The sequence below is a fragment of the Monodelphis domestica genome, chromosome 3 (assembly GCF_027887165.1).
Source record: "Monodelphis domestica isolate mMonDom1 chromosome 3, mMonDom1.pri, whole genome shotgun sequence".
NCBI lineage: Eukaryota > Metazoa > Chordata > Mammalia > Didelphimorphia > Didelphidae > Monodelphis > Monodelphis domestica.
In genome coordinates, this window is record NC_077229.1 from 512,985,452 (window position 1) to 513,057,540 (window position 72,089).

Sequence of the window (72,089 nt, forward strand, 5' to 3'; positions counted from 1 at the left end):
TTACATCTGTCAAAAACTACCATATTAGAAATTCAAACTAATAAAGTTTTGAAATATTTATTGATTTATTTTGTAACAGTAATATAGTTATTTCATATTAGCATGAATAATGTATTTGATGAAAAATAACTACTTTAAAACAAAAAAAATTGAATGAAGAGAATAGCATTGCTTTCCATTTTTATAAATTGAAATGCAAATTGTTTTAGCCCTGTCTGTGCAAATATCAGCATGGTTGTTCCAGGATAAGCCATAAAATTCAAAAGAGTTATTTAACACTTTGAACATTTTAATACAATGTGGATTTTTTGCCAAATGGTTACATAAAACAAGATCTGCTTTGATGATTCAGAGAAGGGGAATAAACTGACTTCCTGCTCAGAACTGGAGGAAGAAACCATTCCAGCACCCTAGTCAGCCAGGTGGGGAAGCCCAGTTTTTCACTGCTGATAACAGGGATTAGGAATACAAGCAATAAAGGAAAGATCAGACTCATGCATAGATTTATCCATTTAGAAGGCAAAAGTACAATTTTTGCCAACTAGTTATTTACTCAGTCTTCATGTTTGCAGTTAATTCACAGATCATGAAACCTCAGAAAAATTCCATTACACACTGATGAGAGAATGAGAATAAAAAAAGGCATAACTTCTTAATAGCATTATGAAAAAAAAGTTTAATCTTTTGGACCTCTTTAAAGAGTCTCAGGGTCCCAAGGGTTAGGGCTCTGGGCCATACTTACAGTATATTAAGGAAAACAGCATGTGCAGGCAGAAATAAATGCAAAAGTAAATACAAAGTATTTGCTGAGGGAAAGTCTAACAATTAGGAAAGGTAAGAAAGGCCTCTTTTGGGAGGGAACACTTGAGCTGAGCTTAGAAAAGAACAAAGCTTTCAAAATATGGACATAAGTGAAGTAGCTTATTTCAAAAAGCAAGTCCAGACACTCAGAAGTTCAAATTAATGGAACCAATATTTGTTTATTAATAATACATACCTAACTGGCGAGGGCAAACTTCCTAGTGAAAGTTGCCCCAAAGCAAAGTTACAGGCAGTTTTTATCGGTTTACATACGTGAGAGGTAAAAAGATAGAATGAGCTTATGCAAAGCTACAAAGGATATATGGTTTTAAGTTTACAGTAAGTGAAATGTGGCCTTAATGACCAGAGCAGAATGACCAGGGCAATCAAGTCTTATTGGACACAAGCCAGATGTACCACAAACTGGGGAGGATGGACATTCCTTTGTAAATCTTATCCTATAATTGATTTATCCCTTCCTTGAGGGGCCATCCTCTCTGGTTCCGCTGACCATCTGTTGTTACAGCCTGAGAAAGCACATTCCTTAGGCCTGATTTCTATAACAGAAAGTATACTTTATTGATTACTACCTTTACTAATTGATCAGAGACTCTATTTAAAAGGAAAGAAAACACTCCATATATGGGGAACAGATATAGCAGAGGTAGGAAATGAACTGTTCTGTAAAGGAAACAGAAAATAGACCAACTTGATGGAACCCAAAGTGTATGAGAGATAATCATTTGAAATCAATCTGAAATCAATATTATAAAAAGGAATTCTTTATTCCTTTTCTCTAATTTAACCAGGGACCTGGAAGTCCTCTTACCATAGAGATGTGTAGGGATTAACCAGCCCACAGTGAAAGGAAGTAGAAACCAGAGAGACAGAAAGTAAGGTAAGAAGGGGATACAAAAAGGGGCCAACATCAGTTGGTCAGGAGTCAGTTGCTGAAAGTTAGGTGCTGGCAGTTATGGGGAAGTTGGCTGCTGGGAGTGTGTTGGATTGGTGTTTGGTGTTTAGTTGCTGGAATATAAAGGCAGGCCTGAGCTTACTGAGAAGGCTATTTGGCTTTAACCATTAGAGGGCTTTTGGCTTTAGCCTTTAGAGGGCTTTTTGGCATTGGGGGTTTGGGGCTTTTGATTTGAGCTGTTAAGTTTTTTTTCTTTCTTGAACTTTGTGGGTATTGCTTGATCTTTGTTGACAGACCTAATTAGGGTTGGATTAAACACTGATTAGGTTGGTTTGTATTGGGTGGATTGGGTTGGCACTTTGTGGGGTGGCTGTTAGTAGTAGTTGTTATAGATAGTTATAGCTAAATATATGCAGTTTTAGCTAGTAATTATAGGCAGTTATAGATAGTTATAGAATAACTAGTACAGACAGTAGGAAAATTTCTTTCTCTACCTCTTTCCTCTATTTCCCTCCTTTACTATATTCATTTTACTATATTCTTTTACTATCTCTACTTTAAACTAAATTATTTGATAGTATTTTTATTACTCTCTTAAGATCAAAGGAAATGTGTTTCTGATGAGATAGGTGCTTCCTAAAGTTCTCATAGATCCATATATCCAGCCCCAGGTTCTCTCCTGAGTTCTATTCTCATGTCTCCCACTGTATTCAATACAGCATATCTGAAACCGACATGTTTTATAGCACCAAACCTTTATTGTTGTTGTTTTAATCACATCCAACTCTGTGACTACATTTGGAATTTTCTTGGCAGAGATACTTTGCCATTTCCTTCTCCAGCTCATCTTTCAGATGAGAAAACTGAGGCAAACAGGAGTAAGTGACTTGTCTGGTCTCAAAGCCAGTAAGTCTCTGAGGCTGGATTTGAACTCATGAACATGAGTCTTTCTGATTCCAAATCCTACCTCCTACCAAGGAGACTAAATATAACCAAAAATGTCCAAAGTAACACTATCTTAACAGAGGAGTAGTGGTAGGTGGTTTACATGAAAGCAGTTCTGCTACTAAGGTGTTTCTGGTAAATACCAACCCCCAAAAGAAACTTTGATAGCAAAACTGTAAAATGCAAAATTACTACTGAGGTCATAAGATCATATAATGAGATCATAGGGAATCATTGAATGTTAGAGTTGTTGGGAAAGACCTCATCTAAACCTTGCCACAGAATAAATTCAGTCTATAACCCAAGCAACCACCATTTAAAGTCCTCTCTTTGGCATTTCAGATTTTTCATAATTTGGTCCTTCCTACTCTTCCAGTCTTCCTATACTTTCCTCCCTTCAATATATTCTATGATGTCATTACTCTGACCTATTTCTTATTTATCAAATAAGACACTCTCTTTCCCTCTCCATGTTTCTGTATTGGTTTTCTCTCATGCCTGGAAAGCTCTCCCTCCTCACCGCTACCTCTCAGATTCCCTATATTCCTTCAAGATTACTAAAATCCTAACTTTTGAAGATCTTTCCTAATCCCCACCTCTCACCCCCAGTTCTTCATGCCTTCTTCTCTGAAATTGCCTTCCTTACTGTGTTTATATATTATTAGTAATAATCTATTTATTTACATGCTATCTCTCCCATTAGAATGTAAGCTCCTTAAGGGCAGGAGGCTGTTTTTGCCTTTCATGATATCCCCAATTCTTAGCATAGTCACACTTCTGGTGTAGGGGTTTGCTGAGCTCTTTTCAGGGCTGCTCAACCTCCTTTGGTGTTCACTGGTCACCTGGGTCTGTGGCTCTAAGATGCTATAGCATGTGCAGTGACCATACCCCAATAAACTGTCTCAACAGGCAAACTAAACCAAGTTTAAGATAATTGACAGATCTCAACCATTTAATGTGTTGGGAGTAAAGAGGTGTCTACCATAGGCAGGTAAAGACTTACCCCGGTGGAATGAGTAGATGAGAACAATTTGTTCCAAAAGCCATGAAGGCAGCAAAAGTAGGTACTATTGAGAGTTTAGAGCTTGGTTACACATTGAAGAAGTCATTCACTGTAATCCAAGTGATCACTAGTCATCTTGACTTTTGTATTGCCACTGGACTTTGATGACTCTAGAAGAGAGTGAGATCAAGGACTTTGTAACCCTGCCTCATTTATTCTATTTTGTTTATTCTATTTTTTCAATTACATGTAAAAACAATTGCATTTTATTATTCAGACTCTCTCCCTCCCTCTCTCTTTCCTTCCCTCTCCAGGTGCTAGTCTGATAGAACTTATACCAGTGCTTTCATGAAATATATATTTCCACATTAGTCATAGGAGACACATATCACGCATATGATAAAAGAAACTCATGAAGGAAATAAAGTAGAAGATGGTATGCAATCCAATTTATTCTATTTTTCAATTTGTAAAAATTAAATTATAATCTCTAATAATAAAAATATTATATTTTATGAAGTTTATTAAAGATCATTAGAAATCAAGGAATAAAGAGGATACAAAATAAAAACTATGTGCCCATGTGCCCATGGCTGGTTAGCCATTTTCAAAATTTCCCCACCTTACTACCATCACCGCTGATGCTACATCATGCCAAAAAAGAGAGGAGGAGCCTCAACACCCACTCCCTTTATCCTCTGTCTATAAGAAGTATGTAATGACAGGAAGTCAGTGGGCTCTCAGGATACATAGTTCTTTTTTTTAGGGTAACAGATTTTCAATTATATAAATTACATGTAGAAACAATTTGTGACAATTGTTTTCTGATACCTTAAGATTTAGATTCTTTCCTTCTCTCCTTCACCCCTAGGTGGTAGTCATATAGAAGTTATATCTGTGCTTTTATGCAATATATATTTCCATATAAGTCATGCCATGATAGAAGACACATTATACATACAATAAAAAACAAAACCTATAATGCAAATAAAATAGAAGATGGCAAGCAAGCCAATTTATTCTAGATATCACCAGTGATGCCATTTTGGTCCTCTTCAAGTACCACCACCTTCTGACTCATAGTAATTATTTACAAAATGCTTATTGACTGAAGAACTCCAGTTAGGTTGAATTTACTACTTTATGAGACAATTCATTCTATTTGTGGAAGACTCTAATTGTTTTGTTTTAGGTTTTTTCTATATTGAACCAAAATCTGTTTTGTGCAACTTTAATGCACTGGTTATAGCTCTGGCCCCCAGAGCCAAAGAAAAGAAGTCCTTGGGGGCAGCTGGGTGGTTCAGTGGATTGAGAGCCAGGCCTAGAGATGGGAGGTCCTAGGTTCAAATCTGACCTCAGACACTGCCCAGCTGTGTGACCCTGGGCAAGTCACTTGACCCCCATTGCCTACCCTTACCACTCTTCTGCCTTGGAGCCAATACACAGTATTGACTCCAAGATGGAAGGTAAGGGTTTAAAAAAAAAAAGAAGTCCTTCTTCCATGGACTTTTTCTAATACTTGGAAATTACCTTTTGTGGCTGTACTACTTAGGTCGGGACTAATTAAACAATGAAGAATGGAAGTCAAGTGAAGTTGACATGCATTTAGTAAATGATTACTATATGCCAGTTACTGTGCCAGAAACTAGAAATACAAGTAAAAGCAGAAACACAAGAAACTTTCATTATAATGAGAGGAAGATAACACATAAAAGATGGAGAAGGGGAAAGGTACCTTGTTGGAGCACAATAAATTTTTTTTAAAAAAAGAATCTAGAGACTTTGGATCAGAGATTGAATAGGAATAAGGTCATAGTTAGCCTAGGCATTTTTTTTTTGTAAAATGGAAGGTGTGGGAGAAACCAGCCAATAAGAAGGGGCTACAGTGGTAGAGAATACTTCCAGAGTGAGAGAGTCGGGAGTGGAATGGTTTTCCAGGATGAAGATGCTCCCAGGGCATGGTACAAAAAAAAAATTCAGAGAATCAGAAATGGAGTCTGTAGAGGAATGAAGAATATTTGGCACTGACTAGGTTATGTACACAGTGGAGATAAAATGTAAACTAGCTAATGAGCAGTCCTGTTACATACATTCCAAAGAGGTTTGCATAGTAGCCTCTCAACAGATTATAATAATTCTGTGATTCTTCATTGTTTAACATTTTCTCATCTGTGTTTGAATAAAAGAACCTGTTTCATATGTACATATATGTGTATACATACAGAGAATTATAAAGGTCGGTGAGTTTAATATTTGTAAATAGAAATTAACTCATATAAATATTATTCATTGTTATATAAACATGTATTTAAAACATTAACCTCTATAGTTCTAAACATATATACATACTCTTATAGACATATATATACACATGCACATACATATGTTATATATTCTTTAATATATATAATAGGATTTAATATATTTTATATATAGTTTAATGAAAACACTACAATTCTAAACATAAGTACATACACTTAAGTATATACATATATATGTATATTATACCCAGTTCTCCCTTGTGGCTCCCAGTAGCTGCTAGCATGCGGCAGCGGCCACACCCCAGGCAAAGGCTTTGACAGGCCGGCCAAACCTTGTGAGGGTAGCCATCGGGTCGTCGCTGACCCCTGGTGAACCAGGGCTTTGCTCACCCAGCACGTGAAGACTGCTTCGGCCAAACAGACGGAAGAAAGCAATAAGAAGGTTCAACGGCTGAGAGGGCGACGCAGCAAAGCACTATGGAGTGCTTAGGGCGTGTTGGAGCACAAAAGACAACACGGCCATCCAATGCAGCTGAGGAAGTCTCCAGGTGTAACGACTTTTTGTGCCACTGGACCCAGGCTTCCAACAAAGAGAGGGGAACTGTCTCTGTGCATCGGCTTTTCCACTTAAATCTTCACGCACAAGTATCTTTGTGCACAAAAACGCATAAAGACAATCGTCATCCCCGGTTCCCGAGAGATTACTACTACTACTATACATTCTATGTTTAGCTCATCAACCTCTACATTTCTATTAGTACATGAATTTAAAGAATAGGAGAATCTGTAATGTGAGCTCTCCCTGGTATCTTCTGGTTAAAGGTGCCAGCCTAGCCCTTGGCAGAGCCCACAGGCAAGCCCAGCATCATCACCAGTGATCTTAGCTGGCATTCCATATGGCAAGACAGACCAACAGCAGACCCAGCACTAATTTACACTTGGGGTTAAACTTTGACAGTAAACTTTGGGAGAGTAGCTAATGAGCTTGCCTTAAGCAACAAGAAAAGAAATGATAAATTATGCAGAAAGCCTTTTACCATAAAGTTGGTGTCCCTGAAATAGTTTGTGGCTTGAAACGGCCACAGCATCAGGGACTATTGATCCCTTCTGTGTGTGAAGGGTAGAGTCATACCTTGGTAACTAATGCTTTTTTTCCTGGGCTGCAGGGGACTAGGAGAGGAAAGGCAGCTAAAGGACCCTCATTTTTTTAATATATCTTTTTTTTTCAGGTTAAAAAAAATAACTTTCACCCAAGAAAATGCACCAATTCTTCTACTCAAGTATGAATGAAAGCACGGAGTAATTAATCAAGTAAAGGAGTTGAAAGGGTCTCATTTTTATTATTCTGTCCCCTTGTCCTTTGAAGGGTATCCTAAGAATTTATACAACTTTTTTCGAGATTGAATTCCTCTCCTAACAAAATCAATCAGTGAGTATTTAGAAATAGAGAACATCGTACATTAGAAAGGCATATAATATAGTGGATAGAGAATTGGACTTGAAAATGAGAAGATTGAGTTCAAATGCAGCCTCTGACCAAAGTTGTGTGTCTCTCTGCCTCAGCTTCCTCAATGGTAAAATTAAGGGAGTGAGCCATAAACTTTAAAGTCTCTTTTATATCCTAACAGATGATTTTTTTCCGATGATAATATAAGAATTGCCATACAGATTTGTTGTGAGACTGAAACAGCATCATGTCAACTAATCAATAAACATTTATTAAGGGCCTCCTCTGTGCCAGGCACTATGCTTTGAACATCTAAAAACTGTATAAGTAGGTTTATTATTATTATTCTAAAAAGTACCTGTGGATCCAGACAGATCTCGCTCAGGACTCCTTGAGGGAAAGGTAATAAAACTGAAAGTCTCCACCCCAGCCCCATTCACCCCTTGGTTCACAGCATCATTCTGAGTATGACCACCAACAAGAGGGAATTTTAATTCTCGATATTGGTGCCACACCGTTCATTGCACTGGTCTTTTGCCAGGAGCGCTCCCCAGGCTGCTATTTTCTGTTCCCAGATATTGAAGTTAGTTATTTTCAGAGTCTAGCTCTCAAGCACAAAACCTCAGTTAGTGTCATATTTCTGTTGCCTCAGTAAGATATCGATCGCTTCTAGTCTGCATGAAGCTTCTGTTATCTTGCCCCTACATTCCATATTCCCTCCCTCAGCTCAGAGGGTCTCTTTGGGCGGCTCTTTCTTGGGTCATTCAGACAAGTCTCTCTTTCCACTCTGGGTTAGCTCATCACCACTTAATTTTATACAAATATCATCATCATCATTGATCTCTTCCCTTCCTTATGATCTACCCATTGTGCCTCCCATGGGTGTCAGTATCTCCCAGGTGAGACAGGGAAATCTACAGAGTTCTTTCCTCGTGCCTTCCCACTTCCCCTTCTTCCTCTAGGCTAGTTAAGCCGGCTTATCCCAATCACCTCTGTCTACCTCAAAAGGACTCCAAAATAAAGAGGCAGAGCAAGCTCTGGCTATAGGCATTCTTTGCTTTGACTTTATCATTCTAGGAAAATTGTTTCAAGGTCAGTCTTATCTGAGTGTCCAGTGGACTTCTTTGAGGAGGACAGATAGCAATCAGGATTGATTCAGCCTGCACAGTGTCATCCACAGACAGGAGCATCTGGAAGACAGAGGTATAGATAAGCTTTTTCCCATCTGGAATTTGCACAGGACACCTTTCTAGCTCTTGACACACACCTTTGGCAAACCACTCCCTGACACTAAGACATCCTTTTCCCATTAGATGGCTTTGAATCATGCAATGCCATCATCATAGAAAAATCAAAATTTCAAGTAACCCAAAGGGCAATGGAAAGACATATGATGGCTGGAATCGAGCTGCTACTGTGACCAAAATTGTCTCACAGGCAAGAAGTCCTTTAAAAGATATTGCCAAAGACGTTTAAGTCCAGAAAGGAAAATGGACTTCCTGTTAGCCATGCGGCCAGAATGAAAGATACTTGAACTAAGTTGCACTAATATTTGAGGACCCAAAGCAAAGACTCTAAGAATGAAACAGGAACACAACATGAGACCGTATGGATGCTTTATACCAATGGAAAATATACCCATGAAGACAAAATCAAAACTCCATAAAAAAAAACACAAAATAAACAAATATATAAATATATATGTATATATACAACTGTGTACATACACATATATGTACATATATAGGCAGACATATATAAAGACAGTCACGCATACATATATGGAGGTACTACCAATATATTATATACATATATACACATATATACTTATTGAGTGCCTACCATAAGGATATAAATATGTGAATGGATTGTCTCAATTCATTTTTGTATCAAGTAAGATACTTGAACTAAGTTGCACTAATATTTGAGGACCCAAAGCAAAGACTCTAAGAATGAAACAGGAACACAACATGAGACCGTATGGATGCAGACATTCAGTAACTGTTTGCCGAATTCAGTATTTACTGAGTAAAATCTAATTGAAAACTAATTATAATCATTTTTGTTATAATCAAAAATGCAAAAGAAGTTCACAGTAGAGATCATTGTGAGCCAGAGTAGGCAGGGAAGAGGAAGAGATAGGATTGAGCAAGAGAATATATATTTATAATGATTCCTTTACAGAAAAAAAAAGTATTGAATTATAGAGAATCTGGGTAGAATGTGTTTTCATCTCTTCCCAGAGAGGGCAAAAAAGTATTGGGTTTTTTTTTAATTTCCCATTATCTAAGAAGTTACTCAGTTATGTCTTAGGGAAAGGAGTTGTTTATCAGTAGGAAACTCCAGAGTTTAAGTGCAGTTGTTTTGTCTATAAAATTCATTATATCGATTTAATGCTGCCTGGAATCATGAACACTTAAAGCTGGGAGGGCCCTCAAAGGTCACCCAGTCTGCCATGGCCTATATCAACCACAATAATGGAAATCTCAGCAGATTCAAAACAGTTGGAGAGAGGTAGGGGGAGGAATTGCTTTATGTTATTTCCTCTATACTTCTCAAAATTGATTGCTCTTTATTTTATTTTTCAATTAAAAGTCATTTATTTTCTCTTCCTCTCACCACCCTGCTCCTTTTAGAAGAAAAAAAAAATGCTACCCCTTTTAAGAAGCATTCATAAACTCCCATGTTGTCCTTGTTCAAAAATGTAAGTCCCTTTCTGCTTCCTGAATTCATCACTTTGCAGTTAGGAGGTGAGTAGTCTAGTTCATTTTTAATTCCTTAGAATTATCTCGTCTATCAGAGTTCTTGAGATTTTCTTTACAATGTTGTCTTCATTATTTTTTAATTGTTCTCACTTCACTCTGAATCAATTTATCAATTCAAGGTTCTCTGAAAATAGTCCTTCATCATATCTTATGTCACAATAATATTCTATTACATTCATATGTAATATTCAACTACAAGGTACAGCAGATAGATCATCAGACCAGGAATCAGAAAGACTCATCTTCATGAGTTCAAATCTTTCTTTAGGTAAATTACTAACTTCTTGCAATTATCCCTCTTCATCTCAATTTCTCATCTATAAAATAAACTGGAGAAGGAAATGCAAACCAGTCTAGTATCTTTGCCAAGAAATCCTCAAATGAGGTCACAAAAATTTGGCCATGACTGAAAATGACTAAACAACAACACATTCATATACTATAACTGGTTCAAACAACTGAAAAGTCACCTAAATTGTGCATACCTTTTTCCCCATTGATATTTCTAGTAGGCTTAAATCCCAAAGAGGATAAAATGGCTAGTTTATGTATACAAATATTTATAGCAACTCTCTTTGTAGTGCCAAATAGTTCCCCTGTACTTTTTAGACCAAAGAATCTCGATGAAAATAAGGCACCACTTCAATATTGTGATATTTTAGAAATGCTCCATCTCTTTCTCCATTGAAATTGTTGTTATCTAAGGGCTGATCACAGGCAATGTTGTGAAATGGGTAAAAGTTGTTCTGTACTCCTTACTTTCCTTCTCACTATGTCTGTCTGCTGACAGGCTATCCCATTACGTCCTTCCAATAGTATCCTAAACTCTCAGATTATCTCTTGCTTCCCTGCTCCCCAAGACTATTATTCCCTCAGAACCCTAACCTCCTGTTCTAATACAACTTGAAAATCAAGTTGGACTAAAAAGAAATCAAAGAAAGAGGAAAAAGGAGCCACATGCAAAAAATCTTCATGGCAACTTCATTGATAGTATCAAAAAAGTGGGTACTAGAAGGATGCCAATTAGTTGGGGAATGGGAAAGTGTGGTATGGGAATCCAATGGAATGCAACTATGCCATAAGAAATGTTAAAAGATAGGTTCTTCAAAACCCGGGAATGTTTATGATCTGAAGAACGAAACAAGCAAAACCAGGAGAACAATTTAGAAAATAACAATATGGAAAAAACAAGCAATGGAAAGACTTAAGAACTTTGATCAATGCAATGACTAACTAAGATCTCAGAGGACAAATGAGGAATTGTGCTATCCACCTTCTGACAGAAATGGATTCAAGATGCGAAATGACATGGATGTGGACAACATATGGGAGTTTATTCTCTTGACCATGCAGATTCATTATGTAAAGCTTTCTTTTCTTTTTTTCTTTTAAAAGAGGAGGTAGCCGTCCTGGGAAAGATGGCAGCAGCTATGGGGTGGCATTTGTGACCTTCAGCCGCTTTCTGGGTCACAGCCTCAGGGCCATAGGGGGCTTCCCCATGACTGCCAGGTGTTTTGGGGTGCAGATGTCACCCATGGGGGGAAAATTACCCACATAGGCCAGGTTTATGAAGATGATTATTACAGGAGGATTTGCTTTGTCGGTTGCCAGAAAGAGGTAAATGAAAACTTTGCAATTGATTTGATAGCAAGGCAACCAACCAGTGAACAAAGTGGAGAGTCCAGTGACACCATATGATGGTGGAGGAGGAGCTCTGGATCATCCAAATGTGTATATAAACTTGAACAAAGAGACTAAAACTGGGACTTGGGAGTATTGTGGACTTCAATTTAAACAACATCACCACCACTAAAACCAACTATATTCTTTGAGCCTTGTACAATTTTCTGCATGTAAGAATTTTGGTAGTTTTTTAAAAATGTGTATTTAAGAATAACAAAAGCTTTGTTTAAAAATATTCTATAAATAAAATATAATTGTTGAGTATAATTTAAGTTTAAAGTGACTTTTTCCCCATGAAATACAGTCCTTGAACTGCATTATTTTTTTATGAATGTATGGTCAAATCTGTATTTTAACACATTGGCTTGGTGTCTTTTAAGAAAAATCAAAACCTTTCTGTTAGCAAATGTTAAAATAAAGTTACTTTAATCTGTTTATATACTGAATTATATTTTTGTTGTTGTTTTTTAAACCTTCACCTTCCATCTTGGAATCAATACTGTGGATTAGTTCCAAGGCAGAAGAGTGTTAAGGACTAGACAATGGGGGTTAAGTGACTTGCCCAGGGTCACACAGCTAGGAAGTGTCTGAGGCCAGATTTGAACCTAGGACCACGTGTGTCTAGGCCTGACTCTCCATCCACGGAGCCACCCAGCTGCCCCCTTATATATTGAATTGTTGGTAATAGTTTAGAGATTATAAAGGCAAACTTATATGTATTAGAAAATGAACTGAACTCAATGTTAAAAAAAACTGCCTTTCACCTCTGATATTTACTAGCTTTATAATCATAGCTAAATCACGTAATCTCTCAAAGCTTATCTGCAAAATGGAATAGTTTTTTCTATTATATCAACCATGAATGTTTCAATATTAAAAATGGGAAAAAAGAGTTGTAATTAAACTATTATGTATAATTTATAAATGTTTATGCTTGGCACACATAATAGTCAGTGCTTAATAAATATATTGATTGATTGTATGTATTAAATTTAACATGATAGTAAGAAAACTTCTCTACTTGTCACTGTTCCCTTTTGAACTTCTGCTCTTTTCTGTATATCTTAAAATATAAAATGTTTCACCTATCCTCTTTTTTTCTTGCATCATGATGACAATTATTCCGTTTCTATCCCCACTAAGGGGAAGCCCTTCTTTTTGACAAATAGTTATAGCCAAGCAAACAAATCAATATATTGTCTGTGTCTGAAAAATGTATGTCTTATTTTATACCATTATTCCATCACCTGTTCCAAGTTGCAAAAAAAAAAAATGCTTCACAAAAAAAAATTAAAAATAAAAGAGGAGGTAGACAAAAGAGAAAATAAAGATTTGTTCATTGAGAAAAAAAAAAAAGAAAAAAGTTGTTGGACACCTGACTATGGGTTTGGACTTTAGTAGGTAGGTGACACAAGGTCTAGAAACACTAAAGAGATACGTGATACTATCAATCAAAATTTGAAGATCTCAGCATTTCCTCAGTGTGGGTGCTCCTTCCACTAAGTTGGCTAGTCAATACATATTTAATAAGCACCTACTATATACAGGACACTACATTAAGCATTGGGATACAAAGAAAGTTAAAAACACTCCCTGCTTTCAAGGAGCTCACAGCCCAATGGAGCAGATAATTTGTAAACATTTCTATCCACCCAAATTATATGCAAAGTAAAATGGAAAGTATCAACTGAAGAAAAACTAGAATTAAGAGGAATTGGTAGAGACTTCCTCTAGAAGGTGGACTTTTTTCTGGAACCTGAAAGAAGACAAAGAAGCCGGGAGGAAGAGGTGAGAAGGGAAAGCCCTTTAGGAATGAAGGACTCCCAGTAAATATGCTGAGAATTAGGAGTCAGGAGATGGAGGGTCTCATTCAAAGAATGGCAAAGAGACTAGCATCATTGGATTGTAGAGCTCCTAGAGACCATGTAATGTATGAGACTGAAAAGCTAGTGGGGTTGGGGAGAAACCAATTATGAAGGGCTTGGAATGCCAGAGACTTGTGGCAGACAGACTCACCAGCAGGCTATTGCAATAATCCAAGTGTGAGATGATGAGGACCTGCACCAGGAGGTGACAGGAAGATGCTATAGTTCAAATTGTAGTGAAATCTGGGGACTGGGTTCAGTGCTTAAACTTGTACCATGGGAATTACTAAAGTTGACTGAAGACAACATTATGCAAGTTTGTACTTGTTATAGTGGGATTTGTTAGGGGAAAGAACAAGAAGGAAACATATAAATAATCAGGTTTAATTTGGGGAAGATTGAGAGGGAAAGAGGGTAAAAAAGGTAAGGGAAAATTATTATAATTAATCCCCAAAACTAATTCCTATTAATCTATTTTAATAATTAACTTATCTAAGCTGAAAACATTAAGTTTCCCAAAACAAAATCTCATAAATGGAGTCCAATACATGAGCCAAGATCTTCAGAAGAAAATGTCCAAAGCAGGTTCTTTGGGTCCTCTGATCAGCTGAGAGCAGCCAGTCCAAGCAGGATCCCTCTCACTCAAGCAGGTATCACCCAAAAGGCCAGAAATGTGAACTTCCTATTAAATACTTGCACTCAATGCATCTACCAAAATCTCAGTCTGTAACATTCACCTCAGGATGTTAGGGAAAAACCACAGCTTTGGGGCTATGCACCTGTATAATTTTTTAAATTAAATATTGTTATATTTTCATTTCAAAATTCTCTCCCTCTCTCAATAGAGAACTGGTCCAACCAAGAGTAGAGAACTGGTCCAACCATTCTGGAGAGCAATTTGGAACTATGCACAAAGTGCTATAAAACTGTGCACACCCTTTGGTCCAATAATATGACTACTAGGTCTGTATCCCAAAGAGATCAAAAAAAGGGAAAAGGGCCTACTTATACAAAAATATTTACAGCTGCTCTTTTTATGCTAATAATTGTTTTTATTTCATTTTTATTACTGGTAAATTCACCCTTTTCATTTTCTTTATTTATTTAATTAATTAATTTAGAATATTTTTCCATGGTTACATGATTCATATTCTTTCCCTCACATCCTCTCACCTCCCTTCCATAGACAACGAGCAATTCCATTGGGTTTTACATGTATCATTGATGGAGACTTATTTACATATTATTAATATTTGCACTGGGGTGATTGTTTAGAGTCTACGTCCCCAATCCTATCCCCATCAAACCATGTGATCGAGCAGCAGTTTTTCTTCTGAGTTTCTGATCCCACAATTCTTCCTCTGGGTGTCATAAGTCCCTCAGAATGGTCCTGGATCATTGCATTGCTGCTAGTAGAGAAGTCCATTACATTCAATTGTGCCATAGTGTATCAGTCTCTGTGTATAATGTTCTCCTGGTTCTTCTCCTTTCACTCTGCATCAATTCTTGTAGGTTGCTCCAGTTCCCATGGAATTCCTCTACTTTATTATTCCTTTGAGCACAATAATATTCCATCATCAACAGACACCACAATTTGTTCAGCCATTTCCCAATTGAAGGGCATCCCCTCATTTTCCATTTTTTTGCAACCACAAAGAGTGCAGTATAGCTGCTCTTTTTATGGTGGCAAAGAATTGGAAATTGAAAAGATGTCCATCAGTTGGGGGATGGCCAAACTAACTGTGGTAGTTGTTGATGATGGAACTATTGTGCTGTTAAGAATGATGAGCAGAATGATTTCAAAAAGGGCTGGAAAGATCTACATAAACTAATGCAGAATGAATCAGGAGAATCAGGAGAACATGGTACACAGTATCAGCAATATTGTGAAATGATCAACTGTGAATAGATTTGATTATTCAGCAATACAATGATCCAAGACAATTCTGAGGGACTTAGGATAAAGAATGCCAATTACCTCCCGAGGAAGAACTATTGGAGTCAGAATGTAGATCAGAGCATGCGATTTTTCTTTAGTTTATTTGTGTTTTTGTTTTGGGGTTTTGGTTTTATGTGATTGTTCTCTTTAAAAATGATCAATATGAAAATATATTTTTCATAATAATACATTTATAACTCAGATCGAGTTGATTGCCAGCTCTGGGAGAGGGAAGGGACAGGAAGTAGGGAGATAATTTGGATGATATAACTTTAGAAAACTTATGTGGAAAGTTATTCTTACACGTAATTAGTATAATAAAATATTATAATAAAAATATTCTCTCCATTTCCTATCCTAACCTATGTAACTTTTTTATCTGCCTAGAAGCTATTACATCATCTAAAGTTATCCTTACAGAAGTTTCCTGAGTTATTTCATCCAAGCCAATATGGAGATAGATAAATACCTGGGGACCAATCCTACTTTATCACATGATGGCCACACACTTCTACTCAACAACTTAATAATTCTATGTAAATGTGTGTGTGTGTGTGTGTGTGTGTGTGTGTGTGTGTGTGCACGCGCGCACGCACGAGTCAGGGTAATTAAAAAGTATTGGAGATAGCACATTTTCCCCGTTTTCCCCACTCTCCCAGGAAGAAGTGTTTGGTTTTCTCTATCTATCCCCACTTCAAATGGCAGGAGGCAATTGTAGGTAATTTGAATAATCCTGGCCATTCCCCCTGAGAGATAACTGGGGAGAAATTAGCTGAATTGTCAAATGTCCAAACCCCAGGAGATGCTTCAGTAAGACACACTGCCCAGGTAGCCAAGGAAAAAGAGGGCTCTAGAAAGAGTCACTATATCTGAAATTTATGTCAGTAATAGAGATGTACTTGATGACAAGGATGGAGTATATTCCTAAAATTGTCTCAATCTTTCACTACTCATACCTAATGTAAATATTTAGAAATGTAGTTTGTTAAACAACATTGCTAATTTGATAAGGAAAATGGAGAGTTATTAGAAATTTTTGAGCAGAAGAGTGACACTATCAGATATATGTATTAAGAAATTTAATCTGGTATTCGAGCATAAAACACTTGTTTTGAAAATATTCATCATCTTTCATTAGCACTTTAATCAAGATTTCATAGGATCATTTTATTTTAGAGCTGGAATACACTTTCTAAATCTTCTGGTTCTTATTCTTTTTCCTACCTCACCCCAAGTTGAGGAATAAGATAAAGTAACTTAGCCAAATCATAGAAATAATAAGTGGTTAAGCCAGTTAGACAAAATTAGAATACTTTTTATTCCTTAGATGAAGTGCTCTTTAGAACCAGTGAGCTTCTCAGACTATGGAACTCCTTAAGAAGGGCGTTGTCCTGGGAGCATGCAAAGCTTCAGGCAAATTAAAACTATGTGATCTTCCCTACTGTCAAAACACCATAAATGTGTTCCTCAAGGAAAAGTTGCTAGTCAAGGACACTTAGAATAGTAGCATTCATCTCTCCCCAGGTAGACTGAGTCTGGAGGATCTCCTGAGCCCAGGAGCTCTGAGATGTAGAAGGCTAAGCAGATTGGGTATCTGTGCAAAGTCCAGTATTGAAATGGTGAGCCCTCTTGCCTAAGGAGAGACACACTAGCCCAAACTGAAAATAGGGCAGGCCAAAATTCCCATGCTGATCAGTAGTAGCCAGCCCTGTCATTTATATCTAACCTGGATGCAACAGGGAGACTCAATCTTTGGGGAAAAAAGCAATTATGTCCCTGCCTTTTGGGAATTTGCAATCTAGTTATAGAGATAAAAGCAACAGTAGTGCACTCATGGGAAATAATATAAAGCTAATAGTCATCAATTAAAAATTAAAAAGCAAATTTTAGAAGAGTTGGGTGAGTTTGGGTTAAACTCAAGGGAAAAGAGAAAATAAAACATGCAAGAAAATTGAAAGACAGACAATTGCCCTCTTGCTTTTGTTACTGATGTCCCAACTGTAAGAAAGGATTTCTAGCAGGGCATAGCAATGTAAGCTGGCAGCCTGGGATGGTGTAAGATCAAAACTCCACACATTAGGCTGGGTCAGGATTCTGAGGCAGTTGGAAATCTCGTTCCCTGAAGCTAGTCGGATTTGAAGATGTGCCTAGTGGTCTCTCTGAAGAACCAATTGAGGAGCTGCCAAGAACTTTTGGATTATCAAAAGGTTGAGTGAGTGTTTCCCTTCACAGTAGTGGATATTGTGAATGGTGAGAACTTTCTCCCTTTTTGGACCTTGTGAGGACACTACAACTTCATCCTGCTGGTTGACCCTACCATCTGGAGTTTGTGGGAATCTGGCCCTATTGACATTGATAACCCCTTAGTAATTTGTAACTTAGTTAGTTAAGTTAAGGGTTTTATATTTATTAACTGGGTAGGTTGTTATTAGAACTAGGACTTTCCTAATCCCCTCATAATTCTCTTTACTCTTTTAAATTAAATATACCCTGTTTTATATATTGCTATTATCATCTGTTACACTTTCCCTAAAACCATCCCCAAATCCATTATTTTAACACAACCTACATTATTTTGTTGTTTTTCAGTTATTTCCCAACTTTTCATGACCCAGCTTGGGGTTTTCTTGGCAAAGTTACTTAAGTAGTTTTTGGTATTTCTTTTATCAGTTCATTTTACAGAAGAAGAACTGAAGCAAACTGGATTAAGGGACTTGCCCATGATTACACAGTTAGTGTCTGAGGTTTTATTTGAACTCAGATCTTTCTGACTCCAGGAATAGTACTGTATGCACTAGCTAACGCTTAACCAATTCTATGTAGAAGAGTAAAATCTCAAGAATTTTGACCACTGTAATTCAGAATTTAGAATCATTTGAATGAGTCGAGTGCGCAGAAATTTACCATTATTATTGAGTGAAAGGAGAATTCTCAAAATAAATTAGCAATAATAATCCGATTGCAGAATGTTCAGCTTACTCAAGAAATCTAACTTCTCAAACTCTTAAAATCATCTTACAATAGCATCTATTTGCTAACCACACCTATTGGGAGAGTTACAAATGATTCTTCTCAACACATCAAAGCAGCCCCAATAGGAATACTGCTTGACAAAGTTTTGTCACTCATTTCTCTGCTACACAATGTGGATTAATTCAGTCTAGGCTATTTGGAAATTATTCAGAATAACAAAAAGTTTTGCTTAATTAAGTAATTGCATCCTTCTTGGCAAAGAGCTATGAATTAGCAAGCAAAGCTTCCACCTAACATTCCATTTGAATTCCATTTTCTTTCTCTTTTCTTTTTGGTTCTTAGCTCACCTTCCAATCCAAAACTGAGCTTCCTGCAAAAACACATTAGGCACAACTAATCTAATGCATCTCCATTGGTAGACACAAGACCTCTTAGGCAAACATGTCAGCTCCGAAATGTTTTCTCATATTCTCCAGGGACAAAGGGATCAGGAGACAGAAACAGCAACTATGAGAATCTAAAGCTTTACTTTCCAAGCCCAGGTCAGAGTCCAGATGCCAGGGAGCTTTCTCCCACACTCTTTGGTCATTAATAAAAGTACAATCACAAAAAATGATTATGGAAAAATTGGCAAGAACCAAAGACCTCACAGCACTTAGGGAAATCTTTCTCAAAAAGGCTTCACATTTGTGCAGTTCAAGTCGATGATAATTTATTAACGGTCTGTTGTGGACAGAACAACATGCTCGTCTTATATAGAACCAGGTTTTATACCCTCATGAAGTTTCTAGTTGAGAATAGGGGGAATCATAGAGTTATATATTTAGACTAAAGGGAAACAAAGTCCATTTAATCATTAGATGAAGAACCTAAGCACTTGTCCTCTCTTATAGGTAGTGAGTAATATAATCTGATATTCAGAAAAGAAATCTGGCTCAGGAACAGAAATATGATTAAAGGTACAACAGGGTTGTAGAGTGAAAAAATTGTGGGGAAATTGAGAATCTAGGTTCCAATACCACCTCTATCACTTTCTACCTATGTGACATTAGGCAAGTCACATAACCTCTCTGGGCCTCAGTTTCCTCCTCTGTAAACTAAAGGGCTTCATCTAAATGATCTCTAAAGTTCTTTCCATTTCTCATCTGATTCATTCTCTTGTTGTCAGTGAAAAGCAATCTTGCCCACAGTTCATCATAACCTAAAACCCTTTCCTGTTACTACCTTAAACCAATTGTGTGGCAAATATCAAAACTTTGGGTAAGTTGGAAGAACAAAATTACAAGAAAAAAAGAGGAAATGCCTAAGCCCACAAGTGTTTTTTTTTTTTGGGGGGGGGAGTTCTTTTCTTTTCTTTTTTTAACAAATTCCTTCACTTATTTCAAAACAGATTTGTCCCTTTCTTGCCACCCAATAGTTCTGTGTATTTTCAAATTTACAACAAAGTAGAGTTTTTCAGATTTAAGGATCTGTTTTAGTAATGAAAGCATGGGCATGGCCACAGTTCAGGGCTTTGGGCCATATATTTTTCTGTCCAGACTCTTGGTAGCTCTAACCCAGCCCAAGGAGACAGGAGCAGCAACTCAGTAGCCAACAAATATGACTGTACCTCTTTGTCCAAGGAAAAAAAAATCAATATTGACTAGAACACAATTTGACCCTGAAGTACACTCGTCCCACTACTGGCTTTCCCAGCTTGCCACTATTTACCTTGGTGGATATCTTTAACACAGCTAATGATCTTCCTGTTTAAACAGAATCATTTCTCTGGAAAAAGCACTCTCAGGCAGTAGCCAAGGACACCCATATTTAGAGTCTGACATACTGAGTGAGGACAAATCATGGCTTTTCAAGGGGATACTGGCAAGTGCTATTGCTTCTAGTGGAAGTGAAGTCGTTGCCATGGGAACGGGGGCAGTCATTCATCAGAAGTCAAGTCAATAGCATAACAAGACTCTGGAACTAGCTAAAAAAATAATAAAACCTGAAATAATAGCTTATCTAACTGAGCAGCTGGCCTCTGGAAGAAAACCCCTTTGCATTTCTTACCCTCAGTTTTCCCTAAAACTTCAATTTGTAGGAAAAGAGATAGGATGGAAGAGCATATACTATTTGTTGTCATTTCATTGTTTTCAGTTGAGTCTAACTCCTCATGACTCCATTTGGGGGTTTTTTAGCAGAGATACAGAAGATTCCAGCTCATTTTATAGATGAGGAAACTGAAACAAATAGAGTTAAATGATTTGCCTAGGGCCATATGACTAGTAAGACTGAGGCTAGATTCTAACTCCGAGTCCAGCCCTCCATCCAGTGTGCATCCTAGGTACCCAGGATAGGCAGATACTTTTTCCTCCTTGAAATAAAGTTATATCTCAAAAGGGTAGCTAAATAGCTCAGTGGATTGAGAGCCAGACCCAGAAATTCTGAGTTCAAATGTGACCTCAGACACTTCCTAGCTGGGTAATCTTGGGCTAGTCACTTAACCCCCATTGTCTACTCCTTACCATTCTTCTGCCTTGGAGTCAATACACAGTATTGATCTAAAACAAAAGATAAGGATTTAACAATAAAAATAAAGTTAGCTTAAAAACTAAAGATTTTCTCCTTTTCAAGAAATGTGAATGGGTTTTAAGCTGTAGATCTATGGGATAGGTATTTGGAGGAGCAGAAGGTAAAGAGGCAAGACATTTGGACCCCTGTCCATTTCAAAAATCTATGATTTCATTGATTTAGAAATTCCTTCCACCAAAGCACATTAGCGATTGTTCTGCAATTTAGAGTGTTAGAGAATTTCCTGAGGTCACTGAGAGAGGACATTCCCATTTCATAGAGCTTCTGAAAGATTAAATGATTGGTGTTGGGTCACACAGCTCATAACATGTCTCCAAGTCTAAGACTCCTTCCACTTGTCCAATAACCGAGTCAGAGGCTGAATTTAAACTCAGGTCTTCTTCACTCTGAGGCCCACTCTCCATAATATCATATCTGCCTCTCCCATTCCTTTATTGTACCCTATAACTATTTCTGAGGGCTTGTTATTACAGAACTATTACATGGAGAAGAAAGAGAAGGAAAGAAAATGGGGGTACTGGAAGGCAGCCTTTGAGGAAAGAATATTTTGACATTGAGAGTCACACTCTCTCCTTGTCTTCGTCTTCTGGTCACCATTTTTCCTTACTTATCTACTGGATTCTCTTGTTCTCAGTTACCTCTGCTTCCATGGCTCCTTCAGCAAGACCAGGGTTTGGCTCAAAATTCTATCCTGACATTCTACAGACACTCAAATTCCACCCCTGTTGCAAAGTAAAGAATAAAAGACATAAATGGGATGTAGCAAAGAAGCTGTAGGGAGGGAGGGAAAGGGGATCCAAGTATTTGGACCCTGACAAACAATGGGTTGTTGATGATTCAGAGGGGAAAAAATTTGACACCTCCAAGGGAACCTGTGTCTTCTTGTCTCTGTGATTTCCTCTAGGACCAAAGTTCTCTCCCTGATAACATGAATCCTTCCAGGCAGAACCAGAATGGGAAAATGAAATTGGTGAGAAAGTCACTGCTACCAGGAAAGAAGAAATATCTAAGCAAAGAAGAAGCCACAAGAGATAGAGTTGAGCTAATCCAACAGCAGTTGCTCTGATGAAGAAGACAATCATCCCTTGAATTTATCTGGCAAGCTCCCATTTATGTGACTCTTCATATGCATTCTCACTTGGTCCTTCCAACAACCCTCTAATTTGCATTAGTATCCCCATTTCACAGATGGTAAGGCTGAAGATCAGAGAAGTTAAATCATTGGTGCTAGGTTACACCACTCATTTCTCCAAGTCCAAGACTCTTTTCACTAGGGCTTGCTTCTTCCAGATTTCTGCTGGACTAGTCTAACCTTGAGGGCAGCAAGGTAGTACAACATATAAAATGCTTTCCTTGGAATCTGGAGGAATCCTCTCCCAGAATTCACATCTGGCCTTAGACAGTAGCTATGTGACCCTGGGAAAATTGCCTAATCCTGTTTGCCTCAGTTTCTTCAAATGAGTTGGAAAGGAAATGGCAAACCACTCCTGAATTTTTGCCAAGAAAACCCCAAATGGGGTCATGAAGAGTCAAAGACAACTGAAATAACTGAACATCTACAACAGTCTAACAGTACTATATTCCCCGTCTTCCATCCTTTACCAGATACTTCCAGGTTTAATCATTAATAATTAGGTTAAATCACTGAGGTATTTGTTATTATGATTCCTTTGGTTCAACAACTCTTGTTCTTGGCTGCCCTTTTACTACCAAAAGTCCCCTAAAATAGCATCTCCACATCACTCTCCACAACACTTGCCTGTTTTGGTCCTTCATTAAGAACGTCACTGTCATTTCACCATGGTACAAGAACGGTTTCCAGGCTTTTTTCATCTGCTGGGAAAGAGATGGGGCTATACTAGATCTGAGATTTTTTGGAGAGACTGGCCAACTGAAATACTTCCCCTTCCTCTCTAAAAAATAAAGTCTAATACTATAATGCTGTCAGTCATTTGAGTCTAAAATACGTAAGATCCCATTTTTTCAAAGGCTACTGAAGTACACTGATGCTGGTAGTGAATGTACAAGTGTTAGTTTCTACTTCATACTTTTTTCAAGTTTCATTTTCAGACTGCTATGTAGTCATACTTCACCAACCCACAAACACCAATTTTAAGCTATTTTTCTTTCCGTCTTATCTAAGATCAATCATTTTTACTTCTTTCTAATATTTATAAAACTTTACCTGAAAGTTGGTTGCCTAATTTGACCACAAATTAAACAATGTGTGAAAATGAACACCCCAAACCCCCATTTGTAATATAGTTTCCATGATTTGAAGGGGCTTGGGGAAAGAGGGGATGGTGTGGAGATTGACTAATCTGAAAAGCATATTGGTTTGCATTTTTTTTGAGACAAATCATTTTACAGTATTTATTCCTCTATAGATCTCCTTATTATAAACATTAATCTACTTGTCCAATATGAATTTAGGGATTTCTGCCATACCCATATATCAAAGTGGAAACTATTTGTTCTGTGGAAAGAACATAGCAAACAAACCTACAATTAGCTCATATATTTGAAAGAACTTTTCCCAGTGTGGGAAAGTCCCAAAACAGTTGAACTCCCAACACTGGAAATCTCTCTCGAGGGCCTGGTAAGTATTTTGTTGTTCAAACTTTTTCAGTAGATTCTGATTCTTTGTGATGTCTTTTTAGGGAGTTTCTTAATGAAGATACTGGAATGGTTTGCCTTTTCTTTCTCCAGCTCATTTTTCAGATGAGGAAACTGAGGCAAACAGGAGTAATTGACTTGCCCAGGGCCACACAGCTAGAAGTATCTGAGACCAATGTGAACAAAGATCTTCCTGACTTCAAGGCTGGCACTCTACCCATTGTGCCACTTAACTTCCTATAGAGAAGTCCTAGGGAAGTGCTTAAGCCACAGAAGCATCAAGTGACATAGCTAGTAAACTATCAAAGGTCAGATTTCAACCAAAGTTTTCCTGACTCCAAGTTCAACATTCCACCCAGAACACTAGTCTGCTTTTATCGATCAATGGAAATTTATTACTTATAGAGACAAACTTTTATAAACCTCATGGCTAAGACCTACAATTAATTACTATGAAAAAGCAGGAGTGTAAGCACTTTCAATTGTAGGTGCAGTATTTCAGCTGGAGATCTGAGCTGTGCTTTTGTTTTCAAAAGCAGCAGGATGGATGTAGCCATAAAGTCATCCTTTAAGCCAAGGGATCCAGGTTCAAATCTTGTTTCTTTTCCATACTTACTAGCTAGTTGACCCTGCACTACGCATTGATCATTTTTTTTACACCGATCCTGCAAGATGGGTGCTGTTGTTATCCCTAGTTTATAGCTGAGAAAAATAAGGGAAACAAAGGTTAAATCACTTGTCCTGGGTCATATAGCTAGGGTCTGGGACAGGATTTAAACTTTGGTCTTCCTAACACCAGGCCTAGTGTTTAATCCATGGTATGGTGAGGGTAGGAGGGAGGGAGTTTCCTGCCTAAGTTCCCTAAAGCAAGGTTCACAGGTCCAATTCTCATCTTTTGTTTTGCCCAGAAGGAAACTTGAAGCTTACTAGTACTTCGCAGGAATAGGAAAGAAAGCTACCTCTTACTTTTTGTTTCCCTGAATAAGAGGACCTGACAAAAGGTCAATTGTCTGTACAGACAGTTCTCCATTTATTTAAAACAATTTTTACATGATGCCGATTCACCATTGCCCATTCACCTCATCTTTATTATAAAGGCACACCCAAAATGGTGCCTTTAAGCAAGTCATAAAACATATTAAAATGCTGACAAATTAAACCCCATAACAAAATTATAAAATGAAAGGTAAAGTTAATGAGAAAGTATGCACAGCACTGTAAAGTTATCATAGGTGTGAAGTATATTGCCTCTTCCCTATCTACTGTACGTAGCCTTTATGACTGGTGGTTGACTTCTGGAGTTTGTTTTATGAAGATTTTATGAAGAGACATGTTTAGACAAAGACTTTCTTTTTTCCCTCATATATCTAATGATATCAGGAGTATTATCCTCAACTAATCTTCGGAATTTTTAAAAATCCTGAAGTATCTGGCTGGATCCATCCTTTCAATATAAGAAAAAAATACATTCAGATGATGAAATGCTTCTGCCAACTGTTTCCTTATGAATCATTTTCTTTTTTATAGTTTTTAAATTTTATTTAAATTATTTAAAATTTATTTATTTATGTAGAATGTTTCCATGACTGTGAACCATTTTCGACTGACCTTGGGCTTCCCTTTCTTCTTCTGCCATCTTTATATCTAGCCCCTCAACTCATCCAACAATTCTCCATGACACTCTTCCACATAATTTTCATTCACTTCTAGTTCCAATTCTTAGGAAAATTTTACAATCCTGTTATTTCTTCAAACATTCCATCTTTGTATAATCCATGAAAATCAGGAACAAACTTCAGGCCCATTTTTTTCCTATTATATTTTCTGTCACATCTTCCCAAGCTTTTCAGAATCCTTTATGTAAAGCCAAATTGTCATAATGCAAATTTACATAAAGCAAGAACTATCTGTATTGGTTCAGATATACCTTTGAATTCCCAACAACTGATATAAATGATATTCCAAATAAAACCATAAGTTCAAGAAGGCCAGGAAGAAAAGATGGGTAACAATAATGCGGAGATATATAAGGGTCTCAGTAAGGCTACCGGGACGACCAAGATTTCTATATCACCCAGAGAAGGCAAGGCAAATGGACATTTTGTTAGTGTAAGCTTTGTCTAAAGCCATTTTGATCTTCATCTCACTATTTTTCCTTGAAAATAATCAGTCTGGCCCTTTTTTCTAAGTGGGTGTGTTTTTGTTCTATTGTTTTTTTAAACCTAGAATGAGAAATTAAATGGTTATAAGTATTTCCTTTCTATTCCAAAAGTATTTTTAATTTCACACACTAATACTTTGCTCTGAGACCCTTATTTCTGAGTCAAGCAAAAAAAAAAAGAATGCCAATCTCCAAGCAACTAATTTTCATAGCATGAGCTTATCATAGTAGCAATTCCAGAATTCAGGGACTTTTTTATTGAAACACACATTCCTAACAATGAATAACCCAAAAGTATTTATTAAGTGCCTTCTATGTGTCAGATACTGCTAGGCACTGGGGTTACAAATATGAAGAATAAAGCTGACTGTCATGGAGCTTTTCTTCTACAGCATTTTAAAGTTCAAAAAATATTTTTCTCGCAATGACTTGAGCTAGGTAGTATGTGTAGGGTATTTTGTTAATTCAGTACTTGCCCAAGTTATTCAGGGTAGAATTTCTTAGTCTTTTTCCTGTGTGTTGTGGGTCCTTTGGGCAATGTGGTAAAAAATATGGTTACCTTCTTATAGAATAATGTTTTCAAATTAATCAAATAAAGCACATGAGATAATTAGGAAAATCAGTCATATTGGAATACATTAAAATATCTTAAACTATTTGAAAATGAACTCCTGAAATCTATCCACAGATTCCAAGATAAGAACTCTTGAGCTAGAAAATCCAACACCTCAGCTGCCTAAATGATAGGTGACTTCATAAGTTAGTTAAGTTCTTTCCTAGATTTCCACTTAAAAGTCCAGAGTTTTTACTTTTTGTTTCACTGATTGCCCTTGTTCCTTTAAATAACACTTTCCCCTTTTTCTGATCTAATAAACATCTTATAAGCACCCACAAACTGCATGGCATTGTACCACTTGTCCTTCATAATCAAAAATAGTCAAAAAGGACCATAATGACATCTCTTTGTTGAGGTTACATTACATTGTAATATACATACATACAAGCTCTGAGGGCTTTACCACAGCTGCTGGGCACAAATACCCCACATGAACATTTGGGATAGAGATATCTCTAAATTTGCACGACTCATGTTTCTTTTGAACTATTGCAATTCTACTTTGCTCATAGAGCACAGTGCCTTCTTGATTCAGGCATGCCATGCTAGATAGTTCTGTGCCAGTGTCTCCCATTTCTATCAATACCATTGTTTTTCAGAGTAACTTTGAGTGTCCTTGTAACCCTTCTTCTCATATTCATGTGAATGTTTACCTTGAATGGGTTCTTCATGTGAGAATTTGTTTTTCATAACACTGCATTAATTCGTATATTAGGGAGAATTATTGTGTATTCCTGTGTCTGGGATCTGGGTCAAAGATACCATCTAGCCTGCTGCTTTTTGCATTTTCTTTATTTTTTTTTAATTTAAAAAATATTTTTAAATTCTTACCTTCCATCTTGGAATCAATACTAAGTATTGGTTCCAAGTGTAATAAGGAATGTTTTCAGAAGGAAAGGGAAGGTTAACAGATGGATCACATTAATAAGATATATTAAAAGGGGTTTTTTAAACCAGAGATAAGGGGAATTAGGGAGTGACTTATCTCTAACCACATAGAATTTAACACACTAAAATTTCTAAGCTTAATCTAACTAAATAAAAGGTAAATAAAAGATAAAGTTCAAAAGGGGCCCAGATTTCACAAACTCCAGAGTCCTTGGTAGGGTCAGACTGAAGAATCTAGATGTAGAGTCATTACAAGATCCAGGAAGATAGGAAGTTCACATCCTACTTACAGCTGTCCACCAGTGTGAAAGGGGAACACACAATCAACCTTTCCTTGAGGATAATCCAAATCAGATAGCTTCAAAGATGATTTCTTCAGGGAGACTCTTTGACACACAGCCTCTGTCTGAATCCCAGCTTGAGAGATACAGTTGTCAGTTTCCCCCAACTATCTTAGAATCCTGACCCAGCCAGCTCTGTAGAATCTTGGTTTGAGGGCTGTCAATCAGCTTTGCAAACTTTCCTTGCTACAGTCCCCCCTTTGCACAAAGCCAAAATTGTGTTGAAAACATTATTTTGGCATATTTGCACTAACTTACTTACATACTACTTAAACTACAATTTCTACCCAAAATAATAAACAATCTACACTCAACTATCTTATCCTATCTAATACTATCCTATTCTAGGGATTTAATCAAGGAAAGGAAAAAAGGGGAAAGTATACAATGAACAATTACAAAGTTCAAAATACAGATCAAACATGCAAAAAGCAAAACAAGCAAATAACATCAAAATCAAAGATAAACACAACTTTCATGCAAAACATTAAAATCATAAAATACTACTCTTATCAACTAATATAGAACATTCTACTACTATTGCAATGCATAAACATCAAACTTAGAGAAAAAAATTTTTGAAAAATACAATAAACCCAACATTGTATAAATTTTACAAAAAATCAAACCAAACCATCAAACTCACTCCTGCAAAATACATTTAACAATAGATAAAATTAAACATAAGTGATCTATTTACATAAATTTTACATGTACACATATATTAACATAATATGTACATGTATGCTATACACACATACCTCATATTTACATGTATGTTATATTATACATGCACACTTTAATATAATTGATTTTACAATCCTATTATACACACTATTTACCTATGTGTTCACATTTTGTGTGATATGTGATGTTATGTGTCATATGAGCTACATACTATATGTTGCTATGTATGTTGCGATGTATTTTGTAATGTAGTTAAGTATCTTACCTTATCTTATCAACCTTAAACTCTAATCCTATCTAACTAAAGTCCTATATTAATAAAATCTTCTGTCTACCTATATTTCCATTACTAAACTAAGTAACTATTTTTGTTAGTAAATAACAACTTTATAACTAATTATAACATTGTTAGTCTCTAGCTATACATTGTTTCATTTATTCAACTAGTGATTCAATGTAACTTAGCCATGTTTATGTTTTTGTGTATATGTGTTTTTGTTATGTTATGTTGTTTGGTTAATGTTATGTCAGTGTTACTATTGTGTTAGTGTTGTGTTAATGTTGCATGCAATATACTTACCAAAATTTCAGATTATTCCTTCTCTTCTCAACTTGTTTGAAGAATTCTTCCTCTCCAAAATTCATGATAGTAAAATGTATTGATGATTGCTTATGTGTATATTATGTTGTGTTATATTACTTTATATTACCCAAATTCCTTTAAACCATTAGTCCATTAAATACTTGATCCTCTTAATTGAAAATTTCTTACAAAGTCTTTATCTTAATATTTATAAGACTTTCAGTCTTTTACAATATCCATCAGTTATTTGAATCCTCTTAATCTACAATGTCCTCTTCCATCCGAATGTCCTCTTCCACTGGAATGGTCCTCTCCTTATTGATCTTTCTGACTGCAGACTCTATTTGCCTGATGAATCTCAGCTTTCCACAATTTATTCTTCTTCACTTTCTTCTTCAATGATTTGTATATTTTCATTATTACTTCCATGAGCTAATTTAATATGTGAACAATGATACCATGAATCTCTACCTAATACTTTTACTGAAGGTGGAAAACTAACACAATTGTATACAGACCTACCCAACTCTCTTGTGTTGCTGATATTTTAGCAAAATTTTTCACATATACCATATCACCTGGTTGGAAATTATGAAGAGAATAATCCAATGGACCAGATTGGATCAATGCTCCCTTATCATGCAGTTTTCTAAGCCATTGTTGTAATGCACTTAAATATGAAGCAAGTTGACAATCTCCTCCTAAGAGATGTATACACTGTCTTACAAGTTTTTGCCTATAGCAGAGCATGTCCAAAGAGCATTTCATAAGATAATATATGTAAGTCTGCTCTTGGTCTTGTATGTAGATAAAACAATGCTATGGGAAGAATATCTGGCCATATAGATAAGTTTCAGCACAGATTTTCCTCACCATAGTCTTGAGTTTCTGATTCACATACTCCACTTGACCTGAACTTTGTGGGTAATAAGGAACATGATATTTAGGTGTTATTCCTAGATTCTCATAGACTCTTTTCAGGATATCTTGGGTGGAATGAGATCCTTTATCAGAGTCTATGGTGAGTGGTACACCAAATCTAAGAATAATTTCCTTAATTAACAATTTTACCACAAAGTTGGCTGTATTAGTATTAGATGGAAAAGCTTCAGGCCATTTTGTTAACCTGTCCACAATTACCAGACAAAACTTGATTTCCCAGCTTTTGGCATGCTGATGTAATCAATTTACAAACTCTCAAATGGGAAATATGCTAAAGTTATTCCCAAACCTGTCTTTCTGAATGTACCTTGGTTGAATTTTTCGCAAACAGAACAACTTGCATAGATCTTATTTGCAACAGTACTTATTCCTGGTGCAACCCATAGCCTTTTTTACAGAATCTACTACAGCTTGAGTACCAAAATGACCTTTTGTGTGAATGGCTTGACACAAATAGGTATATAAATTTTTTGGTAACAGTGGTTTTCCAGTGTCTGCAACCTATATTATAGCATGCTCTTTTTCTTGCTCCAAATTTCTCCTTCCACTTCTGAATTTCTGAGTCTACATAAGCTCTTTCTAGGTCATCAGACTCAATAGTTGGCAAATTCATTGCATACACTGGGGCATTCCTCACTGCAAAATTTGCAGTGATATCAGCTCTATGATTTCCTTTAAAGACTGAATCTCTGGCACAAGTATAACTCCTACAAAGGATCTCTGCTAGCTGTTTAGGTTTTTGGATAGCTTCCAACAACTAGTTATTATTTCTACATGAGCAATTGGTTTTCCCAATTGTGGATGAAAGAATTGGAAAAAAAAACCTGCCACAGAGCTGAAGGAGTAAGATTTGCAGAGCTGTCAATCAAGAAAAGCATTCTGGAATGGAATGATGACCAAGGAAAGACGGTTGAAGAAAGGAACAGCCAAACTTGGAGGGTCTCTTGATCTTGAGACAGGAAGAAGTAAAGACTGAAAAGATCTTGCTCTTACTGATTTCTCCCTACAAGACAAAAGTGAATAAAATTCTTCAACCCATTAACCCTATTCTCCAATTCAAGACTCTATTCCACTATTCTTCAAATTTCAGAGTATTTTAGGATTAGGGAAACCCTAAACCCTCTCTCTCATCAACTTCCCTATCCTTACCCTTTTCCCTAAATAAAACCCCTTGTTTCATTTAGCCAAAGAGAGAGTTATTTATTAGATTTATCAGAATACTCACTCAGAGCTGAATTCAGTTTCACCAACTGAAAAAGCCACCTGATGGGGGAAAAGGGAAGAGAGGAGAAAAAAGGAGGGAGGAGGAAAAGGGAGGAGGTTGGCAGAACTGATCTCTCAATCATCATAACCCTTAAATTAATTCCCTAATACAATTTGGCACCCTGAAAAGACTGTACCCTACCCTATATTGAGGAAGCCAGAGAAAAAAAAGAAAACGTTCATGCAAGTACTGTGTGGTATGATGGTGCTAGCCATAATAGCCTATTACTGGGTATATAATATTTTATACAGCACTGTGACAAATCTTGTACTCCTGGAGACTATGGGGTACATATCAAACACCACATCATTCCTTATAAACATACCATTTCAAAACAATATCATCTTATGGCAAGTTAATACTCAGGCTTACATCTTCACCATAGCTGCCAAATAAGTATTTACTTACATGAGAAACTTCTACAACTTTATGGTACCAAGGACAGCAGCACAAATTATGGTAGTGGATACTAACTTGGAAAGTCTCATTAAAACAATGTGTGAAGAATTTTTAAAGAAGAAGAGTTTGGATCCGGTCAACATGGGAAATAGACAGACAGACAATGGATCTAAAGAGAAGAACAAGAAGGACAAGAAAAATAAGTCAGATGCACAGGGCAATGACAAGGACAAGGACTCTAACACCAACAAAGATTCTGAAAAATATTTTCCTTTGAAAGACATCACAAAAATCTCAGTCACAGCTGGAGTGCTACATTCAAAAGTGCACAAACAGTTCACAACCCAGGAACTTGATTTCATTTGCAAAAGATTCCTAAAATTTGTTTCTGAGCCCTATAGATCACACAAGGAACTAAAAAGGGCATTTCGTATCTTTGAACCCAGTTTTGATGATACAGAGTTCCTTCTGTCAGAATTGTTTAGCCCCCATGAACACTGTCAGTTTATTGAAAGAACAAGATCTGACAGCACCCTGACTAGTTGGCCAACAGAAGAGCAAAGGGAAGATTTTGACTTCTCTAACCCGGCATGCATGATATACCTCAGGAAATGTAAGGAGGATTTACTCCAGGCAATTAAAATTTTTTGCTCCAAGCCTAATGCATGGGGTAAATTTGATAAACTAGTTCAAGAAAAAAAAATGAACACCCAGCCACATTCATTGATCACCTGTCTAAAACCGCAGAGTCTATCATGGGGATAGAACAAGACTCAGAGGAATCTGTAGCTCATATACAGAGACAATTTCTTAGAGGTTGCACATTATACATAAGAAACTTTTTAAGAACTCTTTCCCGAAGTATGACACAGTTACACCTTCTGAACCTCGAGACTCTGCATCATATCTTTTTGATAGCCTTAGTGAACAGACTAAAGAGATGACAGAGCTAAGACAAAAATTGCATGATACAGAAGAGAATTTGAAGCAAAAAGAGATCCAAGAAGTTGAAAATTTTAATACAGTCAAAATATACACAAAACCTTCTTACCAGCAAAAGAAAGTACAAAGGGAAAGTAGGCAATGCTTCTTTTGTCATAAAACTGGAATCCTCATAAAAGATTGCTTTTCCAAAAAGAAATATGGAATAAATAATAACACACAAGGAGAACATTTCAAACAGCAGAGAGACAGGTGCTGCAAACATTGTAGTTTAAAATTAACTCAGGAAGCTTCAAATATTGAGGAAATGTGTGCAGCTATTAATGCAGGAATTAAACCCAAATATTCAGAAGTTTAAAGAAGGGATTTATGAAGCCAGAAGTATAATTTATTTAGTTTGGTATATGGAGATAAAAAGAGAGAAGTGCATGAGGTTCAAAACAGTGAGAGGCATACTGGTACAAAACAATTCTCTCTTTCATGCATGTCTCCATTGCCTCTATCTTGTCCTTCATAATTATAATCATTTGCTTCAACTCTGAGTCCTTAGTAATACACGGCAAATCTAATTTAAACCTATCACCAATACCTATCACTACGAATTTACACTTATACACCACAAAGAAACACATATACATCAAAGGCACAAATGACAATATGGTTTGCATGGTCAAACACATAAAAGGTTTCATCCACTGATATCCAAGCATCACATAAATACATTGAGAAAATAAACAAAAAATTATATAAAGTATGTGTAAAATACAATCAATACCAAAATACAAGGTAGAATAAATCATTTATCATGTCCCCTGACATGTTTATATTTAACATACAGCTACTATTTAATATAGAATATGATGTTTTGCTATCTGCTTTGTTTTCTATATAAACAGTAAAGAACAGAACACACATACATTTTTTTAATCAACTAGGAGGTTCAGATTCACATTGATCAGAGTAGAAAAGATGGCAAAAGAGAAAAATGACAAATGTTGGAGGGTTGTAGAAAAAGAGGTGCACTGGTACACTCACTGTGGTGGAACTGTAAATTGGTCCAGTCATTCTATAAAGAAATTTGGAACTATATCAAGAAAATTACCAAATTATGCATAACCTTTGACATAGCTTTATCACTATTAGGCCTATTCCCCAAAGAATTTTAAAAATTGAGAAAAGGATCTATATATACTATCATTTATAATAAGCTTGTGTGTGTGTGGCAGACAAAAATTGGAATCTAAGAAAGTGTTCTATTGAGGAATAAACAAATTATGTTATATGAATGTAATTGAATATTATGCCATAAAATTATGAAATGAACAATTATAAAGGAAACTTGAAAGACCTTTATAAATTGATACCGCTGACATGAGCAGAACTAAGAGAATAATTTATAAAATGATATAAAATTTTTCAAAAAATTTTATCAAGAATTCAAAAAAACAAAAAAAACAAAAAAAACAAAAAAAAAAGAATTCCAAAAAATTCAAGACAAAACAGCTTGACCCTCTAAAAGAGGGCTGATGAATTTAAGATGTAGAGACACACAGTTTCTTTCACACATGGCTAATGTGTAAATTATTTTTCCAGGTTATATAGCTATATACTCAGGAATTTGGGGTTTTTTTTTAATTTACTCAGTGATAGAGGGGGTATAGTTGGAAGGACAATTTAGTTTTTAAATTTTTTATTTGAATTTTTTTTAATCAGAAAGGAAAGAAAAGAGAGGGAAAGAAGGAAAAGAGAGAAGAGATGGAGGGAGAGAGGGAGGAAGGAAGGAAGGAAGGAAGGAAGGAAGGAAGGAAGGAAGGAAGGAAGGAAGGAAGGAAGGAAGGAAGGAAGGAAGGAAGGAAGGAAGGAAGGAAGGAAGGAAGGAAGGAAGGAAGAAAGGAAGGAAGGAAGGAAGGAAGGAAGGAAGGAAGGAAGGAAGGAAGGAAGGAAGGAAGGAGCAAAGTAACAAAAGAATGAAGGAAGTCCTAGGGAAATAAAGAATACAATGTTGCCTCCACACATGCCATTAGGAAGACTGGTGTGGATAAAGGTGTGGATAAGTATGAATAAATTTAATACAAAATAGATTGAGGAAAGTGCCTGAGAGGTGAAAAGTGCTCTGAGAGATTATTACTTAATAAAAAGCAATATTAGGAAGCACAAAGTATCTCCTGAATATGTGGTTGAAGCAAAATGTGCAGCATTAGGAGCTCAAGCCCTGGGGGATATATTTTAGTAAAGGTTTTAGACAAAGTAACTACTGTTCATCTGTTCATCCTTAAGATCTGCTGTGTCTTCTATCCTCCCTGTGGCTTGGACCATATACAGGCTGATCTCAACTGTAAATTCCATATCTCAGAGACTGAATCAGTAAGGCAAAAAAAATGTTTAATCATCCTAATAAATATAAACAAACACTAAGCAAAGATCATATCTTATATATTAAATATAACAATAAATCCTATATTAAATGTATTGTATATTGTGTTAAATTATATTAAATGTTAATTATTATCATAATATAAAACACTAAGCAAAGATAGTTTTATATATACACATACACAAACATTCAGCAAGGATATGCAATTGTGACTCTCCAAATCCCTAGATAGACTTAAGTTAATGACAACAACACTCAGTAAGGCTAGGGTTAGTTAATAGTTTGTCAACTCCAAAGAGCTACTGTCCCTTCTTGACAATGGTTTATAAAGATTCCATTTTACTTTGGGAGAGTTTTCAAGGATGGCCATCTACTATAGATAGTCAGACAGACAGGCAAGAGAGATAGACAGATAGATAAATAGACCAACAGAGACAGACAGACAGATGGATACATACATACATACATACATACCATACATGCATACATACATACATATATACATACATACATAGAAAGACTCAGCTCAGCTTAGATAGATATCTAATCTGGGATCTAGCCCACTATTCTCCAAAGTTCACTTCCTTTGTGGGTAGCAGGGGTAGCCCATGGTGGAAAGCATGCTCCTTCCTTCATTTATATAAGAGCTGCCATACTTTGGGGGATAAGGGAAATCTCACTGCGATTTTTACTGATCCCTCCCAAGGAGATGAGTAATATTAGGCTTTTAATTGTTCCTTTAGCTTCCTTCTGCTTCTGGTTACTCAAAAAACCATCATGACTATCTTTGAAAAGTAAACAGAAATCAGAGGTGTTATATAGATTAGAATAGACCAAAGAATGTGCAAGAGTATATGCTTTCTTCTTTCGGGAACAAGATTACATCTTACCCCAAACCAGAAGAGAGAACATTCACCAAAAAGATATCTATTTATCTGAGACCACATGACCAATAAGTAGCAAAGCTGGGATTTGATATTGGTCCTTTGACTAAAAATCCAGAATTCTTTTTATAGCAACCATGGCTAATAATTGGGAATAAGGCTAGAAAGTGAAGGCAAAAACCACCTGAGGCAAAGCAACTGAGGGCAGAGTTGCAAAGGGTGAGAGGACTTCCTTGAAGGAAAAGACATTAGGATGAGTGTTTGCTTTTTTTTTTTCAGATCAACTGTTAATCGGGCTGTACCCAGCATAATTTAAAAAAAATAATAATACTCCTTGATTGCCTGTACTGGGACACATGGGCACACTGGAAACATAGCTTACAAAACTGAGTTTACTTGTTGATAAAAATCACACTACTTGAAAGTATGACCTTCCAGACCTTTCCAGAGTAGAACTAGAAGAGACCTTAGAAGAAAGTTAGATCATCACCCTGTATTTACAGATGAAGAAAATGAGACCTGGGATTACCAGGGTATACTGGTAAATGTTTCACAATCAGCTCTCGAGGGGGGCAAAATGCACATACAACACTATTAAATTTAACCTACATTATTAATATTTTCTCCATTATTTTCTTAAGTTTAGATAATCAGTAAAACCATAAATAAAGCCCTGATTTGTAACTTTCCTTGATATCCAAGCTGTAAATGCTCACACTCAAATGTTAATAACTGGCTCTCTTTTTAATTGGGTTTGAGCTGGTTCTAATTTGTCCCTGAAACCACTTTTCTAAAGTCATACAAGTAGTTAATATAGGAAAGTCAATATTTGAACTCAGGTCCCTTAATTTAAAAAAAAAAAAAGGAACACAGACTTTATCTACATAGTGCCACAGAAACACAGAATTAAACTGAATAGTGCCAAAAGAGCACACAGGTCAAAAGAAAGAAACCAATCCAGGTGGAATTGATGAACTTCTATGCCAATACAAAAGGACTTGAACCTAGTGTGAGATTCAAAGTTGCAGAGCTTGACATATGTTTTGACACAGGACTCCTTGAACCACACTCCTTGTGAAATAATTTCTATGAAAGTATCTAACAATTGGCTGTTCTGACTCCCCCTATCTCTGAGAAATGATGAAAGATCAAATGAGGGAATGATACTTCCCTTTTACACAAAAATCTAGTCCTTTTTTCTCTACTATAGTATGGCAACTTCCTGTAGTCCTGATTTATAATGGATAAATACAATATTAGTGGATTTTTCCCTTACAAATTTGTAGGACAGAAATTCACTTTAATTGGACCCTAATACAAGGACCTGTTATGAATTTATTCTTGTTTTATTCAGAAATATTATGTACATGGTTTTTGATATGTAGATTCTGAATCTGAACCTTTTATTTCTCTCAAAGTTTAATTTTTTTTCCATTTAATTTTTTCTTTTTATGTTTTTGGTTTTTCTTTTGATAATTGACTCATATACCCCATAATTCAAGCATGTATTGAATTTATCCAGATGTTGGTGAACACCCTCTTCAGGGGGGTTTGCATTGTATTTTCATAAAAATACAAGATTTAAAATTTTGTTTGAGAAAAATTTCAGAAAAGAAGCTTTCTAACTCCTTGAATCCAGAGGATGAACTGTTTGAAGAAAAAATGCCTGCAGAAACCTACACTGCATCAAGAAGATCTGGAATAAACTTTTGAGTGCAATCTATTGAACTAAAGGGGGTTGAACATTTATTGTAAATTTACACTTTTATGCCAAAGGGGACTGCCCCTAATTGTTCTTTTGTCCATGAGCCTAGCAAAACATTGGTTTTGCTTTCTCTCTCTTCTATTTCCCTCTTATCTCTAACTACTGTAGTTTCCTCTTAGAAGTTGAAATATTGTATACATAGGTAGTTAGAAATTTTTAGGGGCACAAGATGATTATGTTAAATGATCAATGGGGAGATTAGTCTCCCAATGATCATCAGGGGGGTTGTGAAGATTAAAATTAACTCTTCTCTGATTATAACAATGAAAATACTTAACTCTCCCCTGATTGTGAAGATTAAATTGTAATCCTTGCCTATTTTTAGAACACAGTACTTAAATCTGAGTAGGAGATCTGCCTATTTTTAGATTTAATCACCAAAAGTGTAAACACCCTACTTAAAGTTAAGTATGGAGATCTGCCCATTTTAGATTTAATCACCAAAGGTGGAAACGCTCCGTTCACACTTGAGTGGGGGCAGTCTGTGACCCACATGTGTGATAGTGGATGATGAATCAGAGTCAGCTGAATGCCTTCTGGGCAGTCCTAAAACAAAGCATCAACTGTGATTGGTAAACATAAAATTAGGGGAAGACACAGAAAATGACACAAAAGAACCGTCTTGAAAAGGAGCTGTTACTTCCTGTAAGATACAGTTATTCATTTTTTGGAAGTGGAGACAGGAGGAATTCTTCATGCTTTTGAGTTGAGGCTGATGAAGAGGAGCAGAAGGCTCTGCTGACTGGACTAACACGTGATGAGTGAAAGCTGACTTTTAACTGCTGAATTTTTTGGAAGAGACTTCCCCAGGTCTTGGGCTACAAGGGATGAGGCCTATCTAGTTGAAGACTAAACTCCCCTGTCTAGTTTTTGAGCCAGGGGCCAGAGATAAATTACTTAGTGCTCAGGATAGATATCTTACCTTATCATCTCTCTGATTTCTTGCTTCGTTCTTTCTACATTTTGTAAATAAATTGTAAATAAAATGTCTTTGGAATTAATTAAATTCCTGGCAACCACACTCTTAAATATAAAATCCACCTCTTTTAAAAAGAAACCCCTATTCCCCCTCACAAGTTCAAAATCTGATGTTCTTCCTATTGAAACCGACACATTTCACCATTCTGCATTTAAATGACCACAGTGTTTTACTAATGAATCTGAAGGCCACAGTCAAAGACAGACTTTTGCCAAGGTGGCACAATCTTTAGGCAGTTACCAAAGCTAAGAATAGATCTCAGCCTCTGACTCCCAATTCCATAATGAAACCACTCCTCACACAAAAGATGTGAATATCAACTGATTTAATAGTTGGCTGGCCACAACTATTACAAGCCAAAATTGAGAGTGAAGAGCAAAGAAGATAAAAGTCATAGATGGTCAGTCCATGTCTTATTTTGTAAGATGTCAGCCCAGTGCCCAACATGATGCCTGGATACATAGTAGGGATGATTTGGCTGATTTAATTCTGAATTTTAACAAATTGCCCTCCACCCTATGAATCTGTTGCATTATTTTTCATAGGGATTTATACTAATCCTTATGTATTTAGGTCTATTGTCTCTAGCCACAAACCTCATCCTGATGTAGACTATAAATCCCAGATTATAAATTCCCTAGAGTGGGAACTTTTTCTTTTTCATCTTTCTATACCCACAGTGCTTTCACACAAATTTGAAAGAAACTAAAGATTTTAAGAAGGGTTGATGAGGGTGTCTATTCCCTTTTGTTGTCCTGTGGGTTCAGTCATGATTGTGTGAACCTGGGAAAATAACAACTTGTTTGCCTGTACCTTGTCATATGGGAGGAAAAACATTTTAGATTATTTTGTTGTTGTTCAATCATTTTCAGTCATGTTTAATTCTTTATTTTTGTTTCGTTTTGTTTTGTTTTGTTTTTAAAATCTTAACCTTCCATCTTAGAATCAATGCAGTGTATTGGTTTCAAAGCAGAAGAGTGATACAAACCAGGCAAGTGCGAGAGGAGGGAGAACTAGAAAAGGAAATGTGTGAAGTCAGATTCAAACCCAGGTCCTCCCATCTTCAAGCCTGACTCTCAATCCACTGAGCCACTTAGCTACCCACATGTTCAATTGTTTGTAACCTCATTTGGGTTTTTTCTTCCAGGTTGCATGTCAATACAACTTTTGATACTCATTTTCTGACATTCTGCAATCCATGTTCTCTCCCTCCCTCTTGTTCTTCCCTCCATTCCCAAGAAGTCAGGTAATATGATACATATTGTTATTGTGTACATATGTTATCATAAAATACATGTTTCCATGTTCATCATGTTTTAAAACAAGATATACATGAGAAAAAATCCATGGAGAAATAAAGTGAAGTATGCTTCATTTTGCATTTGGACTCTATTCCTTCTAAAGCAGTAGATAATTCCTTTTTGTCATGGATCCCTTAGATTTGTCCTGGATTCTTGTCTTGTCCATAATAGTTAAGCCATTCACAATTGATTATCATACACTATTGTTGTTACTGTGTACTATGTTCTCTAAGTTCTGCTTAATTCACTTTGCATCACTTCACAGAAGTCTTTCCAGGCTTTTTTGTGATGATCTTGTTCATCATTTCTTATGACACAATAGTATTCCATTACAACCATATATCACAATTTTTTCAGCCATTCCCCAAATGATGGACACCCCTTCAGTTTCTAGTTCTTTATCACAACAAAAAAGATCTACTATAAATGTTTTGTACAGGTAGGTTCTTTTCTTCTATCTTTAATTTCTCTGAAAAACAGATCCAGTAGTGGTATTGCTAGGTCAACGAGTATGCACAGTTTTATGGCAACATAAACATGGAACAACAGTTCCAGTTTGCTCCCTAGAATGGTATATCAGACTCAGTTCTTTATATATTTGATAAATGAGATCTTTTGACAGACACTTGCTATAAAGATTCTTTTACAATTTGTTGTTTTCCTTTTAATATTGGTTGCATTGATTTTGTTTGTGTAAAGACTTTTTAATTTAATCTAGTCAAAGTTGTCTATTTTACATATTATAATGCTCTCTTTATCTTATTTGGATATAAATTCTTCCCTTATTCATAGTTCTGACAGGTGAACTATTTTGTGCTCCCCTAATTTGTTTACAGTATCACCCTTTATTTCTAAGTTGTGTATCCATTTTGACTTTACCTTAGTATGTGATATGAGGTGTTGATCTATGCCTCATTTCTGCCATACTGTTTTCCAGTTTTTGTCAAATAGTGAGTTCTTCTTCCAAAAGTTTGGATCTTTGAGTATGTCAGGTACTAGATTAATATGGTCATTTATCATTGTGTGTTTAATGCCTAATCTATTCCATAGGACCATCACTAGGCAGCTCCAGATTGTTTTGATGGTTGCTGCTTTATATATAATATACTTTGAGATCCAGTATAACTAAGCCACCTTCCTTCATATTTTTTATTAATTCTCTTGCTCATCCAGGTCTTTTGTTCTTCCAAATGAATTATGTGGGGTTTTTTTCCAACTCTCTAAGATAATTTTGGGTCACTTTATTGGTGACCTATAGGAATTTCAAAGTTAACATTCCAGAGGAAAAAAATGAGAGAACTATAGTCTTTCCCAAGACTCAGGATTACAACCTGAGTGATCTCCATATTTCAGTATTCTCTATTCCTCCTGGCCAGTGTTAGATTTAAATTAATATCCAATAACTCCAAATATTATATTTTATAATATTTATTAGTAATCACTTGAAGTAGAAGAACTATAAGAATAAAACTTAAGTATAACGTGAATAAAATTCTCCTGCATGGCACTCACCCAAACTCCACAAACCATGTTCCTGGGAAAAAAGAGAGGAGAAGCCTCACAAAGCTTTTATCTTCCCTACCTTAGTACATAATGTAGATATGTAAATGGGATGCTGGAATTTAGACTCCTAGGAAGCAAAATCATAATTATACACCAATCAACTGACAAATTCTACCTCCACCACATTTTTCACATGCATTCCCATTCTCTCCATTCACACAGCTACAACTCTAAATCAGACCCTCATCACCATTCCTAGATTATCAAAATATCTTCCTAATTGGTTTCCCTGCTTTCAGCATCTCCCAATCCATGCTCTGGGAATGGGGGACAGAGGAGAGTTGGGTTCTTATTTATGACGACGTCAGTAAGAATAACTCTTCTAATACAGATCAGAAATTTGTCTAGAACCTGAAGTCTTAAAGAGTTAACTAGAAAAATGAGAGGTTAAAGGACTTGGTTAGGGAATATATATATATATACTCTCCATCTCTCCTTCGTAAAGTCCTTAGTTTTTTCAAATTTTCCTACAGGAAACTTTCTATTTTTCTTATTGCTATCACTCTCTTTCTCCTCAACATTTCTTTATATTTGCTTATATCTGCAAATGTTGTAACTCCCCAGTAGAATGTAAGCTCATTGAACTACCTCTTCTTATCTTTGACAGAGTAGGAATTACAGTCTAAAATAACCTTCTTTTTTTGGACTAGTCCTCCTTTCTCTAACAAATGATTTATTCTCAAGTAGTGAATCCTTCTCCAATCTATTACCACTCTCTTCTGCCCTACCTTCTCTCTTGGGACATTTTTTTCTTGTGTGGGACAGTCCTCCCACACAAATACACATGTAAAACTCCTCCAAATATGGAAACAGCTATCTCTCAAACATCCCAGGTTAGAAATTTCCAATTTCCAATTTCTGGGGAATCTCCTTATTAAAAAAAAAAAAAGAAGAAAACTTCTGGATACCTCTGCTCTGGAATTGGATACGGTTGACCAGGAGCTACAAGGACCATGCAGTTGCCTGAATTACCCTAAAGCAGGTACTCCCTTTTACTTTCATGACCTGAAGACCATTATACAAGACTCCCTGGTGACATCCTTGGATGTATCTCTTCCTCATCCCTTCCTAGTTAGTATGGGGAATAGATTTAGTGGTCACTATCTTATTCATAAAGCATAAAAGATAAAAGGAGGGGGTGGGTTAAAGGATTGCCCTTTGAGGTTCTGGCCTCTCTCTTGAGTGACTACAGTCAAACTCTGTGTTTTGTTTTGTTTTTTCCTTTGAGAACTTCCTTTGAATCCATCAAATAAAAGTCCATACTGCTTTCAGCATTACCTTGCTCATCTAATTCTTCTGCCAAAGCCCCCTCGGTATTAGCAATGGACTCTGATGGTAAGCATTTAATAAATTCTATAAAATTTAATTGAAAAATGCTTGCTGTGCTCTTATCTCTGCTGATCATCTAGTCCCTTTGTTGTGTTGTAAGGAAAGTGTTGACAGTTGCAGAGAGAAGTGGCATGAGACCAGCAGGAAGATTCTAGAACTTTGAAAGGGGTTTAGGCTAAGACCAAGACAGTTAGTTGACTCTGGAGAATCTCTTGAGGTGTTAGTTAGCTGCAGATTCCTTGGTGGCTATCCTTTCCTGATTCCTGATTGATGTATTTCATCAAGGCAGTTCCTGGTGAACCTGAACCATCTACAGAGACTGTGAGGTCAAGTCTGGATCCTTGTGGATCTAAGACATTCCCTGGCCTTAGCTTGTGGATCTAAGACATTCCCTGGGCTTAGCAAAGCCTTACACAGACCCTTTCCTTAGTTCTAAGAAAGGGAGGTTATTTGAGGGTTTAATTAAGATAAGGACTGTAGATTTGGGTTAGGGAGAAGTAGAGTAGGAAGTTCACTAAGAAGAAATCCCTGTGAAGAGATTATTAGATCTGGTGGGTATAGATAGATTAACATTAGTTTAGATAATCCCAAATCCCCCTTTCACCTTCCCTTATTTATTAAATCTAAAAATATCCTGTTTTAATATATTGTTGTGTGTTTATTAGCTCAGGGTCTGGCTCTAGCTGCCCTGGGTTTGGCTACCCTTCCCATACCAAATAACTGGCCTTAATTACTATTTCTTGAACCTACTGGTTATCTCAGATAGTTATATCAGTTACAAAATATTTATTTCAGTTGAGAAGAAGCAACAGAAATCTCTTTATCACTGGAAACAATTAGCAACTTGGACAATGCCCAGACACATAAGATATAAGCAGATAAGGAAGGTTGTGTCTTCCCCAATGACTTTAAAGGAGTGCATCATGTTTGCTTAGATTTTATAAATGTAGGCCATAACCACAGTGATCATTAAAGACATATGTTGGTTTATATGCATTTCTGTGTGTATATGTGTGTGTTTATGTATATGTATATATGTGTGTATATGCCAACAAGTGGCTTACAAAAGGTTAAACCTTATGATGCCCAATTTTGTTATCATTAGTTTTATTACATCTCTGCCCATTTATACAAAAGGCAAAGACAGGCTTACCCAGCCACAACTCTAGAGTGAATCAACAACATTTTTGCTGATGGAATTCTCCAGGATCCCTGACTTCCAAAGACCCCTTCAGAAAAGCTACAACCATGGTTGTGTTGAGGAGAGACGGGTAATTGATCCCACTTATTGTGTGCCACCATGTTGTTACTGAAAAATCAGATACTCCATTACTCCACCACCCACTAGAATAAGGGCTTAAAATTCAAACTGAGCCATCCTTCCATCCCCCACTCCTCTAAGCCTCCCATTCCTAAATATAAGAAGGGAAGAGGCAAGCAGGCATTCTTCCACGTTATCTAAGTCATTTCATCTCTATGGGCCTCAGTTTTCTCATCTATAAAATGAGGGGGTTGGACTAGATGGCTTCCAAGATCTCTTCCAACTTTAGCTCTGGGCAACAAATAAAACTCACAGCAAAGTGATGCAATACCTGCCTTAGTTTCATATTCCTCCCCAGGGGACAAGCCTCTTGAGCACATTTATCTGAGACTATTCCTCTTCTCTCTTGCTTGTTTTCCCCCCTTACCTTTTTTTTGTAAATGACATCTGTAACTCTAACTCTTTGTTCTCCTTGCTTCTTTTTTTAGCAGCTGGCTGTGCCCAAGAGAGGAAACGTAGCTATGACAAGTATTTCCTTTCCATTCAAAGCTAGCACTTGTGTACAGTGGGGGAGGGAAGGAAAGGATTTACAATTTGGATAATTGGGTCCCAAGACCAAGCTGGCTCTGAGTTTTTGCATAGGCCATATTTATGGGCTCCTTCTCTTTAAAATTCCATCATAACCAGAGTTGGGGCAACATTCACAAATTAGGGCAAGTTTCTATATGTGCATATTAATGGGGTAGGAGGGAATGGTCCCCAGACCATACCAGACCTGTGATTTGTTTTTTTTTACTTTTTTTGTTTGTTAATTAAAATTCCAAAGTATCTCCTTCCCCCCTTCTCCTTCCCATACTAGAGAAGACATTAAGAAAAAATATATAATTTATTTATATTATATTACTTAGTATATTATATATATACATATATATATATATATAACTTTCTTGTTTCTATATATCAGTTTTTCTCTGGAGGTGACATACACAAGTCATTCTTCAACCATTAATTCTGTTGCTGTATATAATGTTCTCATGCTTCTGCTCTTTTCACTCTTCATAATTTCATGTAGAATTTTCCATGGTTTTCTAATTAACCAGCTAGTTATTTTTTATGGCACAATAGTATTCTATCACAATCATATGCTACAACTTGCAATCATTCCCCAATTGATGGCTATTCCCTCAATTTCCAGTTTTGTCACCACAAAGAAAGCCGCTATCAATATTTATAGCAGACCTAGGATCTCGTTATTATTGGGAACTCTCTAAGGAGGAAATTCCCTCTACCAATGTAAGCCAGCACCTACCCTACAACTTAAAGTGTTAAATGTTTGCTGAGGGTTAGACAACTAACATGTGTCAGAGGCAGAACCTAAATCCTAGTCTTTTGGAGTCTAAGACCAACTCTCTTTTCACTATGCCACACTAGTTTTATAGTAATAATAACAGCTCACATTTATGTAACATATCTACATATATTATATTTTCACATATTGCATTAGATTTGCATATATAACATATATGCATCCATATGTATGTATGTGTATAAATATATAGATACAGACATTAATGAAATATTCTCTGTCTTCAAAGAGCTTCCATGTGTAATGAGAAAGACGACATACACTACCATATACTACAAAAGTGTGTCAGAGATAGTTCTTGAACCCAGGTCCTCCTCGTTCCAAGGCTCAAGATAGTTCTTGAACCCAGGTCCTCCTCTATTCACTACACCTCATGAATTGAAAATTACAATAAAGAATTCCTTGTGTGGATGGATACTGTAGGTTCTATCTAATACAACTCAGTCCTTATATGTGAGTTTATGGATCTCTATCCTAAATAATTTGTCAACTGTATATACAAGGTCCTTTTCAAAGGAGATTAGCTGCCAAGGCATATCTTTCTTTTTTTTAATCTTTATTTTCTGTCTTAGAATCAATAAGACAAAAGAACACTGAGGGCTAGGCAAAGGAGGTTAAGTAACTTGCCCAGAGTCACACAGCTAGGAAGAGTCTGAGGTCAAATTTGAACCCAGGGCCTCCCATCTCTGGGCCTGGCTCTCTATTCCCTGAGCTTACTAGCTGCCCCACGCTGCGGGCATTTCTAACACTATGTTATCAATTCACTAATTTATCAGAAAGCCTGGACATACAAAGGTGCGCTCTAGTAGGAAACACAGAGATAATCTCTTGGGTGCAAATGATTAACAAATAATTGTTCACTTCCCTGCTCTCTCTGGATTATGATATAGATTATGGATAACACCTGCTTTGTATATCATTCTTTTTCCCAGAAAGGACATATGTCATTTGTATATTTCTGTTGTAGAATACACAGAAAAGAGATATTTCAGTCTAAAATTTCCTGTCTCCTTTCAATCCAAGACATACCAGTGTTAGGCAGATACTCTTTCAGCTGAAAATCTGTTGACCTGCCAGATGGAACTTTGCTTATCAGAGTTCCAGGAAAGACCACAAATTAAAAAAAAAATAAGATTACAAAAGCATTGTGGAGCACAATTAGCACCTTCCATTACACAAGACTGGCTATTTCTGGATTGAAAGCTCTGCCTTAATCAGTATAGCTTAGGAACTATATTCTCTGGAAAGCTTTGAATATTCCCTATCCAACTCTAGTCAATAGAAGCTATTCTTCATCCTTAATTCATTTTTATCATAATTTTATACATTAGAAAGAGCACTGGCTATGATATCAGAGGACCTGGCTTCAAATTCCCACTTCTAATATTTGACTTTGAGCAAGTAGCAATATCTTTGAGCTTCAGTTTCTTTTTTTAACCCTTATTTCATTGATTCTAAGGCAGAAGAGCAATAAGGGCTAAGCAATGAGTGTTAAATTACTTGCCCAGGGTTATGTAGCTAGGAAATATCTGAGGGCAGATTTGAATCCAAGACCTCCCCTCTATTGACCTGGCTTTCAATCCACTGTCACCTAACTGCCGCCTTGACCTTCAATTTCTTGATCTATAATATGAAGATGTTGGACAAAATGACCTCTGACTTCATAAGGTTCTATGAGCTATATACATTTTTGTCAAATATATACTCATCTAAAGGTCAAGAGACATGAATAGACAGTTTTCAGAGGCAGAAATCAAAACCATTAATAAGCACATGAAAAAGTGTTCTAAATCCCTCATAATTAGAGAAATGCAAATCAAAACAACTCTTGAGGGACCTCCTCACACCTAGCAGATTGAACAATATGACAGTAAAGGAAAATAATAAAAGTTGGAGGGGATGTGGCAAAATTGGGACACTAATGCATTGCTGGTGGAGTTGTGAATTGATCCAACCATTCTGGAAAGTATTTTTGGAATTATACCCAAAAGGCTTTAAAAGTCTGCCTGCCCTTTAATCCAGCAATATCACTACTAGGTTTGTACCCCAAAGAGATAATTAAAAAGGGTTGTACAAAAATATTCGTAGCTGCACTCTTTGTGGTGGCAAAAAATTGGAAAATGAGGGGATGTCCTTTGACTGGAATGGCTGAACAAATTATGGTATCTGTTGGTGATGGAATACTATTGTGCTACAAAAATGATGAACTGTTTGATTTCTTTATGAACTGGGAAGACCTCCATGAACTGATGCAGAGTGAAATGAGCATAACTAAGAAAACACTGTAACAGAAACTGAAACATTGTGGAATGATCAAATGTAATGGACTTTACCAGTGGCAGCAATGCAATGATTCGGGACTTATGAGAAAGAATGTTATCCACATCCAGAGAAAGAACTGTGGGGGCAAAAATACAGAAGAAAAGCATATGATTTATCACTTTTTTATATAGGCATATGATTTGGGATTTTGGTTTTAAAAAATTTCTCCGTTACAAAAAATTAATAATATGGAAATAGGTATGATAACACATGTATACCCCAGTGAAATTATTTGTCAGATGCAGGAGGGGGAGGGAAGAGGAGAGGGAAAGAAAATGAATCATGTAACCATGGAAAAATCTTTTAAAAATAAAAAAGTTAAAATGAATACTTGCCTGTCTTGTCGCATCAGATAAGCTCTTGGCAAGTTTAGTAAAAACTCATTGACTGACATTCTCTGCTCTTTCTGGGAACACATTGTTCTCATATGATGAATTGTCAGTTATCATTTTCCTTCACATTTTTCTTCATTATCATAATGTATTGGCATCTCTTTACTGGTTCATTGATTATAAATTAGGAGAAAGTACGAATAATATTTTTTATATAACCTAGTAAGATAGAGAGTTTCTTAAGCACTGATTATATGTCAGAAACCTTGCTAAGAGCTAGTAATACAAAAACGAAGAAACAAAATGATATCTATTCTCAAGGAATTGATATTCTAATGGGTAGGTAGGTTTGAGAGGAAGCAGAAAAGAAAAGAATATATAAAGAAGGGAAATGCAACTAGTGCAAAGATGAAACGTGTCAAAGACTTACTAGAAATGAAGTTATCAGAGTAGTTGAGGTCCCTTAAGATATGACAATTCTGGGTAGGAACTCACTAATCAGCCAGTCAATATCAAGGGAGATCCACTCTTAGACACTCTTAGACAGTGGTTGAGAAAGTGGAGTTGACTGAAGAGTGAGCTGGAAATGAACCTGTACAACACAAATTTTCTGGGTCTCCATTTCTTCATCTGAAAAACAAGGGAGTTGGACTAAATGGCTTCTAAATAATTTTCCAAGTCAACATGTTGATTTGTTTTCCTTGATTATACTCAATAGTTAGCAATGGGAGAGGAGAGAAAAGAAGTAGAAAGCAATGTTAAAAATATGGAAAAACAAAAAATGACAAGGAGAATCAGTGTTAATTTTTAAAAATAGATGAAAGAATACAGAGAAAAATTCAGAAGGGGAAATGAAAACATGGGCCTGTTTTGTTACTACCATGTTAAATTTAACACATACTTTAAAAAGCAAACAAATTCCATGTAAGAGAAGTTAAAAGTTTAATATAGGATCCTAGATTTGAAGCTGTAAAGTGCCTTAGATTTCATCTAATACAATCCTTTCATTTTACAGGTAAGGAAAAGTAAACTGAGGGACACAAAGTGACTTGTCTAGGATCACATAGCTAATGTCTGAGGAGATTCAAGATTTTTTCTTTTCTTTGTTTTTTGAAGTATTGTATATTGAAGTATAACTGTTTGCTTATTTTTGGTTAGTTTATAATTTTAAAAGATAATTTAAAAATGAAGTCTCTTACAAGCAAACCAACAAAAACCACATGGTTACCTCAATAGATGCAGAAAAAACCTTTGACAAATTACAACATTCATTCTATTGAAAACACTAGAAAGTATAGGACTAGAAGGGCCTTTCCTAAAAATAATAAACAGTATATATCTAAAACCATCTGCAATGGGGATATACTGGAGCCTTCCCAATAAGATCAGGAGTAAAACAAGGATGCCCATTATCTCCTCTATTATTTAACATTGTACTAGAAACACTAGCAGTAGCAATTAGAGAAGAAAAAGAAATTGAAGGTATTAAAATAGGTAATAAGGAGACCAAGCTATCACTTTTTGTAGATGATATGATGGTCTACTTAAAGAATCCTAGAAAATCAACTAAAATGCTAGTGGAAATAATCAACAACTTTAGCAAAGTTGCAGGATACAAAATAAACCCACATAAGTCATCAGCATTTCTATATACTTCCAACACATCTCAGCAGAAAGAGTTAAAAAAGAGAAATTCCATCTAAAACCACCCTAGGCAATATAAAATGCTTGGGAATCTACCTGCCAAGACAAACACAGAACGTATTTGAACATAACTACAAAACACCTTCCACACAAATAAAACTAGATTAACTAGATCTAAATAATTGGGAAAATATTAATTGCTCATCAGTAGGACAAACTAACATAACAAAAATGACAATTCTACCAAAACTAATTTACTTATTTAGTACCATACTCATCAAACTACCAAGAAACTTTTTTACTAAATTAGAAAAAATAGTAACAAAGTTCATTTGGAAGAACAAAAGATTAAGAACATCAAGGTAAATATTTTTTAAAAGTGAAGGAAGGGGGCCTAAAAGTACTAGATCTCAAACTATACTATAAAGCAGTGGTCATCAAAATAATATAGTACTGACTAAGAGACAAGAGGCAAGAGGGAGGATCAGTGGAATGACTTGGAGTAAGTGACCTCAGCAAGACAGTCTATGATAAACACAAAGATCCCAGCTTTTGGGACAAAAATCCACTCTTTCACAAAAACTGCTCGGGAATTGGAAAACAGTATGGGAGAGATTAGGTTTAAATCAACATCTCACACCCTACACCAAGATAAACTCAGAATGGGTGAATGACTTGAATATAAAGAAGGAAACTATAAATTAGGTGAATACAGAATAGTATACTTGTCAGAACTTTGGGAAAGGAAAGGTTTTAAGACCAAGCAAGAGTTAGAAAAAATTACAAAATGCAAAATAAATAATTTTGATTACATTAAATTAAAAGGTGTTTTTTTTTGTTACAAACAAAGCCAATGCAACCAAAATTAGAAGGGAAGCAACAAATTGGAAAAAAAATCCTTATAACAAAAAAAGTCTGACAAAGGACTAATAACTCAAATTTATAAGGAGCTAAATCTATTGTACAAAAAATCAAGCCATTCCCCAGCTGATAAATGGGCAAGGGACATGAATAGGCAATTTTCAGATAAAGAAATCAAAACTATTAATAAGCACATGAAAAAGTGTTCTAAATATTTTATAATCAAATAAATGCAAATCAAAACAACTCTGAGGTACCACCTCACACCTAGCAGATTGGCTAACATGATAGAAAAGGAAAGTAATAAATATTGGAGGGGATGTGGCAAAATTGGGACATTAATGCATTGCTGGGGGAGTTGTGAAAGCAATTTGGAACTATGCCCAAAGTGCACTGAAAGGCTGTCTGCCCTTTGATTCAGCCATAGCATTGCTGGGCTTATATCCCAAAGAGATAAAAAGGAAAAAGACCTATACAAGAATATTCATAGCTATGCTCTTTGTGGTAACAAAAATTTGGAAAATGAGGGGATGCCCTTCAATTGGGGAATGGCTGAACAAATTGTGGAATACGCTGGTGATGGAATACTATTGTGCCCAAAGGAATAATGAACTGGAGGAGTTCCATGTGAACTGGAACAACCTCAAGGAAGTAATGCAGAGTGAAAGGAGTAGAACCAGGAGAACATTGTACACAGAGATTGATACACTGTGGTACAATCGAATATAATGGACTTCTCTACTAGCATCAATGCAATGATTCAGGACAATTATGAGGGACTTATGAGAAAGAAATGTGGGAGTAGAAACACAGAAGAAAAACAACTGCATGATCACATGGGTCGATGGGGATATGTTTGGGGATATAGACTCTAAAAGATCACCCTAGTGCAAATATCAATAATATGTGAATAGGTCTTGATCAATGACACATTTAAAACCCAGTGAAATTGTGCATCAGCTACGGGAGGGGATTGGTGGGAGGAAAGAACATGAATCTTGTAACCATGGAAAAATACTCTAAATTAATTAAATAACATTTTCCCAAAAAAATTAAAATTAAATTAATTTTTAAATGAAGTCTCTTCTAGCATGATTATTCTGTAATCCTCCTTTGAGCCTATGATTAAAGAGATGTGCAATACAAAGAAATTTGCTTTCAGAATATACTATCTCAGTCAACTATGCCCAAGAAAAGGCAATCAAGCATATATACATACACACATATACCATCTTTATAACAAAACATATAAGAAAAATGGCTCCAATACTCCAGATTCAGATTTATATTCCACAACTTTATATGACATGATTATTTCAACTAATGAGACCCTCTTGATTCATCCCTTGCACATAAAGAGTTTGCTTTACCCTTTACCTCTCATTGTTCTCAACCTCTAGCCATAATGGACACCTGGCTCACCCCAGAAGACAGGGGACATCTTTAGCAACCTTCTCCAATACTGACCATCTTATCCCTCACACTCACTCTCAATACACTAGGTCAGAAAGAGGAATAGGAATATTCTTTGTTGCCACTTCTAGATTTTTCCTTTGGTGATTTTTCCCCAACCTCTTTTTTCATCTATCTATATATCTACACCATCTGATGTAGGTTCAATCACCTTCTGATCTCACCATTATTCTCCTTTTCCCCAAGGACTTTTCTCAATACTTTTCTCTTTTTCTCAAGTACTTGGTTTGCCCATAACCTGCCTTTCTACATAGATGCCTCAATATTTTTGTGCCCTCATACACTGTCTCCTAATCCACAAAACTTCTTAAATCTCAAATAATAATGTAACCTTTATTGCTAAAAGTTGTGCCAGGAAGATCAAATTTATCTGGGAAGGATGGGAAAAGGGAACTTTGAAGGGATGGTTATTTGCCTGAAGTTAAACAGAGGGCATAGTTTCCTCAAGGGAACAGACAATTGTATTTCCAGAGATCTAGCTCTTTCCTATGCACATTTTTTTTAAAAATCCAGATAGAAGATGTCTGGTCCCTGTCTCACAGAAGAAGGAGTTGAAAATCTGGAAGTCTGAAAGTTATACCAGAAACTGTAACCTGGCCTCCTAATCCCCTGTTTAGTTATCCTTCTGATATGCCATGCTTCCTTTCATCCTCTTTTAAATCTGGAATTTTTTTTGTTTTGTTTTCATTGTTTTAGCAGGAGACACAAACTATTTTTTTTTCTTTTGAGATGTATATGTTACAAACACAAAAATGCTTAGAGCTCTATGGAATATATGTCCTACTCAATCCCACCCCACTCCAACCCCCAAAAATAAATCCTGAAAAGATTTCTTCACCAAGTAGCCCAACAGGATGGTACCAACTTCCCTATTAGTTAGCAAGCTGGCCGCAGGGCATAAAAGAAAAGATAAATCAACATGATACAATCTGCAACAGACAAATTCACAGTAACCTAAAGTCTTACAACATACCACAGTTTCTCAGTGTCCCACAAACATTTCCCAATGTCACTTCCGATAACTGAATAAATGTATTTTTGAATACCAGGGTCCCTGTGAGTTATTTTCAATCAATTAAAAGTGTAGTGGAAAGCACACTCGGTTTGAAATCAAAAGACCTGGGCTTAAATCCCAGCTCTGCCACCTGTTATCTGGCCTTAAACAAATCACTTTATCTCTATGAGCCTTGGCTCCCTCTTCTGAAAAATCAGGAAGCTGGATTTAATAACATTTAAGGTCCCTTGCTGTTCTATGCTTATGATCCCAAATTTTCCACCTTGTGCTTTGTCTCTCTGTGCTATATGGTCTAATCACCTAGCATTAGTTCAGTCATTGTATCCAACTCTTCATGACCTCATGGACCATGGAACATGCAGACCTTTCTATCCTCCACTATCTCCCAAAGTCTGTCCAAGCTCACGTTCATTGATTCCATTCCACTACCTATTCATCTCATCCTCTGTAGTCTCCTTCTCCTTTTGCCTTTAATCTTTCCCAATAGCAGGATCTTTTCCAATGAGGCTCGTCTTCTCCTTGAATGGCCAAAGTATTTAAACTTTAGCTTCAGTATATGACTTTCCAGTGAATGGTCTGAATTAATTTCTTTTAAGAATTGACTGATTTGATCTCCTTGTTTTCCAAGGGATTCTCAAAAGTCTTCTCCAGCTGCACAGTTTAAAATCATTAATTCAGCTTTCCTTATAGTACAACTCAAACAACTTTCAAAGCCATAATAGGGCACTGAAGCCTTCATAGATTCCCTATATATCATCAAGATAAACTTGGAATTTCGCCCTCCTGATCTGGTCAACTCTTCCACCAATCCCAAATTTCTCCCCAATTCAAATGGCCCCATGGAGTCTTCCTTTATTCCTGTCAGTCAAAAGTGATTCTTCTTCCAACCTGCCCCTCCCCTGAATTCATAGCATGTTGCTACATTTATCTCATGAATATATCAGTTATTTGCATTCGTATCATATTGTCCTGGGACCAAAAAAACCTGTGACTGCTCAAGTGCCCTTCTTCATGATGGACATAAGGACGTGTTGGCTATTTAGGACTTTTAAAACTACAAATTCTACTGTAGTGAATAATTAAACATTGCTTCTTGTGTGTATCGAGGCAAAGGTATAATTCCTTAAAACAAACACTCTATTGCCTTTTCACCAAAAGAACCTGCCTAAAAGCCATTCTTGTGGCAGTGTTTAAACTAGTCAGAAATCAAAAAATTCTTTAAAATATTCTGGGTATTTCTTTCCTGCCCTTGCAATTTCACTTTTTTTGTCCTATATCCCTAAAGTGCTTCTCCAATTTTTTTCTCTCTAATTGTCCTAGTGCAGTACCCTACATGCAGTAAGTACTTAATGCCTTCTTAGTTAAATTGTTTACAGCTCATCAGGTTCTGAAGAGAGACTTCTCTACAGAGACTTATTCAGGAGCTGAGTCCAGCTGTCCCTTCACAAGATGATCTGCCCCAGTGTCCTTCGGAAGTCTGCTCCACTATTTGCAGGGTAGAAAAACTAAAAGTGTCATTGTCAGTGTTGCCATTATCCTTGTTGTCATCATTGTTTCCATTATGTCAGACTGTGACCCTGTTTGGGGCTTTCTTTGCAGAAATCCTGGAATGGTTTGCTATTGCCTTCTGCAAGTCATTTTGCAGATTAAGAACCTGAGACAAAAAGGGTTAAGTGACTTGCCCAGGGTCACATAGCTAGGAAGTATCTGGAGCCAGATTTGAACTTATGTCTTCCTAATTCCAGACCTGATACTCTATCCACACCCTAGGTATCCTAGGTTGTGTTGAAAGATTAAAAACTAGAAGGAAAATTAGTCAGAAGTTAATTAGTTCAGTCACTCATTTTACAGATGAGGAACAACAGAAATAAACTAACTTGTCCCCAGTCAAACAGACTTTATTAAGCTACTTTGTGCCACGTAATAAGTAGCTGAACCAGGGATTAAGGCCAGGTTTTCTGACTCCAGAGTCAATGCTTTTTCCTCTCCACCACATAGTTATTTGGCTGCATTCCCTTTATCTGAAGAGGAGGAAAGGGAGGCCAGAAAGTCCAAGTGATTTAAACAAGCTTACACAGGTGATAATGTTATCAGAAAGGCTGTGCTTCACCTCTCAGATTGACTAATATGACAGAAAAGGAAAATAATAGATATTGGCCAAGGTGTGGGGAAATCAGGACACTAATGTACTATTGGTGGAATTGTGAATTGTTTCAAGCATTCTGTAACTATTCCCAAGGGGCTATAAAACTGTGCACACCCTTTGATCCAGCAATACCATTACTAAGTCTGTATCCCAAAGAGCTTTGTTTTAAGGAGGAAAGGATCAATTTGTACAAAAATACTTAAGGAAGCTCTCTTGTAGTAGCAAAGAATTGGAAATTGAGGGAAAATCCATCAATTCAAGAATGGCTGAATGAATTTTGGTATGTGATTGTAATGGAATGCCATTGTACTATAAGAAATTATGAAGAGGATGTTTTCAGAAAAAAACTAGAAATACGTAAATGAACTGATGCAGAGTGAAGTGAACAGAACCAGCAGAACATTGTACACAATAACAGCAATATTGTATGTAGAGAAATTTTGAATGACTTTGGTATTCTTAGCAATACAAATGGTCCAAGACAAGGACACATGATGAATCCTCAAGGACACATGATGAAAAATTCCATCAGCCACCAGAGGAAGAACTAATGGAATCTGAATGCAGGCTGGGACATACTATATTTGACTTTTTCTTCTTTTTTTTTTATTTGAGTTCACTTCCACAAAATCACTTTTATGGAAAAATGCTTTACATTATTTCACATGTAAAATCCACATCAGATTGTATACTGTCTCATGGAGGGAGAAGGGGAGGGGAAAAAAGTAAGAATTTGACTCAAACTTCTAAATAATTTAAATTTTTTTATGTGTAATTGAGGAAAAACTTTTAGACTTTTTCAAAAGAATGAAAGGTTGTGTTTTAAGACAAGCCTCAGTTAATTGTGTGTAACTTCAACATATTTCGATCATTTTTGCAAAAATGTGTGGGAGGAAACATTTCCTGGATCTATCATGCATGACTTCCAGAAAACACTATGTTTGGGACAAAAGATAGAAAAGAAATCTGAAAGGAAAGTAATATAAGTAACAAAGATGAAGAAAGCAATCATGATAAAATGAATTAAATGTCCCTAAATTTGAAAGTATTCGTTTTTTAAGCTTTCACAATAGTTTCAAAATATTGTGTAATTTTTTTCTGGGCTCGTTTAAGTCTGTTTATTTTCAAAGAAAACTCATCTTAAGAATGTGATCCATGTTAGGGCTTTATAATTTATACCAATACAGTGCTTATTATGCACTAGTCATGTGCACAGAAATAAGAAAGCAAACATACTAATGATTTATTTTTCAAAATAAATGTGTAAAGATTCTAAGATTAGTACAGATTCTTTCCAGGCCCCTACATCACCAATAGCCACTGCCACAGTCCAGTATAAAGAAAGGCCATGGTCATATTGATGAAGCTGAAGTACTTCATAATCCTAAATAATCTAAGAGTCAATTATTCAGTTATACTATGATGATGATGATGATGATGATGATGATGATGATGATGATGATGATGATGATGATGATAATGATGGACTGATTGATACTGGATTGGATTGGACTGATTGGGTTTTCAGCAATAAGGATAGAGCCAAAAGAGGTTTTCTTGATAATTTAAATTAACTGGAAATTTTAACTAAAAACACACACCCATCTTTCTACCTTAGATCCTGTACATTATAATTTATGGGAATTGTGATATTAGAAATATACTCAGTACCTTGACCTTCGTAGCCTAAGTGCTCAGTGCAGTAATCTACCAGAACAGCTTATAAATTCAGTTCCATGAGAATCAGCTTTCCTGTTTTGTGATTAAAAAAGAAACTTTCACATGAGCAAAAACTAAACTTACTCCTTTGTTATCCTGGCTCAGCCCTGCCCTTCCTATATGCACTTATCTGTGAATAAATTGGAACATCAATTCAAGTGAGTGACTTTTACTCATTTTAATAGAAAATCTCCAACCACATCACACAGATTCTATTTTTACTTGTCACATAAAGGCCATAGTAAGTGAACATTTTCTTTTAGCTGTAGGTTCTGTGAAATGTGTCACATTATAGTAATCTCTCCTGCTTCCAAACATCTCAGGACTCAACTTTCTCAGATCTGGATAATTTAAATGGCTTCAGTAGAAAGTAAACTCCATGAAGGCAGCAATTGTTTTCAGTTAGTAGATAGTTATAAATATTTGTTAAATAAGTGAGCAAGCCAAGATGAAAATCTAACATATCCCTGAGATATTTTTTTTATTTCTAATATTTATTTTCAAGGGCTAAGGGGAACTATGCTCTGTGACCTCACCCAGTGAAGGGGAATGTAAGGTGAGGAAAGGGGTACACATGTAAGGAGCAGCAGCAGAAGGATCATGTCTCAGAACTAATCAGAAAAATGCCAAGAGCCATGACCATTTCTCAGACTATGGGCATGTCATGTTCATTTTGTAAATTCTCAATTCTTTTATGAAACTTATTATAGTGAGCTCTAATTCCATGTAGATTTCTTCACCCTATTAGTCAAATATTTTGATTTCGGAGTTTTATGGAGTTTTTATACCATCAAACAATAGGTAGTAAGTACTGTCTAAAGTAGTAGGTTCTTCCTTATACCTCTTTTGGGTGACAAATTAACAAAGAAATACTGATGGACTTTAAGCTTTAATGGCTACTATATTTAGGTCTCTGGTCTTACCTTATCAAATGCAGAATATCTATACTTGGGATGATCCAGCACAAAGAAAAGAGGACAGTTACTACCAGTTCTTCAGAGTGAATAGTTTTCCTGGCACATTTTTATTTGATTTTTATCTAAAATCATCACACTCTTGGTCAATCAGTCAGCCAAACACTTAAATACCTACTATGTACCAAGAACTGTGCTAGGGATACAAAGAAATGCAAAAGACCTAATTTTAAGGAACTAACAGTGTAGTGGAGGAGACAACATGAAAACAACTATGTCCAAAGTTATATTCAGGATAAATTGGCATGGAATGGAGGAGGATAGAACAATCATTGAGAATGCCACAAAATCAAGAGATTGAATGTCTTATTTAAGGATCAGCAAGAAGTCCATTGTTACTAGATCACAGAGTAGCTGGGAGGGAAAACTTGAAAAGTAGAAAGGGACCATGTTATAAAGGGCTTCATAAGCCAAAGAGAGGATTTTATATTTCGTCCCTAAAGCAATAAAGAGTTCCTGAAGAAGACTGAATGGAGAATGGGGATGTAGGGGTAGGGTGACATAGTTAGACCTGTGCCTTAGGAAGATCAGTTTTACAGCTAAGTAGCCAATGACCTAAAGTGAGGAGAGACTTGAGGCAGAGAAACCAATTAGCAGGCTATTGCAATAATTGTCTAGGCAGGCAGTGATGAGGGTCTGCACCAGTGTGGTGGCAGTGTCAGAAGAAAGAAGAGGGTATATACAAGAGATATTACAATAGTAAAATGAACAAGCCTTGGCAAATTTTAGATATGTGAAGTAAGAGAGAATGAAGAGTAAAGAATTACACCTATTTTGCAAGCTCAAATGACTAGAAAGATTGCCGAACCTTCAATGATATTGAAAAAGTTAGAAAGAGAAGGATATTTGAGGTTCAAAATGAGTTTGGTTCTGAATTTCTTGAGATTAGGATGAGACATCCATTTCAAGGTGGATAATAGGCAGTTGGAGATGCATGATTAGAGGTCAGAAGAGAAATTGGGGACGGACAAATGAGCTAAGAATCGTTTGCATACATATGGTAATTGAATCCATGGTAACTGATGAGATCACCAAGTGAAATAGAGGTTAGAAAAAAAGCATACAGTCTTGGGGGACACTCATGTTGATAGGCATGACCTGGATGAAGACCCAGTGAAGGCGAATAAGAAATGGTAGTCAGACAGGTGGACAGAAAACCAGGAAAGAACAGATTTCCAGAAACCTAGAGAGAAGATTGTATTAAGAAGAGGGTGATCAACAGTGTCAAAGGCTGCAAAAAGTTGAGCTGAAGGCTGATGGTTGATAAAAAGCCATTAGGTTTGGCAATTAAGAAATTAATAGTAACTTTGGAAAGAGCAATTCCAGTCAAATGATAAAGGAAGTCCGATTGTAGAGTTAAGAAAGAGAACAAGAAGAAAGGAAGTAGGGGTGACAATTATAGATAACCTTCTTAAGAAGTTCAGCTACAAAAGGGAAAAAAAGAGGTACAGAAGGATAGCTGATGGGAATGAACACTCAAATGAGGGTTTTTTGAGGATGAAGGAGAAATGAATCTAATTATAGGCAGTAGGGAAGTAGCCAATAATCAGAAAAAGATTGAAGAAAAGTAAGAAGATGAAGATGAGAGAAGGGCCAATTGAGTGGAGAAGATGTGATGGAATGGGGGTCACTTGTGATATAGAGGGGTTTGCCTTGGCAAAGAGAAGTACCTCACTTCATGTGGGAGAGTGGTGAAGGAGGGAAAAGCAGTGGAAGGCATCTTCATGATGTGAGATGAGGAAGAGGGGAGAATAGAGCTCTTGGCAAAAGGTTTCAGCCTTTCCAAGGGAGGGAGGTAACTATTAGAAGGTTGAAGAGGGATGGAGTACCATTTGATGAGTGTGATAAAGAACCAGTTAGGGAGATATAAAAAGATTGTCTTGTTGTAGTGAGATACTGGTTAAGATTATGTAACATGAATTTGTAGTGAACCCAGAAAGCATGGTTTTATGATTTTCTCCATCTTCATTCACAGCAAATCAGAATGAAGGCAGCAGATAGTAAGAGTTATATACTACTGAGGCTTAGTAAGACAAAACTAGCAAAAGAATAAATGGACAAGAGGCTTTAGAAAAGAGGACAGTGTGGAGTTGAACTGGTACAAAGGGGATAGCCTGGGAAAGACCTACTGGAAGATTGGAAGTCACAGTGAAGATGAAGCACAGGTTTGGGAATTTGAAGGAAGAGACAGAAGTGGAATGACAATAGATTGTCATCAGTAACAGGAATTTCAGAGTTTGTGGAAATGAAATTGGTCATATAGTTGTGAATGAATATAAGATAAGAGCCAACATTATATAGTACATATGTGCCAAGCTCTTTACCATTGTTATCTTATTTGTTCCTCACAACAACCTTGGGGAATATATGCTATTATTATTATACACATTTTATATATGAGGAGATTTATTCAAAGGAAGGTTAAATCACAGTGTCATGCAGCTAGGAAATATCTTAGGTGGAATTGGAACTTTGGTCTTCCTGACTTCAGGGCCAGAGCACTATCCACTAGTTATGTCAAGGTAATGATGATGATGATGATGACGATGATGATGATGATGATGATGATGATGATGATGATGATGATGACAGAGAACTTTCTCAAGTTTAGCCACAAAAGATAGGAGAAATGTAGAGCTGTAGGTAGTGAGGATTCCTGGACTGAATAAGAGTTTTTTGAGGAGGGGGATGGCAGGCATGCTCAATCAAGGGTATAATCATCTGTGAGTGTAGTTGAGGTAAAGTGGAGAAGTAGGTCACAGGAAATGAGTAAATTGAGGAACAGGGAGGTTAGGATGTTTGAGGGAGTATCAGTGGGTATGCTGAAATCCCCTAGTATGAGAGCAGGCTTTGAAGAGAAAGACTGTGAGGCAGGCACTGAATTCATTGACTCAAAAGAAGGAGCAGATCCTGGAGGTCAGTAAGCAACAGCCAAAGAAATCTTTTTTTTAATCATTTTAATCCTGTTAAAAGTAGATGCTTAGGAGTAATCTCTAATAATAGAAAATTGGAGAAACTTCATAAACTAACAAGAGTCCTGGACTCTGCCAGCACTTCCCCACCCCATCCCAATTTAATTTATCTTCATATTTATTTTATAAATCCTTATTTATGTAGATAATAGAATGTAAGCTTTTTGAGAACAAGGATGATAATATTTTTTCTTTGTGTCTCCATGACCAAGCACAGGTCTTGTCATATAGCAGATTCTTAAAAAATATGTTAATTGATAAATGGAGATAGCCCTACATCAGTCACTAAATTAGCTGGATGACCTTGGATGAATGACTTTATTTCATTAACTTTTAGTTTCTTTATCTATAAACTAAGAAACTAAATGATCTCTGAGGTCTATTCTGGCTCTAATGAGCCTATGATTCTACTGGACTTTTCCCAGTAGGGTCTTCTTGGTCCTTGAACTGAATTCTTGTTCTGAGCTTCTTTTGCACAACCAAGTTATAAAATTGAATGAAAATACCTCTACTAGTCTTCTTGTCCTGCTTCTACCAACTGAGGGCATTTTCCCCAATTACAGTGATATCCTTTGTGTATTATTGTTAACACAAGTTTATTTCTGGCAACTTACTGGCAAATCATATGTAAAATGCATTTGCATTTTAACACAATGAATCACTGTCTTTTACATGTGTAGCTAAACATATTAATATGTAAATAAAATAGTTCTTTAACAAAGTTTCACATAAGTACATATTTAAAAATCAAAAAATAAAATAAAGACTCTCCCCAACAAATATTTGAGGGCTTTACAAAAATATTATACAAAAAAAAATATGGTGGAAAAAAGTCAACTCAGATACAGTAAAAAGACAAAACTTTCTAACTTTATTAAACAGTCCACAAAAATCAATGGATTATGTGAGAAAAGAGGCTTGTTAGAGCATGCTCATATTCCCTAAGGTGGAGGCACCTCATATTTTCCTTTCATGTGAGTGGGAGTCATCTCCTTTGATTGGCTGCATACATAGAATAGACTGTATCTTTAAAACTGGTCAAATTGAGAGAATCTCTCACTTTTCCTTTAAATTCTTTCCTGCTATGTCCAAGAGGTGAGGATGGCAGTTTACCCCCAGCATGGGCATCACGAACTGAATTGGTAAGGGGGGAAGGATTTCCTTCCTCCATTGTCTCTCTTATCCCTTGGTCTCACTTGGCCTGGCATTTTGGTTTCTGTTCTGAGTCATTTGTCCTCAGATTCAGCTGCCAGCAGTTATCCCCAGTAGACCCACTGAACCCATGAATTTGAGCTACAGTGACTTTAGAAGTCAGATTGCAGATAGGATGACGAAGAACAACCAGCCTAGCAGGGAAGGCCAGAGAAGTCAGAATGACTAGACCTCAAACCCAAGAGAGGCATTGGACTAGAAATTGGAATTGTGATCTATAGGAACTAAATTAATCTATGGCTCTAGCATCCTTTCTTTCTTCAGAGTTTGAGGAGAAAGAGTAATTGGAGATTATGCCTCTTATGTGCTTTATAGTAGTTCATATATTTATGATCATTGCCTTCTGAAGTAAATATTTCTTTGTATAATATAATCTAATTGTTAGTGATTAAAAGGAACTAGATTAAAGCTCCCCACAATTAAGAGTACATAGTTGGTAGAAGCTAGGGACAAAGGCAGAGAGTTGGAGGACCTCAACCTCTTTATGTTTTCCCTAGAATTCTGGGAGAGGAATGAAATGTAACATACCTAGCCTTGAGGCAGTAGGGGCCAGGGAAATCATATTACATATGATTTGAAAATATTTGGATCAACAGCAACTTTATAAAGCAGATTCTGCCTCTAATGAGTATCTCAGATCTAGGGACTGGTTGGTATGAACTAGATAATAGTGTGGAGAGGTTGTTAGTGCTGGACAGTGTTTGGAATTCTGCCTCCTATGTCTATTAGCACAAACTTTCTGATATCCAGTTCTAAACTGTAGACTGGCTCTGTTTTACCCATGGATTTCCCACACAGTTCACATACTGTGAACTGTCAGAAGTCTAATTGTACCACCATGGCCATAAAAGAAATTCAACTAAGCTGAAGAAATGAATGGGCTGTCTTGAGTAACCTGGTGAATTGAGGAAGTTAAACAGATTAAGATCACAGTTCATAATTCACATTGGGAACAGTATTTTCATTCTAAGTTCCTGTGGGTTCCACTGAAATCTCAAACTGAATCATTGCCATCCAATTATGATTTTAAGCAAACTCTGGTTCCCAGTACCAGTGATTTATTATTATTTTGCCTTTTAGAAGCTAAATGAAATAAATGAGTCAAAAGAAATCTGATTTTTATATTTTATTCTCAGATTAATCTTAATAATGATAGCATTTTAGTAGAACTTCAGGGTTTGCAAAATGCTTTATAAATTAACCCATTTAATACTCTAAAAAACCCTGGAAAGTTGGTACTATATTGTATCCATTTTATTATTATTTTGCCATTTAGAAGCTAAATGAAATAAATGGGCCAAAAGAAATCTGATTTTTATATTTTATTCTCAGATTAATCTTAATAATGATAGCATTTTAGTAGAACTTCGGGGTTTGCAAAATGCTTTATAAATTAACCCATTTAATACTCTAAAAAACCCTGGAAAGTTGGTACTATATTGTATCTATTTTATTATTATTTTGCCATTTAGAAGCTAAATGAAATAAATGGGCCAAAAGAAATCTGATTTTTATATTTTATTTTCGGATTAATCTTAATAATGATAGCATTTTCATAGAACTTCAAGGTTTGCAAAATGCTTTGTGAATTAACCCATTGAATCCTCTAAAAAACCCTGGAAAGTTGGTACTATATTGTATCCATTTTATAGATGAGGAAACTGAAGCAGATATTGGTTCAATTATTTTCATGGGGACCCTCAGCAAGTAAGTGTCTGGCTGGATTCATATTCAAGTCTTCCTGACTCCATCCAGGTTCAGCATTCTATCCACTATATCACCTATCTGACCAGCAAACAACACTAAGTGAGCAATGCCTCAGCTAGTCATAATTAGTCTTACCAATTCACTCTATTTAGTTGACAACATCATAGAGGCATAGGCAAAGAACAATTGCATATAAGACAAACTCTACTTTCAGAAAGTTCCCATAAAGGTGCTATGACTTAATCAATAAGAGAAGCCTCTGCTAAGTACCTACTGTGTTTTAGTCAGTGTGCAAAAGCCTGGAGGTCCAAAGAAAGGCAAAAGATAGTCCCTGCTCTAAAGGAACTCAGAGTCTAATGTAGAAGCCAGCGTGCAGACAACAATGCCGAAATAAGAGATGGTCAGAATAAAGTGGAGGTAATCAGCCTAGGGAAGGTGCTTGCATTAAAGAATATCAGAAATTCTTCTTGCAGAATGTGGGATGCTCCTGGAAAAACTGACCAGTGAAATACTATCTCAGCTCATTGCAGATCATTATGGTTTAAATTAATAAAATCATAAAATCTAGAATTGAAAAACACATTAAAGGTCATATAATACATCCCATCTAGCCACCGCCACCACTCCTGTTTTACTCAGAAATAAATGGATGACCAGACAAGTAAAGCAATTTGACCACGATCGCATATAAGCAATAGTAGGATGAAATGATATCACATATGTAAAAACACTTTGCAAAGCCCAGGTTTAAAACTCTGTTTTTTCTTCTGATTCTTTATGCTGTGTTCTTTCTACTGTACCAGATTCCTTAAATTTTATCATTAAAAAGGAAAAGAACATGACTCCAGAGATAATTCTTCATTTTTACTTCTCTGTGCACTGTAGTGTAGGTGAGAGTCTGTCTAGGGCTACCTAAAATATTAGACCAAGTGGAGGATGTGAGTGCCTACAGTGTGGGATTCTTAGAGTAATGTAACTTTCCCTTCTGAGGGAAAAGGAAGAACATATTTTTTTAAACCCTGACCTTCCGTCTTGGAGTCAATACTGTGTATTGGCTCCAAGGCAGAAGAGTGGCAAGGGCTAGGCAATGAGGGTCAAGTGACTTGCCCAGGGTCACACAGCTGGGAAGTGTCTGAGGCCAGATTTGAACCTAGGACCTCCCATATCTAGGGCTGGTTCTCAATCCACTGAGCTACCCAGCTGCCCCCTGAACATTTTTTTTAAAGCTAAAAATGTCTGATAAATCCAGTAGGAGCTGTCTTTGACTCTGAAAGAAACTCTGAAGCCCCCAAGTTTCTCTTTATTTTACCTATTTGTGATTAACCTACTCAAAAGGCCTGTTTACCTTAGATTGTTATATTTGAAAAAATTACAATGTTTTTTGGCCAATCTGTGACTAAAATGAAGACTGTTCTTTGTCAGCCTCTGAGAAAATGTTGACATCTCTCCAAAGGGCTAGATAGTTATTGTGAAGGGATTCTGCAAAGGGTTTTCATCCATATCAATGTTGAGCTCAGTCTCCTTATAAAGAAAAAAAAAGTTCCAGGAAATGGGGGTGGGGATGGATGATGGTGGAGTTGACACTAAGTACAGCCAGGAAGAAATGAAGACTTGTCTAGGCTTCTAAGCCTTCTTTAAAAAGAGGCTTTAGGATGAGAATTTTATTCCACTCTCTAGCGCTCTAATGAAAATGTATGCACATATCATAATATAATATTATACATATTTATAGTGTGTTTATATAATATTTAAAATAATTTTTTTAATTTTTAAATTTTATTTTAAATGAATAGTTCACTATTATTTTTTTAAACCCTAACCTTCTCTCTTAGAATTGATATTGAGTATTGGTTCCAAAGGAGAAGAGTGGTAAAGAATAGGCAATTGATGTTAAGTGATTTGCCCAGGGTCATGCAGCTAGGAAATATTTGAAGCAAGATTTGAACTCAGAATCTCCTCTCTCTAGATCTAACTCTATCCAGTGAGCCACCAAGCTGTCCCACACTAATTATTACTAACTAAGGTTTTGCCATGTATGTAGTGTCAGTATATTTGTATTTACAACAAATGGAGAGAATATATAATATTCTTACATTGTATCTTACAATAATAGTATAGAAAAATAGTATATCTTACAAACTAAAGAAAATGTGATTACAAAAATGTGATATCCCATATCCACAAACCACTATATAGGAAAAAGGAAGCTATAAATCATCACAGAAATTGTTTTTGCTTCGGTATTAACACTCATCAATGTTCTCAATTGGACTTCTACCCTTCTGACTGAAGGATTGGAGGGCAGAGCACACAATAATTCTATGAAGTCAATAGTTTAGTAGTACTGTTCCTTATTTTATAATATTTTATTAATATTTTAATTAATTATAATTAACTTGACTTAATATAATTTAATTAATTAAAATAATATTTTATAAATGTGGATATTTGGGGTTGCAAGAAATTAAATGCCCTATCCTAGGTCATACAGAAATGCTAAAATTGGAACCAAGACCTTTAGTCTGAGATCAATTGTCTAACTAATTTGGACAAAATTGTGAAGACGCTACAGTGTCTTCATTTCTCTTCTCAGTTCTAGAACAACCTCCCCACTTTCAATGTACCATCTTTTCATGTACCCCCTACCCAATACCTGCTTGTAGTAGCCCATCTAAACCCATCCTCCCCAGAAAGTGTCTCATGTGCCAAGATTACTCTCCACCCCTTTTCCTATCTCCAATTAGTCCTATATACGTCTTGTTTGTATGTTGTCTTCCCCATTAAAATGTGAGCTCTTTGAGAACAGGGACAGTTTTTTGCACTTAGTTAATGTTTAATAAATGTTTGTAAGCTAAAAGATTGGCCTGGACAAATCTCAGGCAACTTCCTAGGACTTGTCTATTCAGCCATGGTTGAAGTGGAACCTTCATAATTAGAGATCTCTCCCCATTGCGACAAAAGCAAAGATGCTTCCCATTTTCACTTTTAAAGATTATAAAGAATTTATCTACAATATACCTATAGGATAACAGTTATTATTCCAGCTATAAACTTAAATGGAAGCTTTGCAGTCAGAAGATTAAATTCAATTCCTGATTCTGAGATTTTCTACAAATGTAAATTCAGGTGAGATCAAAGGTATCAAACTTCTATAAAAATGGGAGACAACTAATCTATACATAAGAATCTTGCCTCAACTATTGATTTTATTTTAAAATGCATTATTATATATGTTTTAAAATCTTTTTTGTTTTGTTAATTACTTCCCAATTATATTTTAATCTGTTTCCCTCACCCACCTACCCACTACTGAGAAGTGTTATGTGCTACATGTTTGACATTTTTGCTTTAGATCACAGATCAGACCTAGAACAGACTTTACAGATTCATCTAATCTACCCCTCTCCTTTCAGAGATAGGAAAATAAAAGCACAGAGAAACTTGCCAGATACTTGTGTGGTTTTGGTCAAGTCACTTAATTTCCCTGGGTTTCAGTTTCCTCATCTGTAAAATGATGGAGTTAAATAAACTAGGTGATCTCTGAAGTATCTTCCAAATATAATTCCAATGATTCATTTTATGGTTGGAGAAACTATGCAGAGAAGTTAATCTATCTCGCCACAGTTATACAATTAAGAAACATTAAAGCTGGGACCCAAAGGGGCAGAGTCAAGATGGCTGCATAGAGGCAGCAAAAGTTCAGACTTCTGAAAACCCTTCCTTATCAATTACAAACTAAATGCTCCTAGGGGACTGAAAATCAAACCTAACAACAAGACAGAGCCAAAGAACCCTCCTGCTGGACTCAATTCAAAAGGTAAGCCCTCCCCCCCAAGCCAGAATGCAAGAACACTTGGGTTTAAGGGGAAGGGAGAAGGAAGGTCCCAGGACCCCTCCCCCACCTAGAGCACTAAGCCTCCAGCAGCAGTGGGAACTCCTGGGTGGGCAAAGGCACTGGTCTGGAGGGATCATCTTGCAGGCAGGGCTGTGCTAGGCTCAGAGCATCAAACACAGGTGGTGGGGAAGTAGAAGGAGTGTAGAGCAGACAGTCTGGTCACAGCAGCGAAGACCAACCATATTGCTCCAGCCTTCCAAGAGGTTTTAGCCTCAGGGCACATCCAGCCCAACCCAGCTGAACTTAATCCCATCAAAAGTCTTCAGAGGTCAGGGAAGCTCAAGCTCCAACACTCCTCCCCCAAAGACTGCACTGAGAGATCTCCTGACAAAGCTCCAAGAGGGGAGACTGACAGAAACCCCAAAACCAAAAAAAAAAAAAAAAAGAAAGGAGCAAGAGCACAGACAAATACAGGGAACAAATAAGGGGTAATATGAGCAAACAACAAAAAAATGAAAAAAGAAATTACAATTGACAGCTTCTATACAGGCGACGAACAAAGAGCAAATGAAACAGAGGAAGATCAAGGAAACCCAAGCAATAAAACAGAAATCCCAGCAATTTGTATACAGCCTTTGGAAAAACTCAAAATGCAATTCAAAACACAATTAAGAGAGGCTGAAGACAATTGGGAAAAGAACTTAAAAACTAAGATAAGTCATATGGAATCAGAAAAGATTGTCTTGAAAGCCAAAATCAACAAGCTTGAAAATGAGGCAAAGGAAATGAAAGATGAGGCAAAGAAGATGTAAGATGAGACAAAGGAGATGAGAGATGAGGTAAAGAGAATGAAAGATGACCTCCAAAGAAAATCAGACCAGAAGGAGAAGGATGACCAAAAATCCAGGGATGAAATCCAGTCTTTAAGAACCAGAATACAACAACTAGAATCAAGTGACCTCACAAGGCAGCAGAACACTATAAAACAAAAACAAAAGAATGAAAAAATTGAGGAAAATATGAAGCATCTCATTCACAAAACAGAAGATTTAGAAAATCGTTCGAGGAGAGAAAACTTAAGAATCATTGGTCTACCAGCAGACCATGACAAAAGAAAAAGCCTAGACATAATACTACAGGAAATTATTCAAGAAAACTGCCACAATGTTCTAGAACAAAGGGGGAAAATGGAGATTGAAAGAATCCACAGACCACTTCCTCTACTCAATCCTCAACTAACAACACCCAGGAATGTTATAACCAAATCAAGAACTATCAGCCTGAGGAAAAAATATTACAAGCTGCCAAGAAGTCATTCAGATATCAGATTCCAGCAAGTCATCACAAGGGTTATTCACTATAACCAGGTAGGATTCATACCAGGAATGAAAGGATGGTTCAATATTAGGAAAACCATCCACATAATTGACCATATAAACAAGATAAACAAGCAAACCAACAAAATCACATGATTATCTCAATAGATGCAGAAAAAGCCTTTGACAAAATACAACACCCATTCCTATTGAAAACATTAGAAAGTATAGCAATAGAAGGGTCTTTCCTAAAAATAATAAACAGTATATATCTAAAACCATCAACCAACATCATCTGCAATGGGGATAAACTAGAAGCCTTCCCAATAAGATCAGAAGTGAAACAAGGATGCCAATTATCACCTCTATTATTTAACATTGTACTAGAAACACTAGCAGTAGCAATTAGAGAAGAAAAAGAAATTAAAATTATTAAAATAGGCAATGAGGAGACCAAGCTATCACTCTTTGCAGATGATATGATGGTCTACTTAAAGAATCCTAGAGAATCAACTAAAAAGCTAGCTGAAATAATCAACAACTTTAGCAAAGTTGCAGGATACAAAATATACCCACATAAGTCATCAGCATTTCTATATATTTCCAACACATCTCAGAAGCAAGGATTAGAAAGAGAAATTCCATTTAAAATCACCCTAGACAATATAAAATACTTAGGAATCTATCTGCTGAGACAAACACAGGAACTATATGAACACAAATACAAAACACTCTCCACACAATTAAAACTAGATCTAAACAATTGGAAAAACATTGATTGCTCATGAGTAGGACGAGCTAACATAATAAAAATGACAATCCTACCAAATTAATTTACTTATTTAGTGATATACCCATTGAACTACCAAAAAGCTTTTTTACTGAATTAGAAAAAATCATAAAAAAAGTTCATTTGGAAGAACAAAAGATCAAGGATATCCAGGGAAATCATAAAAAAAAAATGTGAAGGAAGGAGGATTTGCTGTCCCAGATCTCAAACTATACTATAATGCAGTGGTCATCAAAACAATTAGGTACTGGCTAAGAGACAGAAAGGAGGATCAGTGGAATAGACTTGGGATAAATGACCTCAGCAAGACAGACTATGATAATAAGCCCAAAGATCTCAGCTTTTGGGACCAAAACCCACTATTTGATAAAAACTTCTGGGAAAATTGGGAGATAGTTTGAGAGAGATTAGGCTTGAATCAACATCTCACACCCTACCCCAAGATAAACTCAGAATGGGTGAATGACCTGAATATAAAGAAGGAAACTATAACCAAATTAGGCAAACACAGAATAGTATACTTGTCAGATCTTTGGGAAAGGAAAGACTTTAAAACCAAGCAAGAGTTAGAAAAAAATCACAAAATGTAAAATCAATAATTGTGATTACATCAAATTAAAAAGGTTTTGTACAAGAAAAACTAATGCATCCAAAATTAGAAGGGAAGCAAGAAAATGAGAAATAATCTTCATAATAAAAACCTCTGGCAAAGGTCTAATTACTCAAATTTATAAAGAGCTAAACCAATTGTACAAAAAAATCAAGCCATTCTCCAATTGACAAATGGGCAAGGAACATGAATAGGCAATTTTCAGTTAAAGAAATCAAAAATATTAATAAGCACATGAAAAAGTGTTCTAAATCTCTTATAATCAGAAAGATGCAAATTAAAACAATGCTGAGGTATCACCTCACACCTAGCAAATTGGCTAACATAACAGCAATGGAAAGTAGTGAATGCTGGAGGGGATGTGGCAAAATTGGGACATTAATGCAATGCTGGTGGAGTTGTGAACTGATCCAATCCATTCTGGTGGGCAATTTGGAACTATGCCCAAAGGGTGTTAAAAGACTGTCTGCCCTTTGATCCAGACATAGCACTGCTGGGTTTGTACCCCAAAGAGATAATAAGGAAAAAGACATATACAAAAATATTCATAGTTGTGCTCTTTGTGGTGGCAAAAAATTGGAAAATGAGGGGATTCCCTTCAATTGGGGAATGGAATAAATCTTCCTACTCTTCTCTGTATTCTTCATTTTCACTGTATCTTATAACATAGTAGCCCATTACATTTAGACCACCATTTTTTTCTAATGCTTTATTTTTGCCACTTAAACAATTTTTGGTGTTTGTTTTCTAACGTTTCAAGGTCCACATATCCTCCATTCTCCCAGAGATGGCAAATAATTTGCTATTGATTATACATGTACTATCATACAGAACATATTTCCATATTCATCATGTTATAGAAGAAGAAACAGAAAAAGAATATTAAGTGAAGAATAGTCTGATTCTATCTATATTCATACTTTATCAGTTCTTTTCCTAGAGGTAGATAGTAGATTTCATCATAAGTCCTTTGAGGTCATCTTGGATCATTTGTTTCTGAGAATAACTAAGTTGTTTAGTTGTTCATTGCACAATATTGTCACTGTGTTCGATGTTCTTCTGGTTTTGCTCACTTCAATCTTCATCAGTTTGTCTAGCTTTTTCCAGGTTTTTTGGAAATCCTTCTGGACCACTACTTATTTAACTAATACTCAGTTGGTGTGCCTTTGTTTTATTCCCAATTCTTTGCTACTTCAAAAACTTCAACAATTCTTTTCAAACAAAATTTGGTATTTGATGTATTGTTTATATGAAGTTCATTTTATATTTTTAAGCTAGAAGGACCAGAATTCAAGAATACCTCAAAGGGCCAAGCTATATTAGTTTATGCAATAATTTTTCTTTTAGTAGGATGAAAATATTTATTTCAAAGTAAATCTAAATTCAGTTACATGAGTTGATATGTCTGATCCTTATAGTATTCATCACATTCCAGGTGTAATAGGAACTGACTGCTATTGCCCAATCCAACTGTAGCAGGACTTCTAAGAAATATATTACTCTTTTCAAATTAGATGTAAAAATAATTTTAATATTCATTTTTGTTAACTTGCATTTTATATATAACATAATATAATATGTAACAGCAATAATATACACAATTTATTATAAGTTATAAATATGTGTGTGGGGGTTATATGATTTGTCATATATATATATATATATATATATATATTAGTCTTTTTTGCTTTTTCTGAAAGCATCCTGCTCATCATTTCTTTTAGCACAATAGCA